The sequence below is a fragment of the Ranitomeya variabilis genome, chromosome 5 (assembly GCF_051348905.1).
Source record: "Ranitomeya variabilis isolate aRanVar5 chromosome 5, aRanVar5.hap1, whole genome shotgun sequence".
Lineage (NCBI taxonomy): Eukaryota > Metazoa > Chordata > Amphibia > Anura > Dendrobatidae > Ranitomeya > Ranitomeya variabilis.
The window spans coordinates 108,721,716-108,777,273 of NC_135236.1; the positions used below are offsets into that span (position 1 = coordinate 108,721,716).

Below are 55,558 nucleotides of genomic sequence, written 5' to 3' on the forward strand. Positions count from 1 at the left end.
CTTTCCCTATCTCTTGTGCAGGTACTTTTATAAGGACTTGTTTTTCCATGAGGAGATGAACTTCCCTTTCTAGCGTCACCTGGTTTCTTTTTGCCACATGGGTGATTTTTACTCGATGAGGAGGGAGGGAGGTGAAGTTCAGCCGTAGGCCTTCGGATAATAGGATGATTACTGATTACCCATTGTGAGACTTGTAACTTTTCCCACTGATGGGCAAAGAACCGAAGCCTTCCCCCCACCCGGATGTCGGCGTCATTGTTGTTTGGGGTCTGGTTTTTGAGGGGGTTTATTAACCCTTTCATGACCTTGGGATTTTCCGTTTTTCCGTGTTCGTTTTTCACTCCCCTCTTTCCCAGAGCCATAACTTTTTTATTTTTCCGTCAATTTGGCCATGTGAGGGTTTATTTTTTGTGGGACGAGTTGTACTTTTGAACGACATCATTGGTTTTACCATGTCGTGTACTAGAAAACGGGAAAAAAATTCCAAGTGCGGTGAAATTGCAAAAAAAGTGCAGTCCCACACTAGGACTAGGTTCACTAAATGATAAATCTGACCTGCCATTATGATACTCCAGGTCACTACGAGTTCATAGACACCTAACATGACTAGGTTATTTTTTATCTAAGTGGTGAAAAAAAATTCCAAACTTTGCTAGAAAAAAAAAAATTGCGCCATTTTCCGATACTCGTAGTGTCTCTATTTTTCATGATCTGGGGTCGGTTGAGGGCTTATTTTTTGCGTGCTGAACTGGCGTTTTTAATGATACCATTTCGGTGCAGATATGTTCTTTGGATCGCCCGTTATTGCATTTTAATGCAATGTCGCTGCACCCAAAAAAACGTAATTCTGGCTTTTCAAATTTTTTTCTCGCTACACCGTTTAGCGATCAGGTTAATGCTTTTTTTTATTGATAGACCGGGCGATTCTGAATGCGGCGATACCAAATATGTGTAGGTTTGATTTTTTTTTTATTGATTTATTTTGATTGGGGCGAAAGGGGGGTGATTCAAACTTTTATATTTTTTTTATTTTGTTCACATTTTTTTTTTTTTACTTTTGCCATGCTTCAATAGCCTCCATGGGAGGCTAGAAGCTGGCACAACATGATCGGCTCTGCTACATAGCAGCGATCTGATGTTCGCTGCTATGTAGCAGAAATGCAGGTGTGCTGTGAGCGCCGACCACAGGGTGGCGCTCACAGCTGCCGGGGATCAGTAACGATAGAGGTCTCAAGGCGGTGATGCGCCCTCTGCTGGGAATTTTTCCCACGCTCGATTTCATATGAGGACATCCAGCAGAGGGCGCATCACCGCGACTCAAGGTAACTACAGGACATTCCCCTGTTTTCCATTCATTCACCGGGGTTTTACAGCCACGAGCACTGCATTAGCAGAGCTCCTGGGTGTAAAATGATTTAACCCCTTCAGATGGATTTACATCGTGGGACGTGACCTGAACAACGGACGGTATGGGATATTGTTGTTTTTTTATTTTTCCTTTTTTACAGAACGAGGGTCTTCAGGTGGATTAAGAGTCTAATAAAATATTAAAACACCCTGTGTCTTTATTTCATTAAAATACTTTGTAATAATGTGTGTGTTTTATTAACCATTTCATACAATTGGATTAATAATGGATAGGTGACATAATTGATGCCTCTCCATTATTAATCTGGCTTAATGTCACCTTACAATAGCAAGGTGACATTAACCCTTCATTACCCCATATCCCACAGCTACACGGGAGTGGGAAGAGAGTGGCCAAGTGCCAGAATAGGCACATCTTCCAGATGTGCCTTTTCTGGGGTGGCTGGGGGCAGATGTTTTTAGCTGGGGGAGGGGGGCAAATAACCATGGACCCTCTCTAGGCTATTAATATCTGCCCTCAGTCACTGGCTTTACCACTCTGGCGGAGAAAATTGCGCGGGAGCCCACGCCAATTTTTTCCGCGATTTAACCCTTTAATTTAATAGCTAGAGCGCCCAAATTTTGCACATACACACTACAAACATTAGTAGTGTGGAATATGCAAAAAAAAAGGGATATGAGATGGTTTACTGTATGTAAACCATGTCTCATATCATGTCGGGTTTGGGAAGGAGATAGCAAAAGCCAGCAATTGAATTATTGGCTTTTATGCTATCTAGCGCTGAATTAAATATAAATAAATATATATATATATATATATATATATATATATATATATATATATATATATATATGTGTGTGTCTCGATGACATATATATATATATATATATATATATATATATATATATATATATTGTATCTATGTTTTAACGAACATTTGAGCACATAAATCCATTAGATGTCGGTTTTGCAAGCCTGTGAGAGAATATCGAAGTACGGATGCCATACGGATTACATACGGAGGATGCCATGCGCAAAATACGCTGCCACACCCTGCCTACGGATGACATACGGATCACTATTTTGGGAACATTTCTGCGTATTACGGCCGTAAAATACGGACCGTATTTTCATACGCTGAGTCTGACGCCGGCCTAAATCTGAGTCATCACCAGGTGGTAATTCCCCGGTTCACCTTCTGATTCCACGTCAGAGGTTTAGGCAGGTCTAGGGGGTGGATTTTCAGAGCTATGTAACCCATGCTGTTTCATTTGCTCCTTAAGGGTATGTGCACTGAGCTTCAAAAACGCAGCGTCCAGATGTTACAGCATAGTGGAGGGGATTTAATGAAATCCCGTCTCCACTGTGCATTAAAAAACGCATGCGTTTTTCCCGCAAAAACGCACATGCGTTGCGTTTTTTCAGAACGCAGCATGTTGCTACAATGAGCAAAACACGCAGGAACACCACAGGTGACCTGCCAGTGACCTCAGGTGCATTTTTGGTCAGGATTTTACCTGCATAAAATCCTGACCAAAGCCTGAAGCAAACCTGACCGTGGACACATACCCTTACTGACGTGTTTTGCCTTACAAAGGCACTCACCCACCAGAACCTCAGTACCACGGGAGTCTGTGGGATGTCCACCAGAACCGGCGATTCCGCAGTCGGGTCCGCCATTGCCAGAGAAGCTAATGCCACCGTTACTTACGCTGTGCTTCCTTAAATATTATAGGGTGAGAGCGGTGTGAGCGTTCCTGAACATTCTCCCTCTGGGAGTGTCAGCACGCCGCTCCCCTCGGCGTGCAACGTCAGTTCCGGTCTGAACTGGAAGTTGTCCTATTCACCTCGGCGCCAGCTTAGTGATGGGCACATCCCCTTCCCAGGCCCAGCCTCTGGCCAGGAGCAGATGCCGTGGAGCCCGCAGCGGAACGGACGCCATCCAACAGCCATGCGCCCGTGAGTAATGCCGCACATCACTCCCCCTGCGCGCCGATCAGCTGTTCCCGCCGCGGACCTCGGTCTCCAGGCCAGCATATGTTACAGCATATGTTACAGCATAGTGGAGGGGATTTCCTGAAATCCCATCTCCACTATGCGTTAAAAGACGCAGGCGGCACACCCGCGTAAACACATGTAGCGCGTGTTTCCAGGCCGCAGCATGTCTGTTTATAATGCGGCGACACTCCGTCGCCGCACCGTAAATTTACCATAGACTATCATTGGATTGCGGAAAACAGCATTTAATGATTAGTCACATGCGTAGTAACTGTGTAAACGCAGCTTACTACGCATGTCTACTAATTTAAATAATCTCTTACCTGTCACACTGCCGGAAGTCCGCGTCCACTGCAGTTCTCGCGATAACTTAGCTTACCGCGAGAACTGCCGTGCACATGACCGGAGGTTATCTCTGGTCACTAGGCTGATTCTCACAATCAGCTGATTGTGAGAACACTGCAGTGTAGGTGATCGCTGGAGAATCGTTACTCGGACGCGTCCGCTCTTCGCCAGTCATTACACTGGCTGCCCATTCATTACAGGATACAATTCAAAGTACTTGTTCTCACCCACAAAGCTCTCCACAGTGCGGCACCCCCTTACATCTCCTCCCTCATTTCTGTCTATCGGCCTAGCCGACCGCTGCGCTCTGCAAACGACTTTCGACTAACCTCTGCACTAATCCGTACCTCCCACTCCCGACTCCAAGACTTCTCCCGTGCTGCGCCAATCCTCTGGAATGCTCTACCCCAAGATATTAGGACCATCCACAACTTGCATAGCTTTAGGCGCTCACTCAAAACTCATTTGTTCAGAGCGGCCTATCACGTTCCCTAATCAGTCATTTTATGTTTGTGTGTGTGTGTGTAGCCCATTCACTATCTCATCTACCCCCCACCCCCTGAAGATGGCTGGACCATCATTGTAAATACACACCTGTACTTTGTATCTCCCCCACCTCATTGTAGATTGTAAGCTCTCACGAGCAGGGTCGTCTTATTTTGCTTTATTGCTGTATTGTTTAACATTGTTACCTATGACTGTTGTGTTTGAAACTGTTAAACTGTAAAGCGCTGCGGAATATGTTGGCGCTATATAAATAAAGATTATTATTATTATTATTATTATATCTCCGGTTGTCATCTACAAGTTCTGCTATGTCTGGATGTCAGGCATCCAGATGTAGAAGAGCTGGACTCATCGTGGGACACTCGTTATTAAATGGACTGCATCGGAACAGGGAGTATACTGTTGGTTTATTTATTTATTTTTTTCAGATCGATGGCTTCACTTGGATTACCAGTGTAATAAAGATGGAAAAACTGTGTGGTGTTTTATTTCATTAAAATACTTTATTCTGCATGTGTGTGTGTTTTATTAACCCTTTACCAACTATAGGATTAGTAATGGTAGGTATTTTATTGATGCCTCTCCATTACTAAGCCGGCTTAATGTAACCCCTTATCACCCCATATGACACCGCCACAGGGCACTGGGAAGAGAGAGGCTAAGTTCCGGAATTGGCGCATCCTACAGATGTTCCATTGCTGGGGCGGCTGGGGCTGGTATTTGTAGCTGGGACGGGGGGAAGGGGGGGCAATATTCATGGCCCCTTCCTAGGCTATGAATAACAGCCTGCAGCTATCTGCGTAGCCTTTCCGGCTATTAATTATTGGGGGACCCCACATCATTTTTTGGGGGGTTTCCCCTTTTTTAATAGCCAGTAAAGGCTAAATATACAGCTGCAGGCTGATATTCATAGCCTGGGAAGCTCCATGGGTATTAACCCCTTTCCAGGCTACAACCATCGGTCCCCCAGTTGCTGGTTTTCCCTCTCTGGCGCAGAAAATTGCACGGGAGCGCATGCCATTTAAAAAAAAAAATTTAAATTAAACATATTGCATTTAAAGCGGGGGTCGCACTTGCAAGAAACGCGCACGAGTCTTGCACCTCAGTACCCGCCAATGCCGCCGGCACTCAGACTGGAGCGTTCAGCTGCATAGAAATACATGCAGCCGCAGACTCCGGTCCCAAGTGCTGGCGGCAGTGCCAGGTATTGAGGTGCAAGTCTCATGCGAGTTTCTTGCAAGTGTGACCCCGGCCTAACGCAGATTTCGTGTGTGTGTGTCTTTATTTAAGGCCGGGATCACACATGCGAGAAACTCGGACGAGTCTCGCATCTTAATTCCCGGTACTGCCGCCGGCACTCGGGAGCAGAGCGTGTGGCTGCATAGAAATACAGTGCCGAAGGCAGTGCCGGGTATTAAGATGCGGGGCTTATCTGAGTTTCTCGCATGTGTGATCCCCGCCTAACTCTTTATGTACCATTTTTTTACTAAACATCGGGCTTGGTATTATCTATCGATCTATCATATCTATTGTTTGATCTATCTATCCCATATCTATCTATAGATCTATCGATATCTACAGTTAGGTCCATATATATTTGGACAGAGACAACCTTTTTCTAATTTTGGTTATAGACATTACCACAATGAATTTTAAACAAAACAATTCAGATGCAGTTGAAGTTCAGACTTTCAGCTTTCATTTGAGGGTATCCACATTAAAATTGGATGAAGGGTTTAAGAGTTTCAGCTTCTTAACATGTGCCACCCTGTTTTTAAAGGGACCAAAAGTAATTGGACAATTGACTCCAAGGCTATTTCATGGACAGGTGTGGGCAATCCCTTCATTATGTCATTCTGAATTAAGCAGATAAAAGGCCTGGAGTTGATTTGAGGTGTAGTGCTTGCATTTGGAAGGTTTTGCTGTGAACTAAACATGCGGTGAAAGGAGCTCTCCATGCAGGTGAAACAAGCCATCCTTAAGCTGCGAAAACAGAAAAAAACCCATCTGAAAAATTGCTACAATATTAGGAGTGGCAAAATCTACAGTTTGGTACATCCTGAGAAAGAAAGAAAGCACTGGTGAACTCATCAATGCAAAAAGACCTGAGCGCCCACGGAAGACAACAGTGGTGGATGATCGCAGAATAATCTCCATGGTGAAGAGAAACCCCTTCACAACAGCCAACCAAGTGAACAACACTCTCCAGGAGGTCGGCGTATCAATATCCAAATCTATCATAAAGAGAAGACTGCATGAAAGTAAATACAGAGGGTTCACTGCACGGTGCAAGCCACTCATAAGCATCAAGAATAAAAAGGCTAGACTGGACTTTGCTAAAAAACATCTAAAAAAGCCAGCACGGTTCTGGAGGAACATTCTTTGGACAGATGAAACCAAGATCAACCTCTACCAGAATGATGGAAAGAGAAAAGTATGGCGAAGGCGTGGTCCAGCTCATGATCCAAAGCATACCACATCATCTGTAAAACACGGCGGAGGCAGTGTGATGGCTTGGGCATGCATGGCTGCCAGTGGCACTGGGTCACTAGTGTTTATTGATGATGTGACACAGGACAGAAGCAGCCAAATTAATTCTGAGGTCTTCAGAGCCGCCATACTGTGTGCTCAGATCAAGCCAAATGCAGCCAAACTGATTGGTCGTCGTTTCATACTACAGATGGACAATGACCCAAAACATAAAGCCAAAACAACCCAGGAGTCTATTAAAGCAAAGAAGTGGAATATTCTTGAATGGCCAAGTCAGTCACCTGATCTGATCCCAATTGAGCATGCATTTCACTTGTTAAAGACTAAACTTCAGACAGAAAGGCCCAGAAACAAACAGCAACTGAAAACCACCGCAGTGAAGGCCTGGCAGAGCATCAAAAAGGAGGAGACACAGCGTCTAGTGATGTCCATGAGTTCAAGACTTCAGGCAGTCATTGCCAACAAAGGATTTTCAACCAAGTACTAGAAATGAACATTTTATTTACAATTATTTAATCTGTCCAATTACTTTTGGTCCCTTTAAAAACAGGGTGGCACATGTTAAGGAGCTGAAACTCCTAAACCCTTCATCCAATTTTAATGTGGATACCCTCAAATGAAAGCTGAAAGTCTGAACTTCAACTGCATATAAATTGTTTTGTTTAAAATTTATTGTGGTAATGTCTATAACAAAAATTAGAAAAATGTTGTCTCTGTCCAAATATATATGGACCTAACTGTATCTATCTATATCTATCTAGCTACCTGTAGCTCGATAGATATATCGATAGATAGATATATTGATAGATAGATAATAGATAGATAAATCGATAGATAGATACGATAGATAGATATATCTATAGATAGATAATAGATAGATATATCGATATATACAATAGATAGATAGATATAAGATAGATATGGGATAGATAGATAGATAGATAGATAGATAGATAGATAGATAGATAGATAGATAGATAGATAGAGAAAAAGAAAACAAAAAGCAGCACCAAAAGAAAACAAAGGGTGCAAAAAATCCTTCCAGGTATGTACCAAACCTCATGCTATTATCCAGAAAAACGAAGGCAGCACTCCAATAGAAAAAATAGGTATAATTTATTGGCCCATGTGCGACGTTTCAGTCCAGGGTGTGTACCTTTCTCAAGCAGTTGTAAAGTGCAAATGCATACATACAGTATAAATAGTGAATTAAACAAGCAAAGAGATTTGTATCAGTGAATAATACAAAATATGAAGCAAGTAAGAGATTCACAAAAAAAGAGATCAATCAAATAATTTTTCTGGATAATAGATAGATAGATAGATTAGATAGATAGATAGATAGATAGATAGATAGATAGATAGATAGATAGATAGATAGATAGATAGATAGATAGATAGATAGATAGATATAGATAGATCTATCTATAGCTATATCTATCTATCTATAGATGTATCTATCTATTATCTATATATGTGTGTAAACATTATTCTTCAATGGAGTATGTAAAAGAAGAGGTTGGACAAGGAAATTACATCACAATTTTTTTTTTGTATATCTTTATTTAGCTGACAAAAACACACACAAATCCGCATGGAAAAACGTATGAAAAATGCGGATGTACGCAGCGTCCAACCAGCAGTGTTTACTCACCTTGGGAACATATCCCCATATATCTGCAAACAGGAAATCACTTTTGTTTTCCTTCCCAGAAGCCAACTTTCAATTAGTTTTATGTAAAGTGAAAAAAAAACGCATGCAATGAAAAACCGCATCAAAAACGCATGTAAAAAACGCATCAAAAACGCAGGTGACCTGCCAGTGACCTCAGATGTGGTGCAGATTTTACTTGCGTCAAATCCTGAACAAATACTGAGCTAATCCTGACCGTGGAAACATACTTTTCGAGGGGAGGCCAGAAAGCAGGAGGGTGCAATAGTCGAGGTGGGACATGATAAGGGCATCCACTAGTGTTTTCGCAGAATCTTGGTTGAGGAATATGTGGATCCGGGAGATATTTTTGAGTTGGAGCCGGCATGAAGTGGAAAGGGCTTGGATGTGTGCAGGCTCGGACTGGCCCACCGGAGAACCGGAGGATCCTCCGGTGGGCCCAGGCCCTGACACCTGCTGGCAGGGCCCCCACTGCTCCAGGGCCCCCCCCGGCCGCCTCCCACCCACCCTCCTTGAAGACGATACTCACCCTGCTCCAGCGATGGTCTCGGCGTCTGCTCTGCACTGCATCTTCTTCCTGCTTGTGTGGTCACGTGGTACCGCTCATTAAGGTCATGAATATGTGCATATTCATGACTTTAATCAGCAGTATCACATGACCGCACAAGCAGGAAGAAGATGCTGCGCCGCCGCCGGGAGTCGGAACAGAGCGCGAGCGCGAGGGATGTCGGCATGGCCATGCAGTGTGTGGGACAGGTGAGTATGAGGGACGGGGGTACTGGGGGATGAAGGAGGACATAAGCCGGCGCGCTGTGGGGGGGTAATAGTCTGGGGCAGATTGCTGGACACACTGGGGACAGTGCTGGACATACTGGGGCAGATTGCTGGACACACTGGGGCAATGCTGGACACTGGGGCAGATTGCTGGACACACTGGGGCAGAATGCTGCACACACTGGGGCAGAATGCTGGACACACTGGGGGCAATGCTGGACACACTGGGGCAGATTGCTGGACACACTGGGGCAGATTGCTGGACACACTGGGGGCAGAGCTGGACACTGGGGCAGATTGCTGGACACACTGGGGGCAGTGCTGGACATACTGGGGCAGATTGTTGGACAATCTGGGGGTAATATGCTGGACACACTTGGGCAGATTGCTGGACACAATGGGGGTAATATGCTGGACACACTGGGGCAGATTGCTGGACACACTGTCCGGGGGCAATACTGGACACACTGGGGCAATATGCTTGACATACTGGGGCAGATTGCTGGACACACTGGGGCAGATTGCTGGACACACTGTCCGGGGGCAATACTGGACACACTGGGGCAATATGCTTGACATACTGGGGCAATATGCTTGACATACTGGGGCAGATTGCTGGACACACTGGGGCAGATTGCCGGACATACTGGGGCAGATTCCTGGACACACTGTCCGGGGGCAATGCTGGACATACTGGGGGTAATATGCTGGACACACTGGGGCAGATTGCTGGACACACTGGGGGTAATATGCTGGACACACTGGGGCAGATTGCTGGACACACTGTCCGGGGGCAATACTGGACACACTGGGGCAATATGCTTGACATACTGGGGCAGATTGCTGGACACACTGGGGCAGATTGCCAGACATACTGGGGCAGATTCCTGGACACTGTCTGGGGGCAATGCTGGACACACTGGGGCAGATTGCTGGACACACTGGGGGTAATATGCTGGACACACTGGGGAAGATTGCCGGACATACTGGGGCAGATTCCTGGACACACTGTCTGGGGGCAATGCTGGACACACTGGGGCAGATTGCTGGACACTGGGGCAATATGCTGGACATACTGGGGCAGGTTGCTGGACACACTGGGGGTAATATGCTGGACACCCTGGGGCAGATTGCTGGACACACTGGGGGCAGGACTGGAGGCATGGGCAGAATGTAGACACGGGGCATGATTGGAGACACGGGGCAGAATGAAAGACATGGGGCAGGATGGATACGATGGAGACAGATGGGGCAGGATGGGGAGATCATATGGTGTAGAATGGATACTCATGAGGGCAGGATGGGAGAACATATGGCTGGAGCCAGGAATGAAACACACGGGGCCAGGGTGGGGAATATTATTACCATAGGGGCTAATTAAGGGACATTATTACTGCAGTGATGTATTTATTTATTTTTTGAGTATACTGTTTTAAATGGGGGGGCGGGCTTTTCTGTTACTGTGTAGAGTGATACTATGTCGCCTTTTTTTCTCCATGTGGTGTAATGTAGAAGTTGTGAAAAATTAAGTAATGTGTTCTGCAAGCGGAGCTCGAGATAACTGTGTTATTTCCTGCAGAGACGAGTCCTGGCTGGATGAAGTGATGGCGGTCTGTGCTGGATGAAAGATGAAGGACTTCACCTAGAGACGTCACTGGTGAGTCAGTGTTACCTATACACTGACACTATACACTGTATACTATATACAGAGGTCCTGTGTACAATGTCACCGGTGATCACTGTATTACCTATACATTATATACAGAGGTCCTGTGTATAATGTCACCAGTGATCACTGTATTACCTATACATTATATACAGAGCTCCTGTGTATAATGTCACCAGTGATCTCTGTATTACCTCTACACAGACACTGCATACTAAGTACAGATCTCCTGTGTATAATGTCACTTAGGCTGCCGTCACACATTCAGTATTTGGTCTGTAATTTACATCAGTATTTGTAAGCCAAAACCAGGAGTGGGTGATAAATACAGAAGTGGTGAATATGTTTCTATTATACTTTTCCTCTAATTGTTCCACTCCTGGTTTTGGCTTACAAATACTGATGTAAAATACTGACCAAATACTGCTAGTGTGACGGCAGCCTTATGGCGATAGTATTGTGTTTTGTTTTGTTTTTTTTATTTCTGATCAGTATTGTAGTATTCAGTCACTATGTGGTGGTAATATGTGGTCTGGAAATGATGTTGTGGTATTTGTCCCTTGTATGTGCTATTTGGTCACCAAGTGGTGGTAATATGTGGTCTTGACATGGTGCGGTGGTATTTGTCCCTTGTATGTAGTATTATTCGGTCACTATGTGGTCTGGTCATGGTGTGGTGGTATTTCTTCCTGTATGTGGTATTATTGGTCTTGGTATAGTGGATTGTGTTGTGTATGGCGGTCATTTGTTCTCTCTGATATTAATTAGGAGAAGACTCTTTATTTCCATTAGAGTTTTACTGCTTTGCACACAGCGGCGGAGATGCACTTACAGGGGGTTTCCTGTGGAAAAAAGTAATCACCTCTCCACAGGATAAGTGATAACGTATTGATTGGTGGAGGTCTGACTGCTTGGACCCACTCAGCAAAATGTGGAACTTTTTATCCCCATTAGACTGGAGTGGCATGTCCGACTAGATCACTGATCCATTCATTCACTCTGTGGCTGCACTTGTTTTTTTCTGGAAGCCCCAAAGAGAATGAATGGAGCTGCGGTCAGAAATCCCACCTGCCGCTGCATTTTAAAATAGTGATAAAAGTGTCCTGTCAGGGATAAAACTTCCCCAGTTGCTAATGGTCGGATCTAAGCGATCACCAATCCTGTGGAGCCCATGGATCAGTGATAGCTTGTTTTAACCAAGAACCCCATTAATGTAAACTACCGTAATTATACATCCCAGTTATTGGGGCACACGGTAGATGTGCAGCAGCCGCCGGTGTTTTACAGCCGATGCTCCACTATAATGACAGATATTTGCATATAGCTGTAGGGTGGGCCCCTAGAGTCCATTCCTCTGGTGGGCCCCAGACACCCCAGTCCGACGCTGGATGTGTGGTCTGAAGGAGAGATCAGAGTCAATGGTTACTCTGAGGAAGCGAGCTTGTGGGACTGAGGAGAGTGGGTAGCCATTGACTTTAATGGAAAGATCAGTTCGTGGGGTTGAGTGAGATGGTGGAAAGATGGTGAATTCTGCTTTACCCATATTAAGTTTTAGAAATCTAGCAGAGAAGAAATATGACATTGTGGGATTCTGGTTAGTATAACGGGTCCACAGATGTAGATCTGTGTGTCATCAGTATGGTGGTGATACTGAAAGCCATGGGACACTATGAGCTGTCCAAGGCCGAAGGTGGCGATGGAGAAGAGCAGGGGTCCTAGAACTGAATCTTGGGGGACACAGACAGATAGAGGGTGAGATGAGGAGGTGGTGTGTCTGTGGGAGACGCTGAATGGTATGAAGAGATCCAGGATAAGGCCAAATCAGTGATGCCAAGAGATGAAAGAATATGTAATAAGGGGGAATGGTCCACTGTGTCAAAGGCAGGCGACATGTCCAGGAGGAGGAGGACAGAGAAGTGTCACTTGAATTTGGCAGTTGGTAGGTCATTGGTAGCTTTAGTCAGGGAAGTTTAAGTGGAATGGTGCTGTCAGAAGCCAGATTGTAAGTGGTCAAAGAGGGAGCAGGAGCAGAGGTGGAAGGACTGTTCAACATGGACATGTTGTTCCAGTAGTTTTGAAGCATAGCAGATAAGTGATATGGAGTGATAGCTTTACAGAGAGGATGTGTCAAGGGTGGGCTTTTGAGGATGGGTGTGATCGAGGTATGTTTGAATCAGGAGGGGAAGACACCATTTGTTAGTGACTCAGAGCATGGTCCAAGAGGCCTCTGTCAGTGCAGCACTGACAGGTAAAAAGCATTGCATTGCATTATACCAGCGATCAGAGTGCAGAAAGTTAAAGTCCCATAGAGGGACTAAGTAAAAAAGTTAATTATAAATAAAAAAATATTTAACACCCCCCCCCCCACAAAATAGTAATAGCAAAAATATTGTACCGATAAATATATTCTTGTGTAAAAATAAAAACCATCAAAAAAAGTACACATATTTTGTATCACCGCGCCTGGAACGACCCGACCTGTTAAACTGTTACACTATAGTTAATCCCTTCAGTTAATCTCGTAAAAAAAAGACAAAAAAACGTATGCTTTTGCATCATACGGCCGAACAAAAAGTGGCATAAAACGCTATTAAAAAAATTAATGTAAATAAATATGGTGTAGCTGAAAGATGACTGATTCTGACCCCACAAAAAGAGTCTCATACAGCTCCATCACTGGATAGTTTTTATTGTGTAAAAGCACCAAAACATAAAAAAATGATATAAATGTGGCATTAATCGTACTGACCCAAAGAGTAAAGCTGCGTTATCAATTTTACCCCAAAGTGAACAGCATTAAAAATGCTGGTTTAACGGCGATAAAAAAATATAATGTGCCAAAAATAGTACCAATAAAAAAGTTAACTCCTCCAGCAAAAAAAACAAGCCCTCAAATGACTGTTGGCTGAAATATGGAAAATTAGGTCTCAAATATGGCGATGCAAAATCTTATTTTTGCAAAAAAAAAAAGTGTCTTCCAGTGTGTGACAGCAGCTAAACATAAAAACCCGCTATAAATCTGGTATCACTGTAATTGCACCGACCCGAAGAATAAAGTCGTCTAATCACTTATACCGCACGAGGAACATAGTTACATAGGCTGAAAAAAGACCTAGGTCCATCAAGTTCAGCCTTTCTCCACCAGTTGTACTTTTGTCCCTAATTTAGCTATAACCCGCAATGTTCTGTGTACTGAGGAAATCCTCCAGCCCTTTTTTAAGAGCTGTTATACTGCCTGCCATTACTACCTCTTGTGGTCGGCATTCCACATTCTGACTGCTCTAACTGTAAAGAACCCTTTCCTATTTAGATGCTGGAATCTCCTTTCTTCCACCCATAATTAGTGCCCCCTGGTCCTTAGATAAGTCTTTGGAAAGAATAAGTCATGGGCCAGTCCTTTGTACTGACCACACATACATTTACAGCACCTTGCGAAAGCCCCCTGGAACTTTTCAACCTTTTCCCACATATCATGCTTCAAACATAAAGATACCAAATGTAAATTTTGGTGAAGAATCAACAACAAGTGGAACACAAATGTGAAGTTGAAGAAATTTATTGGTTATTTAAAATTTTTGTGGAAATTCAAAAACTGAAAAGTGGGGCGTGCAATATTATTCGGCCCTTTACTTTCAGTGCAGCAAACTCACTCCAGAAGTTCATTGTGGATATCTGAATGATCCAATGTTGTCCTAAATGCCTAATGATGAGAAATATAATCCACCTGTGTGTAATCAAGTCTCTGTATAAATGCACCTGCTGCTCTGTGATAGTTTCAGGGTTCTGTTTGAAGCACAGAGATCATCATGAAGACCAAGGAACACAACAGGCAGGTCCATGATACTGTTGTGGAGAAGTTTAAAGCCGGATTTGGAAACAAAATGATTTCCAAAACTTTAAACATCCCAAGGAGCACTGTGCAAGTGATCATATTGAAATGGAAGGAGTATCATACCACTGCAAATCTACCAAGATCCGGCCATCCCTCTAAACTTTCATCTCAAACAAGGAGAAGACTGATCAGAGATGCAGCCAAGAAGCCCATGATCACTCTGGATGAACTGCAGAGATCTACAGCTGAGGTAGGACAGTCTGTCCATAGGACAGCAATCAGTCATACACTGCACAAATCTGGCCTTTTTCGAAGAGTGGCAAGAAGATAGCCATTTCTCAAAGATATCTATAAAAAGTGTTGTTTAAAATTTGCAACAAGCCTTCTGGGAGACACACCAAACATGTGGAAGAAGGTGCTCTGGTCAGATGAAACCAAAATCAAACTTTTTGGCAACAATGCCAAACGATATGTTTGGCATAAAGGCAACACAGCTCATCACCCTGAACACACCATCTCCACTGTCAAACATGGTGGTGGCAGCGTCATGGTTTGGGCCCGCTTTTCAGCAAGGACAGGGAAGATGGTTAAAATTGATGGGAAGATGGATGGAGCCAAATACAGGACCATTCTTGAAGAAAACCTGTTGGAGTTTGCAAAAGACCTGAGACTGGGATGGAGATTTGTCTTCCAACAAGACAATGATCCCTAACATAAAGCAAAATCTACAATGGAATGGTTCACAAATAAACGCATTCAGGTGTTAGAATGGCTAAGTCAAAGTCCAGACCTCAATCCAATTGAGAATCTGTGGAAAGAGCTGAAAACTGCTGTTCACAAACAATCTCCATCAAACCTCACTGAGCTCGAGCTGTTTGCCAAGGAGGAATGGGCAAGAATTTCAGTCTCTCGATGTACAAAACTGATAGAGACATACCCCAAGCGACTTGCAGCTGTAATCTCAGCAAAAGGTGGAGCAACAAAGTATTAAGTTAAAGGGGCCGAATAATATTGCACGCCCCACTTTTCAGTTTTTTATTTTCCACAAAAATTTAAAATAACCAATAAATTTCGTTCAATTTCACAATTGTGTCCCACTTGTTGTTGATTTTTCACCAAAAATTTACATTTGGCATCTTTATGTTTGAAGCATGATATGTGGGAAAAGGTTGAAAAGTTCCAGGGAGCCAAATACTTGCACAAGGCACTGTATACATGTAAATGAGATCTCCTCTGAGATGTTTTTTTTAACGCTAAACAAGCCCAAATTTTCCAATCTCTCCTCATACGAGAGCCCTTCCATCCCTTGTAATAATCTAGTTGCCGCCTTTGAACTGATTCTAACTTCTGAATATCCTTTTTAAAATGTGGAGCTCAAAACTGGATCCCATATTCTAGATGTGGCCTCACCAGTGATTTACAAAGGGGTAATAATACATTGGGATTGCGGGATTTTATGTTTTTATACACCCTAAAATCTTGTTTGCTTTTGCGGCTGCTGCTGCGTATTGTGTACTGCTGCTCAGCCTACTTGCAACCAGAACACCCAAGTCCTTCTCCTGTTCTGTAGTCCCGAGTATGGTCCCATTTAATGTATATGCAGCAATAGGATTACTCCGTCCTAAGTGCATCACCCTACATTTATCTACATTAAATCTCATTTGCCAAGTGTTTGCCCATTCAGTTATCTTATCCAGCTGGTTTTGCAATATTCTAATGTCAAGGTCAAATTTTAATATCCTATATAGCTTGGTGTCTTCAGCAAAGACCGACACTTCCCAGAGCCATAACTTTTTTTCTCTTTCTGTCCATATGGCCATGTGATTGCTTATTTTTTGCAGGACTAGCTTTACTTTCGAAGGACACCATTGGTTTTAACATATCGTGTACACGAAAACTTGAAAAAACATTCCTGCACTAAGTGCTGTACTTTAATAAATCACCTATCCCATCTGAATTTATACTGGTTTCCATACCAATGTTTGTCATCTATGGTAATTATTTATCACAATTAAGTAAATGTCCATCATTTTTATGTGAGTGTTGTCTTGAAACTGTGTCCGTTGTACACTCAGTCCTTTTTCTCCTCATCCGATACCTTTTAATGTATTTGACTAAATAAAACTGTATTTTTTTTTAGCTACATAATTGGACTTGCATCCTTGGTTCTTTCTTCTTCTATTGCATGGATGTTCACCGATGAGTCCATAATAGATCCATAAATGTGGTGTTAGTGGAGGATTTTCTCTTCTATTTATTCGATGTCACACATTTGTCATAGTTGTATACTAAAAAAGAAGAGAATGTCCAGCTTCACCGAATCCGTAAAAAAGAGTTTTCTTTATTCACAAACTTTAAGCATAGAGGATACAGACTTCAGTACGAGCCATATGGGTAAGAATCTCAACGCGTTTCTGGAGACTAATCATTGTCAATCATCGTTGTCATGACTAAGGGAGCTTAGTCTCCAGAAACGCGTTGAGATTCTTACCCATACGGCTCGTGCTGAAGTCTGTATCCTCTATGCTTAAAGTTTGTGAATAAAGAAAACTCTTTTTTACGGATTCGGTGAAGCTGGACATTCTCTTCTTTTTTGGACTCTATACGCCTGGACACAGCGGGTCCGTGCTCCCGAAGATTGGTTTATGCATCATGGGTGAGCTGGTTTATATTCCTTCTTTCATAGTTGTATACTACCTACATGTGTATTTTCATCCTCATACTTCCCTCCCTTTTTTGAATTCTTGTTAGTAAAATAAAACAACATAACTGTGCACATTGTGTTACTTCACTTTATTAGAATGTCAATTTTATATTCTAGGTAGCAAAACTATAATGTGCAATGTCTGTAGCTTCATATAAATAGATCTCCAATATCCGGGGTCACATGAAATATTGCCTAAGCCCCCCGTCAGGTCTCAGGAGTACACAGCAGCTGACAATCTGGTTACATATTGAACTTCTCTCCTGTATGGGACAACTTCAGGGTTTCGGGACAGACGTGAATATCCTGAGCCCATGCATTGCTTTAATCTCTTCTTGAAGAGCCTAGAAAAAATGGGAAACAAAGGAGGAAATAAAGGAGAAACTAAATAACCAAATATAAGTCGTATTTTTCAGACTATAGGACGCACCTTTTAGCAAGGCAAAAACTCTTGTTAAAAAGTTTGTGCTTCTTATAATCCAGAGGCAGCTCCCTCTGATAGAAGAAAATGCAGACACCGCAACCTTCCTGATCACTGAGAGCTGCTGACTCTCCTCCTGTCTGACACTGATCTAGTGATCGGTGCTGAGTAGGAGAGGAAGCTGCCAGGAGCCGCATGTCCTGACCCTACTAGCTCCAGGACATGTGATCAATCATATGCCTGGGAGGTACTGCAAGATGTGGTAACGTATAGTGCCTATGTCTGTGCTAAAATGTGCATGTAGCAAAGCTATGGGTGTATGGAAATAGAGCTGTGTGTCTCCATATGTGCATATGTAGCAGAGCTATGTGCCTCTATACGTGCAAATGTAGCAGAGCTGCGTGCCTCTATACGTGCATATGTAGCAGAGCTGCATGCTTCTATATGTGCATATGTAGCAGAGCTGTGTGCCTCTATACGTGCATATGTAGCATAGCTGTGTGCCTCGGTACGTGCATATGTAGCAGAGCTGTGTGCCTCAGTACGTGCATATGTAGCAGAGTTGTGTGCCTCGGTACGTGCATATGTAGCAGAGCTGTGTGCCTCGGTACGTGCATATGTAGCAGAGCTGTGTGCCTCTATACGTGCATATGTAGCAGAGCTGTGTGCCTCTATACGTGCATATGTAGCAGAGCTGTGTGCCTCTATACGTGCATATGTAGCAAAGCTGAGCCTCTATACGCGCATATGTAGCAGAGCTGTGTGCCTCTATACGTGCATATGTAGCAGAGCTGTGTGCCTCTATACGTGCATATGTAGCAAAGCTGAGCCTCTATATGCGCATATGTAGCAGAGCTGTATGCCTCTATACGCGCATAGGTAGCAGAGCTGTATGCCTCTATACGCGCATAGGTAGCAGAGCTGTATGCCTCCATACGCGCATATGTAGCAGAGCTGTGTGCCTCTATACGTGCATAAGTAGCAGAGCTGTGTGCCTCTACATGAGCATAAGTAGCAGAGCTGTGTGCCTCTATATGAGCATATAGTGAAGGAAATAATTATTTGATCCCTTGCTGATTTTGTAAGTTTGCCCACTGACAAAGTCTTAAACAGTTCACACTTTTAAGGGTAGGTTAATATTAACATTGAGAGATAGAATATCAAAAATAATATCCAGAAAATCATATTGTATGAATTATATAAATTTATTTGCATTTTGCAGTGAGAAATAAGTATTTGATCCCTCTGGCAAACAAGACTTAATACTTGGTGGCAAAACCCTTGTTGGCAAGCACAGCAGTCAGACGCGTTTTGTAGTTGATGATGAGGTTTGCGCACTTGTTAGGAAATTTGGTCCTCTCATCTGTGCAGATCATCGCTAAATAATTAAGATTTTGAGGCTGTCCCTTGGCAACTCGGAGCTCCCTCCATAAGTTTTCTATGGAATTAAGGTCTGGAGACTGGCTAGGCCACTCCATGACCTTAATGTGCTTCTTTTTGAGCCACTCCTTTGTTGCCTTGGCTGTATGTTTTGGGTCACTGTCTTTGCTGAAAGACCCAGCCACAACCCATTTTTAAAGGGAACCTGTCACCTCAGATTCCCGGGATATTAAAATGAGTTTTTACCGGTCCGATGGGCGGCGTTTCCTCTTCATTTATCCACCCCGTCCGTCCTTGTTTTCCGCAATATTTTAGTGAATTAGAGTATCTGTGCGCCATAGTTGGCGCGTACGCAATGCAATCTTCGGTGGCGCACGCGCAGTATGCTTTGCCCAATTGCAGGCAAAGCCGAAAAGCATTACTGCGCATGCACCTGTGCACTATGTCCCGGAACACAGCAAAATGCTTCCGGGACATAGTGCGCGGGCGCATGCGCAGTAATGCTGTTTGGCTTTGCCCGCAGTTGGGCAAAGCATACTGCGCGTGCGCCACCGAAGATCGCATTGTGCACGACCTCAATTTTTGTCTCATCTGACCACAGCACCTTCTCCCAATCACTCACAGAATCGCCGGAAGCTGGGTAGAGCGGTCATATCTCTCGATATGACTGTTCTACACGTGAGAACATCGTGGGACACTCGTTATTAATTGGACTACGGTGGAAAGGTAAGTATATGTTGGTTTATTATTTTTGATTGCTTGCATGAAACACGGGCGTCGGGGATTAGGTGATGGGTGAGTATGTATATGGCATGCAATTATGTAAATGTTTTTATTTTTATTTTTTACAATTGAACACAGTTGCGGGGATATAGGACTACTCTCCCATCATCAGCTCATGCTGTCACTGTTATATGTGGCAGCAGACAAAGCCGGATGGGAGTAGTAGTCCCATCAGACGACGCCTGGGTACACACACAGACCCGCAAACACACACAGACACACACACACCCGCAGACAGACACATGCACATACAGACACAAAGACACATGCAGACACCTACACTCGCAGACAGATGCACACATAAACACCCGCAGACAGAAACACACAGACAGACGTACACCCAAACACCTACAGACAGACACCCACATATTCTCCGCTCACGCACATATTCTCCGCTCACACACATTCTCCGCCCACAAACTCTTCTTCCTTCTGACATCATTTCCTTTCTGCAGTGTTTTTGGCCCGCAAATCTGCAGCAAATCCACAAACCTTTTTAAATCTGCGGTTTGGCTGCGGATTTGACTGAATCAATGAAATGCAATGGGTGCAGAAACGCTGCAGATCCGCAAAAAGAATTGACATGCTGCGGAAAATAAAACGCTGTGAATCAGGACGGAATTTTCCGCAGCATGTGCACACCAATTCTGGATTCCCATTAACATTGCTTGAGCAATCCTTTACAGATTTGGTGCAATTCTGAGCAGAAAAAACGCTGCTGATCCACAAAGTGTGCACATAGCCTTAAGGGTTATTTTTGCTAGATAATCTAGACATATACATATAATATGTTTTTTTGTTAAGTAATTTTTGCGGTAGGACTGTGTTTTACGATCATATTTTTTTTTTTTACAAATTTTAGATACGGACATAAATAAATGCAAATTTTATAGACCTAAAATTACCACAAACATAAAGTACAATGTGCCACAAAAAAAACAAATCTCAGAAACACTGGGATATGTAGAAGAATGACAGGGTTATTACCACATAACGTGACACTGGTCAGAATTGAAAAATTTTGGCCTGGTCAGGAAGGTGCACTGGCTTTGGCAGGAAGTAGTTAAAGCCATGATCACACATTCAGTATTTGGTGAATTTTTTACCTCAGTATTTGTAAGCCAAAACCAGGAGTGGAACAATCAGAGGAAAAGTATAATAGTAACACGTCACCTCTTCTGTATTTATCACCCACTCCTGGTTTTGGCTACAAATACTGAGGTAAAATACTGACCAAATACTGAACGTGGGACCAGGGCGCAAGAAAAGGACAATACTCACTTCATTAACCATTTTATGCTGCTGCACTGTGCGCTTCTCTTTGAATTCTTCAGACTCCACATGGATTTCATACATTGCTCCGCATCCTCCTGTGATAAAAGAGACCTGGATCAATTCTATCATATACACCAGGTTCACACTATTAGTATTTGGTCAGTATTTTACCTCAGAATTTGTAAGCCAAAACCAGGAAAGGAACAATTATAAGAAAAAGTATAATGGAAACACGTCACCACTTCTGTATTTATCACCCACTCCTGGTGTTGGCTTAGGCCAAGTTCACATTAGTGTTCGGGGGGCTTCCTCCGTTAAACTCCGCCTATTTCTGCATGCTTCCTGCGTACCTATCTTTAACATTGGGTACGCAGGCCATGCGGATGTATGTGGATGCGTGGTTTTGACGCACCCGCTGACCGAACGGGAACGCAACAAGTTGCGTTTTGTGCAGACGGCAGGGGCGTCAAAACAACGCATCCGCATGTCCTGCGTACCCAATGTTAAAGATGGGTACGCAGGACGCATGCAGAAGTATGCGGAGCTTAACGAAGGACGTACGCAGCCCTCCGCAAAGCCCCCGAACGCTAATGTGAACCCTGCCTTACAGATACTGAGGTAAAATTCTGACCAAATACTGAATGTGTGAACGCGGCCTTGTATAGAAATTGTATTATCCCATTTTATTTCATTCATTAGCAGCCAGATCCTCAAAACGATGAAGACCTGACAGAAGTTCTTTTTATTTTATTTTTTTTTACTTTAGACTGAAGACCTACCCTGGCTGGTTACTGTTTACAGCAGGAGGTTTGTTACAATGTATCCAGTTTTGATTTTAGCCAAGGATCAAATGTGAATACGGCCTAATTTAATCGTAAGTTTTCCACCTGCAAGCCCTGTGTTTTTCCAATACAGCTCGTAACCATCATAGTCTATGTGGCAATTCACATGTCCGCGTATATTTGCAGACCAAAATATTAATGTTAATACAAGTCTATAGGTCCATGGGGAAAAAAAAAAGAAAATGGGCAGCACTAAGGTGCCGTCCGTGTGTCTGTGTGCTGTCCGACTGTCATGCTTGTTTAATGGGAGACAAAAGACAAAAAAGGAAAATGATAAAACTTTGATGGTAAAAAACTGACACCGACCAAATACTGATGGAAATCTGTCTGTTACTTTAGTGTATGAAAATCATTAACATCTGAAAAAGGCCTAAAAGGAAAAAAGGGATATGTCATACTGGATTTAAATAGGAAAGCGTCTGCTGCGGGTTATTCACTCCTCCCACCGGAGTAAGCATATATACTTAGTCGGGCCAATTGTGTAGTTTTTTGGGGTTGAGTCGAGTGAAAAATTCTTTCACAATCCAGAAAATAACAGTATAAGGCTATGTGCACATGTTCCGGATTGTTCGCGTTTTTCCGGCGGTTTTCCACTGCAAAAATGCTTACATTAAGCATCCCATCAATTTAATGCATTACGCAATTTTTGTGCCCATGCTGCGTTTTTTTCCGCGAAAAAAACGCATCATGGAAAAAAACGCAGCATGTTCATTAATTTGGGGGAAAATCTGCAGATTTGCTAAATTATTGTTTTGGGAACCTCAGGAAAAAAACGCAAAAAAATACGCCAAAAAACCGTGCAAGAAATGCAATAAAAACGCGAAAACAACCCGCGAAAAATACGTGTGCGGATTTTGTGCGAAAGTAGTCCGGATTTGCTCAGGAAAATTCTGCAAACTTTCCTGAACGTGTGCACATAGCCTAACAGATAAACGTGTAGGGGCAGTAATGCACATTACATGAACAGTGGCCGAACCCTCCGATGTGGACTGGGGCCGGACAGCTATAATAACCCTCCAACATGTACTGGGGCTGGACAGCTATAATAACCCTCCAACGTGTACTGGGGCCGGACAGCTATAATAACCCTCCGATGTGGACTGGGGCTGGACAACTATAATAGCCCTCTGGTATGGACTGGGGCTGGACAACTATAATAACCCTCCGATGCGGACTGGGGCTGGACAACTATAATAACCATTACGTGTGGACTGGGGCTGGACAACTATAATAACGCTCCGGTGTGGACTGGGGCTGGACAACTATAATAACCCTCCGATGTGGACTGGGGCTGGACAACTATAATAGCCCTCTGGTATGGACTGGGGCTGGACAACTATAATAACCCTCCAATGCGGACTGGGGCTGGACAACTATAATAACGCTCCGGTGTGGACTGGGGCTGGACAACTATAATAACCCTCCGGTGTGGACTGGGGCTGGACAACTATAATAACCCTCCGATGTGGACTGGGGCTGGACAACTATAATAGCCCTCTGGTATGGACTGGGGCTGGACAACTATAATAACCCTCCGATGCGGACTGGGGCTGGACAACTATAATAACCATTACGTGTGGACTGGGGCTGGACAACTATAATAACGCTCCGGTGTGGACTGGGGCTGAACAACTATAATAACCCTCCGATGTGGACTGGGGCTGGACAACTATAATAACCCTCCGATGTGGACTGGGGCTGGACACCTATAATAACCCTCCGATGTGGACTGGGGCTGGACACCTATAATAACCCTCCGGTGTGGACAGGGGCTGGACACCTATAATAACCATCCGGTGTGGACTGGGGCTGGATGTGGACTGGGGCTGGACACCTATAATAACCCTCCGGTGTGGACTGGGGCTGGACACCTATAATAACCCTCCGGTGTGGACTGGGGCTGGACACCTATAATAACCATCCGGTGTGGACTGAGGCTGGACAACTATAATAACCCTTCGATGTGGACTGGGGCTGGACACCTATAATAACCCTCCGATGTGGACTGGATGTGGACTGGGGCTGGACAACTATAATAACCCTCCGGTGTGGACTGGGGCTGGACACCTATAATAACCATCCGGTGTGGACTGAGGCTGGACAACTATAATAACCCTTCGATGTGGACTGGGGCTGGACACCTATAATAACCCTCCGATGTGGACTGGATGTGGACTGGGGCTGGACAACTATAATAACCCTCCGGTGTGGACTGGGGCTGGACAACTATAATAACCCTCCGATGTGGACTGGGGCTGAACAACTATAATAACCCTCCGATGTGGACTGAGGCTGGACAACTATAATAACCATCCGGTGTGGACTGGGGCTGGATGTGGACTGGGGCTGGACACCTATAATAACCCTCCGGTGTGGACTGGGGCTGGACACCTATAATAACCCTCCGGTGTGGACTGGGGCTGGACACCTATAATAACCATCCGGTGTGGACTGAGGCTGGACAACTATAATAACCCTCCGATGTGGACTGGGGCTGGACACCTATAATAACCCTCCGATGTGGACTGGGGCTGGATGTGGACTGGGGCTGGACAACTATAATAACCGTCCGGTGTGGACTGGGGCTGGACAACAACAATAACCCTCCGATGTGGACTGGGGCTGAACAACTATAATAACCCTCCGATGTGGACTGAGGCTGGACAACTATAATAACCCTCCGATGTGGACTGGGGCTGGACACCTATAATAACCCTCCGATGTGGACTGGGGCTGGACACCTATAATAACCCTCCGGTGTGGACTGGGGTTGGACATGGACACCTATAATAACCATCCGGTGTGGACTGGGGCTGGATGTGGACTGGGGCTGGACAACTATAATAACCCTCCGGTGTGGACTGGGGCTGGACACCTATAATAACCATCCGGTGTGGACTGGGGCTGGATGTGGACTGGGGCTGGACACCTATAATAACCATCTGGTGTGGACTGGGGCTGGACAGCTATAATAACCCTCCGGTGTGGACTAGGGCTGGACACCTATAATAACCATCCGGTGTGGACTGGGGCTGGACACCTATAATAACCATCCGGTGTGGACTGGGGCTGGATGTGGACTGGGGCTGGACAACTATATTAACCATCCCATGTGGACTGGTGCTGGACACCTATAATAACCCTCCAGTGTGGACTGGGGCTGGACACCTATAATAACCCTCCGATGTGGACTGGGGCTGGACACCTATAATAACCCTCCGGTGTGGACTGGGGCTGGACATGGACACCTATAATAACCATCCGGTGTGGACTGGGGCTGGATGTGGACTGGGGCTGGACAACTATAATAACCCTCCGGTGTCGACTGGGGCTGGACACCTATAATAACCATCCGGTGTGGGCTGGGGCTGGATGTGGACTGGGGCTGGACACCTATAATAACCATCTGGTGTGGACTGGGGCTGAACAACTATAATAACCCTCCGATGTGGACTGGGGCTGGACAACTATAATAACCCTCCGATGTGGACTGGGGCTGGACACCTATAATAACCCTCCGATGTGGACTGGGGCTGGACACCTATAATAACCATCCGGTGTGGACTGGGGCTGGATGTGGACTGGGGCTGGACACCTATAATAACCATCCGGTGTGGACTGGGGCTGGATGTGGACTGGGGCTGGACAACTATAATAACCCTCCGGTGTGGACTGGGGCTGGATGTGGACTGGGGCTGGACAACTATAATAACCCTCCGGTGTGGACTGGGGCTGGACAACTATAATAACCCTCCGATGTGGACTGGGGCTGAACAACTATAATAACCCTCCGATGTGGACTGAGGCTGGACACCTATAATAACCCTCCGATGTGGACTGGGGCTGGACACCTATAATAACCCTCCGGTGTGGACTGGGGCTGGACACCTATAATAACACTCCGGTGTGGACTGGGGCTGGACACCTATAATAACCGTCCGGTGTGGACTGGGGCTGGATGTGGACTGGGGCTGGACAACTATAATAACCCTCCGGTGTGGACTGGGGATGGATGTGGACTGGGGCTGGACAACTATAATAACCCTCCGGTGTAGACTGGGGCTGGACAACTATAATAACCCTCCGATGTGGACTGGGGCTGAACAACTATAATAACCCTCCGGTGTGGACTTGGGCTGGACACCTATAATAACCCTCCGGTGTAGACTGGGGCTGGACAACTATAATAACCCTCCGATGTGGACTGGGGCTGAACAACTATAATAACCCTCCGGTGTGGACTGGGGCTGGACACCTATAATAACCCTCCGGTGTGGACTGGGGCTGGACACCTATAATAACCCTCCGGTGTGGACTGGGGCTGGACACCTATAATAACCCTCCGGTGTGGACTGGGGCTGGACACCTATAATAACCCTCCGGTGTGGACTGGGGCTGGACACCTATAATAACCCTCCGATGTGGACTGGGGCTGAACAACTATAATAACCCTCCGGTGTGGACTGGGGCTGGACACATATAATAACCCTCCGGTGTGGACTGGGGCTGGACACCTATAGTAACCCTCCGGTGTGGACTGGGGCTGGACACCTATAATAACCCTCCGATGTGGACTGGGGCTGGACACCTATAATAACCCTCCGATGTGGACTGGGGCTGGACACCTATAATAACCCTCCGGTGTGGACTGGGGCTGGACACCTATAATAACTATCCGGTGTGGACTGGGGCTGGATGTGGACTGGGGTGGACACCTATAATAACCCTCCGGTGTGGACTGGGGCTGGACACCTATAATAACCCTCCGGTGTGGACTGGGGCTGGACACCTATAATAACTATCCGGTGTGGACTGGGGATGGACAGCTATAATAACCCTCTGATGTGGCGTTAAGAGGCCACCTTACTCCCTGGTAGGATATCTGGGGAAGGTGGTAACAATAGTAATGCCCGCTCCTGGCCAGCTTCCTATGCTAGTAGCAATCTCCCGACACAGTACAATGGCTGATATTACTCTATTGCATTTCTACTCTACACTTGGTGTTTTCTTGAGGACATTATGCTGGGACGGAATGACCAAGAAATCTACTGGATCCCAAGTCATTGTCCTCACTCACACTCATTGTACATCACTCTTTATTACCGGATATATCAATCACGTTCACAAAGGAGGCGAGAGGAAACTTTGTCTTCAGTACATGTGTGATCCGATCTTCTGCTTCAGTCTTTGAGGCAAATGATCTTCTAAGGTTACAGAGGACACAAGTCTATCCGGAAGGAAAGTAAAATATATTCCTATAATTAACCATTGATAACATGTACCAGACATAAGTATTCTCTCAGGATCATGCACAAAGCCGTATACATCATGCGCAGATGTAATATGTCTCCATAATTAGCAATTGCAATGGGGGTTCATTTAAAGGGAACCTGTCACCCACAAAATCGAGAGTGAGCTAAGCCCACCAGCATCAGGAACTTATCTACAGCATTCTGTAATGCTGTAGATAAGCCCCCGATGTATCCTGAAAGATAAGAAAAACAGGTTAGATTATACTCACCCAGGGGCGGTCCGATCCGATGTGCGTCACGGTCCGGTCCGGGGCCTCTCATCTTCATAGGATGACGTCCTCTTCTTGTATTCACACTCCGGCGCAGGCGTACTTTGTCGTTCCTGTTGAGGGCGGAGCAAAGTACTGCAGTGTGCAGGGAAAGGTCAGAGAACCCCGGCGCCTGCGCACTGCAGTACTTTGCTCTGCCCTCAACAGGAAAGACAAAGTACGCCTGCGCCGGAGCGTGAATACAAGAAGAGGACGTCATCGTAAGAAGATGGGAGGCCCCGGACCGGACCGCACCGCACCGCGACGCCCATCGGACCAGAACTGGATCGGACCGCCCCTGGGTGAGTATAATCTAACCTCTTTTTCTCATCTTTCAGGATACATCGGGGGCTTATCTACAGCATTACAGAATGTTGTAGAGAAACCCCTGATGCTGGTGGGCTTAGCTCATCTTCCATTTTGAGGGTGACAAGTTCCCTTTAAAGAATACATTGGTCCCAATGAGCTCAGGACCCATTTGTGTGAAGTCATCCAACATTGTGCACACGTCAATAGATAGGGCACAAAATACACCAATACATAGTAAAAAGACTAGGTAACAAATGCCTTAAAAAAAAAACCTAACGATGAATTGGAGCCAATGTGACAGGTTGTCCTGACAGATGAAGGTAGAGATTGCCCAGAGTGGAGAACATCTTTACAGTGATCCTGTCAAGTAAAAAAAACCTGACATTAAACTGAAGAATGTGGTTACCCTGCAGGCTAATCACATTCTGATGCTGCGCTTACACTTAGAGCCCAGTTGCTGGGAGGAAATAACTTTATTCCTCCCAGCAGCCTCCGGCTTTCAGTCATAGGGCTGCGGCCGGCGCGGCTTTGGTCACCGCTCAGTACATAGTGAGCGGAGGCTGTTACAACGCCCCCGACCCTGACTGACAGCTGGCGCTAATGTTGAACTGGCTGTCAGTCAGTGCCGGGTGTGCGGTCACACAGGACTGAGCTGTGACTGAAGCCACGCCGGCCGCACGACTATGACTGAAAGCCGGAGGCTGCTGGGAGGAATAACGTCCATTACTTCCCTGCAGCGGGGCTCTCAGTGCCGACACGGGGCAGGTACAGAATGCTATTAACCCCATATCTGCAGGTTAATAGCATTTTTTTACATGACAGATTGTCTTTAAGCTGAAAGCTAGTTGTGGAAGAGCGGACTCAGTGTAAACAGGCTGCCGATGAACAAGGACTTGTCTGTTTCTGTAGCTCAAAAGATTGGTCGTTCTCGGCTGTGAATCGTCCTGTGTAAACGCACCGCTGCGATCTATGGCCACCTACGTGCCCTGAGCGATCTAGTGTAGATCTATTACACAATGTGCATCGCTTGCTTTGGTCTGTCTGTGTAAACAGGCTTCTCAGTGACCGATGATCGATAAAGGCTGCACAATCGGTGGTTGTCTGGTGCTGCCGGTCAGGCCACATGACTGGTCCATCCAGTCCATGCAATCCCTCAGCTCAAGTCTACACGTTATTACCTGCACTGGCACACTGCAGCGGAAGGCAGAGATGTGGTGCGATGCTGAGAGGACACACTGTACCAGCCCCTCTGCTGTGAGCAGTGATGTATACTCACCCTCGCCCTGGAGAGCAGGGCTCCGGCAGCCCACATGATCCTAATGTGCAGGGGAATAGTCAATGTCACTACTGTACAGCCATAAGCGCTGTTGTAGTCGGCGCTTGGCAATGACGTCATCAGACGCACCGGCCGCCATTATTGATACTGGCACTAGCGAGTTTTACCACAACCGATATTTTTTTGCCAATGTGAAAGGGAATAAACGACAGACTAAGCTGCGGCTGCATTATTTTCTTACAAGTATTGCTCCTCTGGTCTCTGTCACGTAGCTACCAGATATAAGAGGAGGCGAGGAAACGTGACGTCATCAGCAGCGGCTGCGGCAACCTGATCTAGGCGCAGTGTCTTATTGTGGCCGCAAGAGGGAGCAGTGCAAGGAAATCTGCGGGAGTAGTATGTACCTCACTGTATAACCAGGGTAATTGTGTTATGTATAAGGAGGGTGACTGTGTGTAGTGAGGGTGACTGTATAACCAAGGTGACTGTGTGTGTATAATGAGGGTGACTGTGTGTAGTGAGGGTGACTGTATAACCAAGGTGACTGTATAGTGAGGGTGACTATATAACCAGGGTGACTGTGTATAGTGAGGGTGACTGTATATAACCAGGGTGACTGTATATAACCAGGGTGACTGTGTATAGTGAGGGTGACTATATATAGTGAGGGTGACTATATATAACCAAGGTGACTGTATAGTGAGGGTGACTATATATAACCAGGGTGACTGTGTATAGTGAGGGTGACTGTATATAACCAGGGTGACTGTGTATAGTGAGGGTGACTGTGTATAACCAGGGTGACCAGTGGCGTAACTACAAAGTTATGGGCCCCGGTGCGAACTTCCAAATGGGGCCCCCCCCGCCATAAAATTCAATGTAAGCCCCATAGAATACAATGCAGCCCCCCTCATAGTATAATGCAGCCCCTCCATACAGGGGCAGTGACAAAGACACGAGCAAATGGTGACGAGGGGGCAGAGGAGAGGGAACAAGGGGGCAAGGAAGACAGGCACTAGGGGACACATGGGGGCTAGGAGGCAGGGGAGAAGGATACAAGGGGTCTAGTGGGCAAGGGAGACTGACACAAGTGGGCAAGGGAGACTGACACAAAGGGCACACGGGGACTAGTGGACAAGAGAGACTGGCACACGGGGACACGGACTAGTGGGCAAGGGAGACTGACACACGGGGAATAGTGGGCAAGGGAGACTGATACAAGGGGACTAGTGGGCAATGGAGACTGACACACGGGGACAAGGGACAAGCACAAGGGGACAAGGGAGACAGGCACAAGGGGACACATAGGGACTAGTGAGCAAGAGACTGACACAAGGGGACAAGGGATACAAGCACAAGGGGACACACAGGGACAAGTGGGAAAGGGAGACTGACACACAGGGACTAGTGGGCAAAGGAGACTGACACAAGCACAAGGGGACAAAGGAGACTGACACAAGCACAAGGGGACATAGGAGACAGGCACATGGGGACACACAGGGACTAATGGGCAAGGGAGACTGGCACACGGGGACACAAGCATAAGGGAGACAGGCTCAAGGGGACACACAGGGACTAATGGGCAAGGGAGACTGGCACACGGGGACAAGGGACACAAGCATAAGGGGACAAGGGAGACAGGCACATGGGGACACACAGGGACTAATGGGCAAGGGAGACTGGCACATGGGGACACAAGCATAAGGGAGACAGGCTCAAGGGGACTCACGGCCCCCTGACCTGCCAGAGCCGCTTGCAGCTGCGACCGTAGTAGTTACGCCGCTGCCTCACACACACACATACTACAGATATCACACACACACTACAGATATCACACACACACATCATACTACAGATATCACACACACACACACATCAGTTATTACACACACTACAGATATCACACACACATCATATTAGATATCACACACATACTACAGTTATCACACACACACACTACAGATATCACACACACACACAGACATACTACAGATATCACACACACACACATCATACTACAGATATCACACACACACTACAGATAACACACACACTACAGATAACACACACACACTACAGATATCACACACACACACACACACACATACACACACTACAGATATCACACACACACACACATACACACACTACAGATATCACACACACACACATCATACTACAGATATCACACACATACTACAGTTATCACACACACACTACAGATACCACACACACACACACACACACACACACACACCAGAGATACCAGCTCATATACACAACTCACAATCTCCTCTCTGGTACAGGGGTGGCTGATGTAAACCGGCTGCAGCTCCTCAGCTTCTCCTGACTAAGGCTAGTTTCACACTAGCGTCGGGAACAACCCGTCGCTGTGCGTCGGGCCGACGTTCCCGACGCTAGTGTGGTCTCCGCCGCACAACGGGGGCAGCGGATGCATTTTTCCCACGCATCCGCTGCCCCATTGTGAGGTGCGGGGAAGTGCGGGGAGGTGGGGGCGGAGTTCCGGCCGCGCATGCGCGGTCGGAAAAAGTGGACCGTCGGGAGCAAAAAACGTTACATGTAAGGTTTTTTTCTCCCGACGGTCCACTACCACACGCCCAAGCGTCGCAAAACGGACGCGACGTTTGGCAATGCGTCGCAAATGCGTCGCTAATGTTAGTCTATGACGAAAAAACGTATCCAGCAAGAACTTTTGCTGGATGCGTATTTTCGGCAAAACGACGCATTTGCGACGTATTGCAGTTAACGCTAGTGTGAAACTAGCCTAAAGCGGCTCTGTCCCGCACCTCCCCCCTGCTCTCGCCTTCTGTCCCGGGGTTATTTTGGCTTTCTCTTAAAGGGAACCTGTCACCCCGTTTTTTCCGTATGAGATAAAAATACTGTTAAATAGGGCCTGAGCTGTGCATTGCAATAGTGTATTTTGTGGACCCCGATTCCCCACCTATGCTGCCGAAATACGTTACCAAAGTAGTCGTTTTCGCCTGTCAATCAGGCTGGTCTGGTCAGATGGGCGTGGTGTCTTCCCCCAGATCTTGCTTAGTTTTCCGTTGGTGGCGTAGTGGTGTGCGCATGCCCAAGGTCCCGAATCCACTGCACAGGGGAGTGAAAATAGCGTGATGTGCGACATTTCATTGGTGATCGGTGGGGGCGGCCATCTTCCTTTGGCCGCGCGTGCGCAGAAGCGGCGCTCTGCTGGCCGCGGCTTCAGGAAAATGGCCGCAGGATGCCGCGCGTGCGCAGATGGAGATCGCGGCGGCCATTTTCCTGAAGCAGAGATGCGACACCTCGTACACACCCGACTCCGCTCCGTACACCCCCGGCTCCGCTCCGTACACCTCGTACACCCCCGGCTCCGCTCCGTACACCTCGTACACACACGGCTCCGCTCCGTACACCTCGTACACACACGGCTCCGCTCCGTACACCTCGTACACACACGGCTCCGCTCCGTACACCTCGTACACACACGGCTCCGCTCCGTACACCTCGTACACACACGGCTCCGCTCCGTACACCTCGTACACACACGGCTCCGCTCCGTACACCTCGTACACACACGGCTCCGCTCCGTACACCTCGTACACACACGGCTCCGCTCCGTACACCTCGTACACACACGGCTCCGCTCCGTACACCTCGTACACACACGGCTCCGCTCCGTACACCTCGTACACACACGGCTCCGCTCCGTACACCTCGTACACACACGGCTCCGCTCCGTACACCTCGTACACACACGGCTCCGCTCCGTACACCTCGTACACACACGGCTCCGCTCCGTACACCTCGTACACACACGGCTCCGCTCCGTACACCTCGTACACACACGGCTCCGCTCCGTACACCTCGTACACACACGGCTCCGCTCCGTACACCTCGTACACACACGGCTCCGCTCCGTACACCTCGTGCACACACGGCTCCGCTCCGTACACCTCGTGCACACACGGCTCCGCTCCGTACACCTCGTGCACACCCGGCTCCGCTCCGTACACCTCATGCACACCCGGCTCCGCTCCGTACACCTCATGCACACCCAGCTCTGCTCCGTACACCTCATACACACCCGGCTCCGCTCTGTACACCTCATACACACACTGCTCTGCTACATCCACCCAAACCCCTCCTGACCTCACACAACAGCTTACCCTCCTCCAGCATGATGACAAACAGCACTGCACTACTGTCCTGCACTACACGGAAGCCCTTGATCATGTGACTCCAACTCCTCCCCTCCTGTGACCTCATCACAGGTCCTGTGCGCACAGAGCAGTGGCAGCTATAGTAGTGGTGTGCGGCTCTCTGCGGTGGAGGGGCTCTGCTGCGGGTCAAGTGCAGTCCCACCCGTGATCGCGAGTGCACGCGCAGCAGGGCCTGTAAGAATTATTTAAAGGGCCGGCGGCCCATTTTGTAGCTTAGAGTTCTTAGGAGCCCGCCCAGTCTGCTGGACTGGGTGGGCCCCTAAGCACTGCGGGCCCCGTCGCAATTGCGACCCCTGCGACCGCGGTAGTTACGCCCCTGAGGGTGACTGTGTATAGTGAGGGTGACTGTATATAACCAGGGTGACTGTGTATAACCAGGGTGACTGTATATAACCAGGGTGACTGTGTATAGTGAGGGTGACTGTATATAACCAGGGTGACTGTATATAACCAGGGTGACTGTATATAACCAGGGTGACTGTGTATAGTGAGTGTGACTATATATAACCAGGGTGACTGTGTATAGTGAGGGTGACTGTATATAACCAGGGTGACTGTGTATAGTGAGGGTGACTGTGTATAACCAGGGTGACTGTGTATAGTGAGGGTGACTGTGTATAACCAGGGTGACTGTGTATAGTGAGGGTGACTGTGTATAGTGAGGGTGACTGTATATAACCAGGGTGACTGTGTATAGTGAGGGTGACTGTGTATAGTGAGGGTGACTGTATATAACCAGGGTGACTGTGTATAGTGAGGGTGACTGTATATAACCAGGGTGACTGTGTATAGTGAGGGTGACTGTATATAACCAGGGTGACTGTGTATAGTGAGTGTGACTATATATAACCAGGGTGACTGTGTATAGTGAGGGTGACTGTATATAACCAGGGTGACTGTGTATAGTGAGGGTGACTGTGTATAACCAGGGTGACTGTGTATAGTGAGGGTGACTGTATATAACCAGGGTGACTGTGTATAGTGAGGGTGACTGTATATAACCAGGGTGACTGTGTATAGTGAGGGTGACTGTGTATAACCAGGGTGACTGTGTATAGTGAGGGTGACTGTATATAACCAAGGTGACTGTATAGTGAGGGTGACTATATATAACCAGGGTGACTGTGTATAGTGAGGGTGACTGTATATAACCAGGGTGACTGTGTATAGTGAGGGTGACTGTGTATAACCAGGGTGACTGTGTATAGTGAGGGTGACTGTATATAACCAGGGTGACTGTGTATAGTGAGGGTGACTGTATATTACCAGGGTGACTGTATATAACCAGGGTGACTGTATATAACCAGGGTGACTGTGTATAGTGAGTGTGACTATATATAACCAGGGTGACTGTGTATAGTGAGGGTGACTGTATATAACCAGGGTGACTGTGTATAGTGAGGGTGACTGTGTATAACCAGGGTGACTGTGTATAACCAGGGTGACTGTGTATAGTGAGGGTGACTGTGTATAGTGAGGGTGACTGTATATAACCAGGGTGACTGTGTATAGTGAGGGTGACTGTGTATAGTGAGGGTGACTGTATATAACCAGGGTGACTGTGTATAGTGAGGGTGACTGTATATAACCAGGGTGACTGTATATAACCAGGGTGACTGTGTATAGTGAGTGTGACTATATATAACCAGGGTGACTGTGTATAGTGAGGGTGACTGTATATAACCAGGGTGACTGTGTATAGTGAGGGTGACTGTGTATAACCAGGGTGACTGTGTATAGTGAGGGTGACTGTATATAACCAGGGTGACTGTATATAACCAGGGTGACTGTGTATAGTGAGGGTGACTGTGTATAACCAGGGTGACTGTGTATAGTGAGGGTGACTGTATATAACCAGGGTGACTGTGTATAGTGAGGGTGACTGTGTATAACCAGGGTGACTGTATATAACCAGGGTGACTGTATATAACCAGGGTGACTGTGTATAGTGAGGGTGACTGTATATAACCAGGGTGACTGTGTATAGTGAGGGTGACTGTATATAACCAGGGTGACTGTGTATAGTGAGGGTGACTGTGTATAACCAGGGTGACTGTATAGTGAAGGGTGACTGTATATAACCAGGGTGACTGTGTATAGTGAGGGTGACTGTATATAACCAGGGTGACTGTATATAACCAGGGTGACTGTGTATAGTGAGGGTGACTGTATATAACCAGGGTGACTGTGTATAGTGAGGGTGACTGTATATAACCAGGGTGACTGTGTATAGTGAAGGGTGACTGTATATAACCAGGGTGACTGTGTATAGTGAGGGTGACTGTATATAACCAGGGTGACTCTGTATAGTGAGGGTGACTGTATATAACCAGGGTGACTGTGTATAGTGAGGGTGACTGTGTATAACCAGGGTGACTGTGTATAGTGAGGGTGACTGTATATAACCAGGGTGACTGTGTATAGTGAGGGTGACTGTGTATAACCAGGGTGACTGTGTATAGTGAGGGTGACTGTATATAACCAGGGTGACTGTGTATAGTGAGGGTGACTGTGTATAACCAGGGTGACTGTGTATAGTGAGGGTGACTGTGTATAGTGAGGGTGACTGTATATAACCAGGGTGACTGTATATAACCAGGGTGACTGTGTATAGTGAGTGTGACTATATATAACCAGGGTGACTGTGTATAGTGAGGGTGACTGTATATAACCAGGGTGACTGTGTATAGTGAGGGTGACTGTGTATAACCAGGGTGACTGTATATAACCAGGGTGACTGTGTATAGTGAGGGTGACTGTGTATAGTGAGGGTGACTGTGTATAACCAGGGTGACTGTATATAACCAGGGTGACTGTGTATAGTGAGGGTGACTGTGTATAGTGAGGGTGACTGTATATAACCAGGGTGACTGTGTATAGTGAGGGTGACTGTGTATAGTGAGGGTGACTGTATATAACCAGGGTGACTGTGTATAACCAGGGTGACTGTGTATAGTGAGGGTGACTGTGTATAGTGAGGGTGACTGTATATAACCAGGGTGACTGTGTATAGTGAGGGTGACTGTATATAACCAGGGTGACTGTGTATAGTGAGGGTGACTGTGTATAACCAGGGTGACTGTATATAACCAGGGTGACTGTGTATAGTGAGGGTGACTGTATATAACCAGGGTGACTGTGTATAGTGAGGGTGACTGTATATAACCAGGGTGACTGTGTATAGTGAGGGTGACTGTATATAACCAGGGTGACTGTGTATAGTGAAGGGTGACTGTATATAACCAGGGTGACTGTGTATAGTGAGGGTGACTGTATATAACCAGGGTGACTGTGTATAGTGAGGGTGACTGTATATAACCAGGGTGACTGTGTATAGTGAGGGTGACTGTATATAACCAGGGTGACTGTGTATAGTGAGGGTGACAGTACAGATGCATCTCACAAATTAGAATATCATCAAAAAGTTTATTTCAGTTCTTCAATACAAAAAGTGAAACTCATATATTATATAGAGTCATTACAAACAGAGTGATATATTTCACGTGTTTATTTCTGTTAATGTTGATGATTATGGCTTACAGCCAATGAAAACCCAAAAGTCATTATCTCAGTAACAATCAGTGATGGTTTGGGGAGCCATGACATCTGCTGGTGTAGGTCTACTGTGTTTTATCAAGACCAAAGTCAATGCAGCCGTCTAACAGGAAATTTCAGAGCACTTCATACTTCCCTCAGCCGACAAGCTTTTTGGAGATGGAAATTTCATTCTCCAGCAGGACTTGGCACCTGTCCACACTGACAAAAAGTACCAATACCTGGTTTACAAACAACAGTATCACTAGGCTTGATTGGCCTGCAAACTCGCCTGACCTTAACACCATAGAGAATCTATGGGATATTGTCAAGAGGAAGATAAGGAACGCTAGACCCAACAATGCAGACGAGCTGAAGGCCGGTATCAAAGCAACCTGGGCTTCCATAACACCTCAGCAGTGCCACAGGCTGATCACCTCCATGCTAGGCCGCATTGAAGCAAAAATTGATGCGAAAGGAGCCCCGACAAAGTATTGAGTGCATTTACTGAACATACATTTCAGTAGGCCAATCATTTCGCATATTAAAATCTTTTTTTCGAGTTGGTGTTATAAAGTATTCTAATTTACTGAAATAATGACTTTTGGGTTTTCATTGGCTGTAAGCCATAATCAGTAACAATCTGTAATGACTCTATATAGTATATGAGTTTCACTTTATGTATTGAAGAACTGAAATAAATTAACTTCTTGATATTCTAATTTTGTGAGATGCACCTGTATATAACCAGGGTGACTGTGTAGTGAGGGTGACTGTATAACCAGGGTGACTGTATAACCAGGGTGACTGTGTAGTGAGGGTGACTGTATATCCAGGGTGACTGTGTAGTGAGGGTGACTGTGTATAAGGAGGGTGACTGTATATAACCAGGGTGACTGTGTAGTGAGGGTGACTGTATATCCAGGGTGACTGTGTAGTGAGGGTGACTGTGTATAAGGAGGGTGACTGTATATAACCAGTGTGACTGTATGTAAGGCCGGTGAACTAGTGTATGATACGGACGAGTGTTAGGCTACTTTCACATTAGCGTCGGGCTCGGCCCGTCGCAGTGCGTCGGGCCAAGGTTACCGACGCTAGCGTTCTCTGCGCCGCACAACGGGGGCAGCGGATGCATTTTTCCAGCGCATCCGCCGCCCCATTGTGAGGTGCGGGGAGGTGGGGGCGGAGTTCCGGCCGCGCATGCGCGGTCGGAAAAAGCGGACCGTCGGCAGCAAAAAACGTTACATGTAGCGTTTTTTGCAGCCGACGGTCCGCCACAACACGGCGCAACCGTCGCACGACGGTTGCGACGTGTGTCAATTCGTCGCAATGCGTCGTTAATGTTAGTCTATGGACAAAAAACGCATCCTGCAAGCACTTTTGCAGGATGCGTTTTTTGACCAAAACGACGCATTGCAACGGAGGACAAAAAACGCCAGTGTGAAAGTAGCCTTATGCAAGAAAACATTGCATAGCACTCGGACCACTGTTAATCTATGGGGCAGCTCCCATAACCGTTTTTTTCTCGGGTGTATTCAGCGTGCAAGTGAAATCGCAGAATACTGCGATTATACGCGTATATTGCCCAAGTCTCACCAATGCAAGTCTATGGGTGCAAGAAAAAAAAATGGACACCACACGGACCATCAGTGTTACTTGCAAGAAATATAGTGACGGTTACAAAAAAAGCAGTAAAGCCGCACCCTATAATTATATAGTCTCTATGGACATCAGGGCGCACGTCCTCACCAGGGGGTCCATCCCAGATAGAACATCCAAATCCAGACTAAAGAAAAGGACAGCGCCACACCGGATAGTGAAAAGCAGCTCACATATTTATTCTGCCTTCTGTGGCAACGTTTCGGTCCGAAGACCTTTGTCAAGCCCTTGACAAAGGTCTTCGGACCGAAACGTTGCCACAGAAGGCAGAATAAATATGTGAGCTGCTTTTCACTATCCGGTGTGGCGCTGTCCTTTTCTTTAGTCTGGATTTGTGTATAGTGAGGGTGACTGTATATAACCAGGGTGACTGTGTGTAGTGAGGGTGACTGTATATAACCAGGGTGACTGTATAGTGATGGTGATTGTATAACCAGGCTGACTGTGTGTAGTGAGGGCGACTTTATAACCAGGGTGACTGTGTGTAGTGAGGGTGACTGTATACACATATTTCTGCAGTGTTTTTGCATATTTGCATTTTTTAAGTGTTTTTAATCATTATGCTGTGTTTTTTGTGTGCACATGTGTGCGTACTCTGTAGGTCTTTTTGTCAATTTAATAAAAATTAAATTTTTATACCATCATAGAGGTGTTCCTATCCATGTGGGCATGATCTTTCTTTTTTTGTTTGCGTGCAGTTACAAGCCCACAGTGAACCCTCTGTCTTTTGCGGTGCCCTCCATTTCTCTATTCATTCCTAGTGAGGGTGACTGTATACAACCAGGTTGACTGTGTATAGTGAGGGTGACTGTACATAACCAGGGTGACTGTGTATAGTGATGGTGACTGTATATAACCATGGTTACTGTGTGTAGTGAGGGTGACTGTATAACCAGGGTGACTGTGTATAGTGAGGGTGACTATATAACCAGCGTGACTGTGTGTAAGAGTGACAGTATATAACGAGGGTGACTGTAAGGGTGACAATATATCACCAGGGTGACTGTGTTTAGTGAGGGTGACTGTATATAACCAGGGTGACAGGGTGTAAGAGTGACATTATATAACCAGGGTGACTGTGTGTAAGAGTGACAGTATATAACCAGGGTGACTGTGTATAGTGAGGGTGACAGTATATAACCAGGGTGAGTGTGTGTAAGGGTGATTGTATATAACCAGGGTGACTGTGTATAGTGAGGGTGACAGTATATAACCAGGGTGAGTGTGTGTAAGGGTGACAGTTAGTGTTGAGCGATACCTTCCGATACTCAAAGGTATCGGTATCGGATGGTATCGGCCGATATCCAAAAAATATCGGATATCACCGATACCGATACCCGATACCAATGCAAGTCAATGGGACACAAGTATCGGAAGGTATCCTGGATGGTTCCCAGGGTCTGAAGGAGAGGAAACTCTCCTTCAGGCCCTGGGATCCATATTCATGTAAAAAATAAAGAATTAAAATAAAAAATATGGATATACTATATGGATATACTCACCCGTCCGGCGGCCCCTGGACCTTACCGATGTAACCGGTCACATGAGCGGTCACGCGACCAATCACAAGCCGCGACTTCATCGAAGGTCCTAAACTCCTCATTCTTAGGAACGGAGGCTGCCGGTTACATCGGTAAGGTCCAGGGGCCGCCGGACGGGTGAGTACATCCATATTTTTTATTTTAATTCTTTATTTTTTACATGAATATGGATCCCAGGGCCTGAAGGAGAGTCTCCTCTCCTCCAGACCCTGGGAACCATACACTAGGAACTTCCGATTCCGATTTCCGATATCACAAAAATATCGTAACTCGGTATCGGAATTCCGATACAGCAAATATCGGCCGATACCCGATACTTGCGGTATCGGAATGCTCAACACTAGTGACAGTATATAACCAGGGTGACTGTGTATAGTGAGGGTGACTGTATATAACCAGTGTGACTGTATATGTATATAACCAGTGTGACTGTGTGTAAGGGTGACAGTATATAACCAGGGTGACTGTGTATAGTGAGTGTGACTGTATAACCAGGGTGAATGTATAACCAGGGTGATTGTGTATAGTGAGGGTGCCAATGCCCACAGCAAAAGGTTTTGAACACGGACTGTATTTGTGGAAACCTGGCTGCGATCCTGTTATGTGAGTCTGAGAATAAAGACACTTTTTATGTTGAACTTTCTGTGATTGGCGAGTGGCATTGTTCCTCGGGTCTCCCCGAGCATGCTCGGGTGATCTCCGAGTATTTTGGCATGCTCGGAGATTTAGTTTTCGTTGCCTCAGCTGCATGATTTACGGCTGCTGGACAGGCTGAATACATGTGAGGAATACCTGTTTGTTAGGGAATTCCCACATGTATTCAGCCTGTCCAGCAGCCGTAAATCATGCAGCTGAGGCTACGAAAAGGAAATCTCCGAGCAATAATACTCGGAGATTACCTGAATATGCTCGGGGAGACCCGAGCAACGAGTATACTCGCTCATCACTAGTCCCTACCTGTGAGATATGGGAAAATGATATCTAATTGATATCATTTTGATATCTGATGGAATGCCTGTCAGATACATTTTGGCCCAAAAATATTTGCTCCCAAACTCAGCCCCCACCCTTTGAATTCCCCAATACCAATGTTTTTCTTTAATTGGCCCAAGAAAACAGGTCTTTGAAGCTCTCTCCGGGGGTGGGGCAAAAGGCATACACCCTGTGTCCCCAGCAGTTATCACAAGGGTGTGAACTCTTGTGCAGGACTGGTTTTCTTTGTTTAACTCAGGCTGCCATCCTGGCACAACAGATCCCAGGCTAACCAGTGCAAGGCTATGAGATATTGAATCTATAAAATTACCTATAATAAAAGAATGCAATATCTGAGGCTAGCCGAGCACATAATCGAAATCTGCATCCCTTTCCCCACAAGCCCATCCCAAGCAGCCGCCTCTAGAATCCTGCGGTATTGAGTTATAAAGCATAGCTACCAGAAATTAAATACGGTAGCCGTATTAGGTCTCCCTGCGCAGATAAAATCCAGCAGCACCTATTGGCGCTGCACCCATTCCATTTACAGCTTCGGGCATAAAGTTATTGGACATCCACGGTTCCGGTTGGAAAACCATGCATTCAGATATGGGAGGAGAGAGGCTGCACAGCCTAGGGGCTGGCACAGTGTGTGGGAGGGAGCAGCCTCATTTTGGACTTAGTCTTTTTACTGGCAGGAGGCCCGTTAGCTGACATGGCCAGAGAAAATCACGTAACAAAGATTTGGACCTGTGATTAGTGATGAGCGAGCATGCTCGGGTGACATCCGAGTATTTGTTATTGCTCGGAGATATAGTTTTCATCTCCTCAGTTTCATGATTTACGGCTTCCAGATAAGCTGAATACATGTGGGAATTTCCTAACAAACAGGCATTCCTCACATGTATTCAGTGTATCTGGAAGCCATAAATCATGCAACTGAGGCGATGAAAACTATCTCCGAGCAATAACAAATACTCGGAGGTCACCCGTGCGTGCTCGGGAAAACCCGAGCAACGAGTACACTTGCTCATCACTACCTGTGATCCATCAGCACCTCCCTGTGATCACATGCTACATAACACGGTAATTGCAATATATCTGTATCCTACCCTAGTACTGCACCCTTGATTGTATTCTTGTATATTTGCTTTTGTATATACACTACCGTTCAAAAGTGTAGGGTCACTTAGAAATGTCCTTATTTTTTTTAAAGAAAATCAGTTTTTTCCAATGAAGCTAACATTAAATGATTCAGAAGTACACTCTATACATAGTCATTTACCACATTAACAATTCTAGCTGCAAACGTCTGTTTTTTTAATGCAATATCTTAATAGGTGTATAGAGGCTCGTTTCCAACAACCATCACTCCAGTGTTCTTATGGTACTTTGTATTTGCTAACTGTGTAAGAAGGCTAATGGATGATTAGAATACCCTTGAAAACCCTTGTGCAAGTATGTTAGCACAGCTGAAAACAGTTTGGCTGATTAGAGAACCTATAAACCTGACCTTCCTTTGAGCTAGTTGAGAATCTGGAGCATTACATTTGTTGGTTCCATTAAACTCTCAAAATGGCCAGAAAAAAAGAACTTTCATGTGAAACTCGACAGTCTATTCTTGTTCTTAGAAATGAAGGCTAGTCCATGCGAGAAATTGCCAAGAAACTGAAGATTTCATACAAAGGTGTGTACTACTCCCTTCAGAGGAGAGCACAAACAGGCTCTAACCAGAGTAGAAAGAGTAGTGAGAGGCCCCGCTGCACAACTGAGCAAAACAAGAGAAGTACAGTAGAATCTGTAGTTTGAGAAATTGAAGCCTCATAGGTCCTCAACTGGCAGCTTCATTAAATAGTACATGCAAAACTCCAGTGTCAACATCTACAGTGAAGAGGCGACTCTGGGATGCTGGCCTTCAGGGCAGAGTGGCAAAGAAAAAACCATATCTGAGACTGGCTAATAAAATGAAAAGATTAATATGGGCAAAAGAACACAGACATTGGACAGAGGAAGATTGGAAAAAAGTGTTATGGACAGACGAATCCAAGTTTGAGGCGTTTGGATCTCACAGAAGAACATTTGTGAGACGCAGAACAACTGAAAAGATGCTGGAAGAGTGCCTGACGCCATCTGTCAAGCATGGTGGAGGTAATGTGATGGTCTGGGGTTGCTTTGGTGCTGGTAAAGTGGGAGATGTGTACAAGGTGTGAGATAGCCCTACCTGAGTGTGTTGGGGAACACTCCCTTGGCAACGGGATGAAAGCATTCAGGCACGTTTTCTCACAAAAAGAGTCTATACAGTTTATTAAACATCACAAACCGCATCACAATCAGTTAATTATTTGCATCAATGGAACATCATAAGCACCGACAGTCTTTTCCAATGACAGATACTTCTTTGCCCGTAACCACCTTTATCTGGAGTTACCTTACAGGAGCTCCTGCTCCACACACTGACTCCTGTCAGTCCTGGTTCCCAGGGAAGCTGCCGAACTGGGATCACCGTCCTTGTGACCAGGGCACTTCAGATAGTCCAGACCCGCAGACGGAACTGTAGCTTCCCCAACACAGTAGCCATCACAGGCTCTGCAGTTGCGGCCTCTCTGTGCGCTATTCAGGAAGTCCAGTCCCAGGCACTTCCAAAACACATGCCCTCAGTCCATGGCCTAACCATTTGCTTCCAGGAATCCAGTCCACTCCAAGACATTCCAACACAGACCATCCAGGACTTTACACAATGACCATTCCGGTCCATACACTCTCAACATGTGACCAAAACCCTGGTCACATTATGTACCTGTAACCACCCCATAGGTGAGAGGTGTGTGTGGTTAGTCAGTCCCGCCCAGCTCTCCAACTAACCCTGCAAGCCTCCCTTTTAACTATACAAATACTTGTGGGACTACCGGTCCCAGAACAACAATACTACAGGCTTACAGTGCAGACTCCCTCTGCGACACATACCATCCATTTACAATCATGCCAGACACTTTCATTATCATCATTACAGATATGCCTCCATGCATATCCTGAGGAGCACATACAGCGCCCCCTGGCTGTAACATGGGTCACTGCATCACATACCCTCTCCCTCTGTTTAAACTTGTGGGGTTGAACACTTGACATAAACCAGGGGTCCTGAGACCAGGTACCCATGTCACCTTGCCCTACCAGTTGAGAAAACCATCTCAGTCGGTTTTAAGCATCATTCAGCATCACACCTTTGTTAGGCCTTCCCCGTCCCCAGCGGTCAGTATGTCGACCTTGGGCTTCAGTCCTTGAGTCACCATCTGTCTGTGTCACCAGACCCTTTTTAGTCAACCCACTTTCCAAGTGTGCCCTTTCACGTGGCCTTTCTTTCCATGGCCGCCTCCTACTGTTGTTGCGGTCATAAGTCCACCATCCAGTCTAGCCTAGTGACTGATCTGAGTCTGACTCTTTGTTCTTACGTCCACCTAGGTCACTCAGCCCTGAGCTAACTGAGGCGTCACTACTTCTATGTCTTCCATCAGGCCCCCTTCTGTTATCTGTCTGCTGGCCATTTCTCTTATGGTCTTTATTGCCCGGAGAGCAGTTCCTCCATTTGTTTCTATGTTCTCTTTTGGCTTCAGCTTGAGGACCTCCAGTCTTTAGCAAACCTCTTTGCCTCTCCATACCACGAGTTGAAGGTGGCGGCCCCCTGTTTCCCATTTCCTGCAGTTCTCTATTGATCTGCTCCCTCTCAAGTCTAAGCTGCTCTATATCTTTTAGGTATGCCACACGGTATTCCAGGAGCATCCAGATATTCCCAAGGCTCTCTACTGAGCCAGTTACAATAAATGAAACCATCCCATCTTCACCATCTACCTGGACTTCACCATCATCTGGAATCCTCACTCTCGCCACACCGGATCTATTCACCAGGTCTTGCATCACTTTTTCCAAATCTTCCAGCGACTTTCCCCACCAAATTTCTGGGTACTTGAACGATGTATTCCACAAAGCCCAGCCGACTTTGAGCTTTCCTGGCATGCTCCAAACGTCGAGTGGCTTCCTTATTCCTCAACAGGATCATCTGTTTTGTGCGGAGACATTGTAGGTGCATATCCTTCAGGATAGCCACCCGCTTAACTGTGACTTCCCTAGTCGACAGTATCACCAACTGTTTCGTCTCTGGTGCTCAGTTTACACTACATGCTTCTGTTGCCTTTTTAAAGGCCTCATGCACATCCACACTTCTTGCACATCTTGTACCATATATAGCAAACATGACCAAGACACATGATCATAATAACCTGTGATATATTACCCATAATCATGTGTCTATTCGGACTAACAGACCCATCATCATATATAGACACCATAAACGAAGCAATGATGCAACTGGTCACTTTTATGTAGAAAAACTCAGTATAATCTTTATTAATAACAATTAAAAAACATATACCATCACATCAAACCAAATTTGGGACAAAGGGTGAAACTGGAGCACCTTATACACACTGTGTGCTGCATAGGTGACTGACACCAATGCCCGGCACCAGAACCCACCACTAGGCACCCATGACTGTGTTTATGGTCCAACAATGTGGATACGAGCCAGAGCTACTACTACAATGATATTGATGTTACTATAATCACTTGTTAATCTGAGCTCCGACTGCTAACATTATCATAACACACCTACCCACCCAGAGTTACCACTAAGGGAACAGATATATGCCGAAAAAAATCAGCTAAGACCATTACCTCTGCAGTGGGGGTACCGCGGTGAGACTGGAGTCCAGACGCCACTGCCTGGACTGGGGCAGACGCCACTGCCTGGACTCCAGTCTCACCGCGGTACCCCCACTGCAGAGGTAATGGTCTTAGCTGATTTTTTTCGGCATATATCTGTTCCCTTAGTGGTAACTCTGGGTGGGTAGGTGTGTTATGATAATGTTAGCAGTCGGAGCTCAGATTAACAAGTGATTATAGTAACATCAATATCATTGTAGTAGTAGCTCTGGCTCGTATCCACATTGTTGGACCATAAACACAGTCATGGGTGCCTAGTGGTGGGTTCTGGTGCCGGGCATTGGTGTCAGTCACCTATGCAGCACACAGTGTGTATAAGGTGCTCCAGTTTCACCCTTTGTCCCAAATTTGGTTTGATGTGATGGTATATGTTTTTTAATTGTTATTAATAAAGATTATACTGAGTTTTTCTACATAAAAGTGACCAGTTGCATCATTGCTTCGTTTATGGTGTCTACATCTTCGGGTACATCTATCACAAACTTGAAGAGCGGAGCCTCATTCTCTTCATGGACGGACTACTCCTGGTTTGCCATGGACCTTTCCATCAAGACACCTGCCACGACCGGGTGACTGTCTTGTTCTGCTTTTAGCGCCAACTCTTCCTCCGCTTTACACTCTTCCAGACCCCTGGCCAGGATGGGCATTGGCAGCTTCACCTCGTTACCACTCTGGCACCGCCGCTGTAAGTCTGCGACCACCATCTCCTTCTCTTGTAGAAGACCTCCTAAAGCTTCTCTGAGCATGTCCATATCTTCGCTTAAGGCCTTATTCAAACTTTGCCACGTTGACAGGTGACCTCTGAGCTCAGAGACTTCCTTCTGCAGCTCATCCACCCTGTGCTCAGCCACTGGTCTCAGGTCCTTTTCTTGTTCGACATGCTGTTTTATAGCCCCTATAAGCATCTTTAAAGCATCACTGTTCTTGCTCCTAGGCTCCAAAGCTGTGTTTTCCTCTGATTTCTGGTCTTTCAGATGCCTCAACTCGGCCTGTAAATCTGTCACCTTTTGCTTCTCATGAGACAACTCATTGGCGAAATCCTGGACCTCCTGTGCTTTCTTCTCTCTGAGGTGAGCCTTGACTACCGAGAGCTCAGATTCCAGGTGACGCACCTGATCCAACTGTGCGGAGTTGGCGGCTTCCATACTCGACACCTTCAACCTCTCATTCGCCAGCTGTTGACAGACCTCCTCTAGTTGTCGGGTGACAGCGGTCGAATTCTCCTCTTTATCAATCTTCTTAGAGGGTGCAATTTTCTTCAGCCTCTTTTACGTCTCCGGCGACAGAAGGAAGACTTGCCACTTGTACCCGAGTCAGCTTTACTGCACTCTTTTACGCTTTCGTCATCGTCTGAATGGGAGTCACCACCCGATCGGTCATCCTGGAACAAGCGGTCCCCATTTCTAACGGTGTTGGATCCCTTTCCTGTAACTACTCTGTTTTTCAACGGTCCCACTGTTGGTCATCGCTGCTAAGTCCCAGAGTTGGTCAGACCCACACTTCCAACCGGTCATACGTTCTGGTATGGCTTCTATCGTCATCCTGATTTCACCTTGTGGAGCACTGTCGTTCGACTGTGTCAGTGCTTCTGTCAGCACACCATTGTACTCAGCCCTAGTGGTTGCTACTGGCAATGACACGTCACAGTCACCATCGGAGTCTGTGTCACACCCCACAGTATTATGAACCCTCAAGTTTCTCTATCTCTGTGTCAGCTCCGCTCTTTTTAACTACATCATTGTCAGTCATCTTGTGGTACACATCAGGTGACATCATGTCCGTAAGTTGGGCAGACGCACCCTTGCCACTGGTCAACCCGACGCCTGACCCGTCAATTTTGGAAGGTATTACTGCCTTAATGTATGCCCCCACAACAGTATTGAGACGTCCATCCTCCTGCTGTAGAGGAACGCCCTCCTCCCATAAGACTGAGAACAGCCTAGATTCCCAGCCCACTATCACCGGACAGGTTAAGTTTTGGACTATGGCGGACTCAAGACTTGTATGGCCCCTGACCGTCTCGAGTTGCACCTAGGCCACTGAATAAACCTTAGTGTCCCCATGGATGCAGATTACCTCGATCTTCCTTTCGGACATTACAAATTTATCTTCCACAGCCCTTACTAAGGTCACCAAGCTCCCTGAATCGACCAGACGAAATACATCCTCTACCTCTGCGTTCAACTCCAGAACACACCCACGTAGCCTCTTGCCAGGAGGGTAGTTCTTATGGCAAATTGGACATAGTACCATTGTCCCTGGCAACAGTCGGTCTGTACCACACCTTTAACTTCAGGAGGCTCCACCCCTTTTTGGGTAACTACCATTTCCCGGGACTCCTTATTGGCCGAGCAATCCACAGCACAGCATGGACTTACATAGCATGAACTACGTTGTTCCCGGCTACAGTCCAATGGTGCTTTTGCCACTGCCTCTTTTTTTGCCACCACCCGTATTTGGGTTACAGCCCCCTTTTGGGACTCCGCCCCCATTATGAGCGCCACCCCCTTTGGGACTCCACCCCTTTTGGGCAACTACTCCTTTTTGGGATACCGCCCGCTTTTTGGGACACCACCCCTTCCCTGTAGTACACCCCGTGGACTCCCCCACGGCACTCTCAGGCCTCAGTTTGCACAGTACATTTATGTCTCTCTGGGCTTGTACTGGCCCTTTAAGAGTTTGTATGACCTGGACCACCAATGTCCTCTTATGACACCTCACCAGCTCCTGCTGGCACTGCCACAGCTCCTGCTGCAGTCACCAGCCGCCGGCACCTTCGGCTGTTGATTACAAGCCGCTGCTGCTGCCACTGACTGCAGCACCTGCTGTCGCAGAACCTCTTGCTGCAACTGCAGCTCCTCTCCGCAATGCTCTGCATGGCTCCGCACTGCAGACTTCGTGGACCTGCCGATCCACAGCAAATCTTCGTAACCTCGCCGAGTTACAGCCAGACGCTTGTAAGCTTCGCAACCCCCAATCACCTCCACGTGTGCTTCCTTGGCTGTTGCCCGCAGTCTAGCACCGTATGTGAGATAGCGCTACCTGAGTGGGTTGGGGGACACTCGCTTGGCAATGGAATTAAAGCACTCGGGCACGTTTCCTCACAAAAACAGTCTATTCGGTTTATTAAACATCATAAACCGCATCACGATCAGTTCATTATTTACATCAACGTAACATCATATGCACCAACAGTCTGTTCCAATGGCAGATACTTCTCTGCCCATAACCCCCTTTATCTGGAGTTACCTTACAGGAGCTCCTGCTCCACACTCAATGGGGTTCAGATCTGGTGACTGCACTGGCCACTCCATTACTGTGTTGGGGAAGCTACAGTTCCGTCTGCGGGTCTGGACTATCTGAAGTGCCCTGGTCACAAGGACGGTGTTCCCAGGGAAGCTGCCGAACTGGGATCACCGTCCTTGTGACCAGGGCACTTCAGATAGTCCAGACCCGCAGACGGAACTGTAGCTTCCCCAACACAGTAATGGAGCGGCCAGTGCAGTCACCAGATCTGAACCCCATTGAGCTGTTGTGGGAGCAGCTTGACGTATGGTAAGCAAAAACTGCCCATCAAGCCAAACCAACTTGTGGGAGGGGCTTCTGGAAGCATGGGGTGAAATTTCTCCAGATTACCTCAGCAAATTAACTGATAGAATGCCAAAGGTCTGTAATGCTGTAATTGCTGCAAAGGGAGCATTCTTTGACGAAAGCAAAGTGTGAAGGAGAAAATTATTATTTCAAATCAAATTATTTTTTTCGAACCTTCTCAATGTCTGGACTAGATTTTCCATTCATTTGGCAAGTCATTTGATTAATAAAAGTATGAGATTTTCATGGAAAACACAAAATTGTCTGGGTGACCCTAAACTTTTGAACGGTAGTGTATATACCTGTATTTTTCTACTGCGCCTTTTCGGCGATTAAATATAAAAGTAATCTTGGGCTGCTCTTTTATCTCAATTCACGAATCCTCACTTCCTCACGCTCGGTCAATTATACGCTACTCTGGGTTGGTTTCTGACCCGACATAAGCCTGTTGTCGGACGGGGCTTATGTATAACGAAGAACTGGTGGAAGCATACCGTACTGTGTTAGTGATTAACTCTGATAGTGATGGCCGGGAGGTTTACATATATGTCCCCAGCCTGCACTGGTGATGTATATTCCGCCGCACTGGGAGCTCCTCAATAACTCGTACCTTTAAGGGATGCCTCTCCGGCGACTATTTGCCCTTGGTGCAGTTCCCTTACTGACCTGGGGCAAGTGGTAGTGCCAGCGAGCCGATCCCTGCTGGGTCCTTCTCTCCCCTTCCCGGAGGTGAGTGAAGTCGACACGCTCCTACCCCTGTGCAATCCGTCACACTACCTATCTGTTGCACTGCACCAACCCCGCTGCACTACATATAGTGGAGAATGCGGGCAGTATGAACTGAGGCATTCCCAAAGCAAGTTGTATGTCAGTAATTAAGCCTTCAATGCTACAACTCAAGCCTGCTGGTAAAATGGAGGAAATACTCAAGCAGTTGTCCCTCACTCAGCAGCAGCAACAGCAAGAGCTGCAGCACAATCATCATCATCAGCAGAAGACTAATGATATGATTCTGCAGCAGATTGCGGCCCTGCGAGAGATGCCCTCACCAGCAACCCCAATCCGTTCTGAGGCCCGGGACAAAGTCCGGTCAACTCAAAAGAAAAGGCGTCCTGAGGATGATATGGAAGCTTTCCTCACCATGTTTGAGCTTATAGCAGAGCGTGAGAGCTTGCGGTTTTCCCAGTGGAAAGAAGTGGTTGCCCACTTCCTGATGGGAGATGCCCAGAAGGCCTACTTTGACCTCAGCCAGGACGATGCATGGACTATGGGAAATGGAAATTTCAAGGTTACAAGTCCATTTCCAGAGATCTTGATGTTCCTTTGTCCATGGTGCGCAACATAATCAAGAAGTTTACAACCCATGGCACTGTAGCTAATTTCCCTGGATGTAGATGGCAGAGAAAAAATGATGAATGGTTGCAATGCAGGATAGTTCGGATGGTAGATAAGCAGCCCCAATGAAATTCCAAAAAAATTCAAGCTGTCCTGCAGGCCCAGGGTGCACCAGTATCAGGGCGAACTGTTGACATTTGAATGAAATGAAACGTGAAGGCAGGAGACCAGGGAGGACCCCACTGCTGATACAGAAACATAAAAAAGCTAGACTACAGTTTGTCAAAAAGTACATAAGCCAAAATCCTTTTGGGAAAGCGTCTTGTGGGCAGATGAGAACAAGATAGAGCTGTTTGGTAAAGCACTTCATTCTACTGTTTATTGAAAACGGAATGAGGCCTACAAAGAAAAGAACACAGTACCTACAGTCAAATGTGGTGGAGGTTTAAAGATGTTTTTGGGGATGTTTTGCTGTCTCTGGCACTGGGTGCATTGACTGTGTGCAAGGCATTATGAAATATGAAGATTATCAAAGAATTTTGGGACAGAGTGCCCAGTGTCAGAAAACTGGGTTTGCGTCCTAAGTCATGGGCCTTCCAGCAGGACAATGACCCCAAACATACTTCAAGAAATGCCCAGGAATGGATGGAAACAAAGCGCTGGAGAGTTCTGAAGTGGTTAGCAATGAGTCTAGATCTAAATCCCATTGAACACCTGTAGAGAGATCTTATAATTGCTGTTGGGAGAAGGCACCTTCAAATATGGGAGACCTGGAGCAGTTTGCAAAAGAAGAGTTGTCCAAAATTCCAGTTGATAGGTGTAAGAAGCTTTTTGATGGTTGTAGGAAGCGATTGATTGCAGTTATTTATTCCGAAGAGTGTGCAATCAAATATTAAGTTTTGTCCAGCGCATTTTGGGGCTTTTTTTCTCTATTTTTTTGTTGTTCCAGTACACATAAAGGAAATAAACATGTCTATAACAAAGTGTATAATTGCAATAATTTTCTGGGAGAATTACTTAATTTTTTTGAACAATTTAAAGGGTGGCAACACTTTCTGCCATGACTGCATTCATGTCTTATTTCCTTTATAAAATCAAATAATTTTTATTAAAAAGCTCCAAATACAAATTTTCTATTTTTCAAATAAAGTAAATGACATAATTCCATAGTATAAACATAAATCAAAGTACCGTAACTCAACTTCAAATTCCCTAACCCACCCTAAACCCAACATTACAGAGAGGGCCATTTTCATTTTCAGAGCAGTTCTGGAACTAAGTATAAAATTCATTGAAGGGGGAGAAGAAGGAAAAAAAGAGGACTAATATTTACGATGCTATCTCTAATTAGCGGATTTGTGGGCAGTAGTGATGAGCGAGTACACTGGGTTGCTTGGGTTTTCCAGAGCATGCTCGGGTGTCCTCCGAGTATTTCGGCGTGCTTGGAGATTTAGTTTTTTTCGCCTCAGCTGCATGATTTACAGCTGCTAGACAGCCTAAATACATGTGGGGGTTGCCTGTTTGTTAGGGAATTCCCACATGTATTCAGCCTGTCTAGCAGTCACAAATCATGCAGCTGAGGCAACAAAAACAATCTCCAAGCACGCCAAAATACTCGGAGACCACCCGAGCAACGAGTATACTCGCTCATCAGTAGTGGGCAGCAGTGGAGTATCAATCAATCAAGGACTCCATATCTATTCAAATTTGCAAATTGAGTTGTGTTTATAGTGGACTCCTCTTTCCAACCAGATTATATTATTTATCCATTGTTGTAGTTCTCCCATAGAGGTTGTGTGTCTAACCAATGGAATGCAAGAAGCTTACGTGCTTGAAATAAGATACCTATGAATAGGGGTGAGTCAGGATCCAGTCCATCTTCAAATAATTCCAATATACATATACAGGGATCGCCTCCTGACGAAGGGACGAAACGCGCGTTGGGGCGTTTTGGGAAACCACGCTGGTCAGGTCACCTCTCCAGTAAGTGCTTACTTTATATGTCTTTATTTAACCATCTAGGGATTTAGGTGTCTATCTTGCGAGGACATCACTAGGGTTAGTATTAAGAGTAGCACGGTGCACTTTTTTCATGGAGGGTAGACCAGACTTACGTTGATGTATTTTCCTAATTTATCAAGTAGTGTTCATGTACTAATACCTATTGGTATCTGATATAAATGTAATTTAATGATTTGGCTACATATTGTAGTATTTGTTCAATAAAGGCAATTCTTTTTATAGCACAGTATACTGTTCTTTCTTGTATGTGATATATACAGGGATCTGTCAACAATTTCACTCCATACACCCTTTCTATCAAGGAGATGACCTCATTCCAAAATGGACCTATCATATACATCAAATGTTCCGCATTAATCCCACACCAAGGACATTTTCCATCATGGCGATATCCTATCTTGTGTTAAAAGCTTGCAGTTTTCTATATTCTGCAAATTAAATATAGTTGAGAGAGCATGTGGGCCTCAGAAGGAGATAATTTGGGAACAGTTTCTAGATTCTCTTTCCATAGTTCCATCGATATAGGGCCTACGTCCACCTCCCATTTAGCTTTAACTGTCAGAGGAGATTATCCAGTTGTTAAGACAATAGCACTTATATATGGTAGAAATTAAACCCTTTGTATGACCTGTAGAATCAGTGGTATTTATTAGGGGATGATGTTGTATGCTAGGATCCATCAGACCCAATTGAGCTGAAAGAGACTGTTGTATTTGTAGGAATTAGTAAAAAGTGTAAAAATGAATTCCTCTTGGAGCTGTTGAACACTTTAAAGGAGAGAGTTTTTAAATAATTGTTCTAATATATCAGATCCCTTTTTGCTCCCAATCAGAAAAACCCTTTAATTTTAATACTTCACCCAAATTGGGATTACACCAGTGGTCTGTATTTGGTAAATCCATTAATACCCATAAGTTTCTTGTAAACTAGGGTGCCTGTCCTTGTGGGGGTGCACTAATTGCATGATGCGCAGCTCGCCTAATCTAACAGTATGGGCGTTCGTGATTACCAAACGTCCCAGGATAAGGTATTATCCAAGCATGCTCGTGTGCTAACCAAGTGTCTTCAGCGTGCTAAAAAATATGTTCAAGTCCTTGCGGCAGTTCGACAGCCACAACGCATGCAAGGATAGCCTGTTTGTTAGGTAATCCCTGCGTGTGTTGCTGCTGCGTAATAGCCGCGAGCCATGCAGGTGCGGGGCCTCAAACCTATTAGAGCACGCCGAAGTCGCTCAGCACCTGACCATGCTCGGATAACACCTTATTCAGGCACGTTCGCTCATCACTAATGGGCGCCGCTAGTAGGCATGTAATACATGAAGAGCCACAGGTGGGAGAGAACGGGAATCATGTGCTTCCAACTTTGTTAATGAGTTTTCTGGGAGACCCCCCTTATGTTATTGGAATTTAATTTTTTTTGTGCTCAATGTTAATATAATGCAGCCGTTTTTCCACTAGTCAACTTTTGGTGAGCCTGTCCACACAGCAGATCAATATATTTTGTTTTGTTATTTCCTTCTTGGCTCATTGAACTTGAGTGATATTTTCTTCTGTTGTAACCCATTCACTTTGATTTACTGAGGAATATAGACAAGATATATCCACTGTCTCGCCATTCTTTTTAAGGTTCCCACACACAGACAAATGTTGGCTGAACCAGCAGATATCGTAGGGCTTAGCCGATTGTCTACTCTCCTTCGAAATCACCTGTCAAGGAAGACAAGACTCCGCCATGTACAATTTTGCACTGCCGATCCTTTTGTTTTCCAAGAGATATGCCGCAGCCAGTGATGTCTTGCTGCAGCTTACTCAAAGAGAACATGAGTGCTTGGTACAGCAAGGTCTCTTATGTATTGGAAAGATGAGTAAGATAGCTGTTGACTGAATGATTGGCCTAACAATGGTTCGACGAACAGCTGTCTTAAAGTGTATAAAGGGCTTTAGACTTCTCATTAAAGGGTTAGTCTGCTCTCATATCTGTAGGAAAGGGAGACCCGGAGACATAATACAGTGATGCCGGCCATGACTTTTGCACGATCAGCAGGTATTGTGCATCTTTTCTGGTAAAATCTAGTCTTCAAATGCCTATCAAGATGCTTGCGCAATTGGCAGATGTTGTACCCCTTTCCAATAAAGTATGACAGGTGCACGACCCCTGACAATCACAAACTCATCCTGACAGGTATCAGTAGCCATGACGTCACAAGGTCCGTTTACACAAGTCAACTAATGCAGAAAAACCCTTTAAAAGGTGTTGCCTCATGATCTTTCTTCGAGAGCTCAGTGATCCAGCCTCCCAGCTCCCTGACTGCCAGCTGGTGGTGCTCTCCTTATAAATGGCACCGCGGACCAGTGGCATAGCCGCGCTGCTGTGCCCTCTCCTCTCTGGAAGTAGTGTGATCTAGCCAGCTTCAGAGAAGAGCCTGCACCACTGCTGACAGATTTCAGAGGTGGCTGTTAATCTTGGCAAAGAATAGTAACTTATAGCTAATTATTCTTAAAATGAGAATTTTAGTAAGCTGTGAATTGCAAAGGTTGCTTGTTCTTACAAGCACTTTGCCCTTGCACACATGTAAGATGAGTCAATCCTTTTAATGCCCTGAAAACTTTTCATTTTCTTTTATAGTTCTAGTTTGTGAGAAAGTTCCCAACGTATTGGCTGAATACATGGACTTAACAAACTACTGAACAAACATTAGGAGT

General features: G+C 45.9%; 1 protein-coding gene across 1 annotated transcript; it reads right to left on the bottom strand.

Annotated features, from left to right (window-relative positions):
• Window positions 1-17,431: 17,431 nt before the first annotated feature.
• Window positions 17,432-29,357, bottom strand: BOLA3 (bolA family member 3). Its single transcript, XM_077260869.1, is given in 5 exon segments — window positions 17,432-17,701; window positions 21,223-21,311; window positions 27,162-27,285; window positions 29,204-29,248; window positions 29,250-29,357. Coding segments are annotated over 5 exon segments (417 nt in total). The 5' UTR covers window positions 29,343-29,357; the 3' UTR covers window positions 17,432-17,635.
• Between the last annotated feature and the right edge of the window lie 26,201 nt (window positions 29,358-55,558).